The 72,089-nt window shown below is 34.0% G+C and overlaps 4 protein-coding genes and 1 pseudogene across 8 annotated transcripts; 3 read left to right on the top strand and 2 right to left on the bottom strand.

Annotated features, from left to right (window-relative positions):
- Positions 1–3,928: 3,928 nt before the first annotated feature.
- Positions 3,929–7,439, bottom strand: LOC141401051 (Golgi-specific brefeldin A-resistance guanine nucleotide exchange factor 1 homolog). Of its 3 annotated transcripts, none has more exons than XM_073980873.1 (4): positions 7,163–7,439; positions 6,767–6,960; positions 5,616–6,702; positions 3,929–5,556 (listed from the first exon to the last, which is right to left on the bottom strand). In XM_073980873.1, exon 3 carries the CDS (start codon positions 6,547–6,549, stop codon positions 6,160–6,162), a length of 390 nt encoding a protein of 129 aa, XP_073836974.1. In that variant the 5' UTR covers positions 6,550–6,702; positions 6,767–6,960; positions 7,163–7,439; the 3' UTR covers positions 3,929–5,556; positions 5,616–6,159. The 3 variants fall into 3 exon arrangements, with proteins under 3 accessions (XP_073836974.1, XP_073836972.1, XP_073836973.1); XM_073980871.1 differs by having other exon boundaries at positions 6,763–7,008; positions 7,163–7,369; XM_073980872.1 differs by having other exon boundaries at positions 6,767–7,008; positions 7,163–7,325.
- A 5,933-nt stretch (positions 7,440–13,372) lies between these two features.
- Positions 13,373–16,318, top strand: NUCB1 (Nucleobindin 1). The gene is made up of 4 exons (XM_073983497.1): positions 13,373–14,127; positions 14,191–14,689; positions 14,916–15,253; positions 15,310–16,318. The coding sequence occupies exons 1-4, from the start codon at positions 13,894–13,896 to the stop codon at positions 15,901–15,903; spliced, it is 1,665 nt and encodes a 554-aa protein (XP_073839598.1). The 5' UTR covers positions 13,373–13,893; the 3' UTR covers positions 15,904–16,318.
- Positions 16,319–23,990: 7,672 nt separating this feature from the next.
- ssp2 (short spindle 2) lies at positions 23,991–53,444 on the bottom strand. 3 transcript variants are annotated; one of them, XM_073985916.1, is made up of 8 exons: positions 53,302–53,444; positions 37,618–37,916; positions 37,423–37,535; positions 32,358–32,428; positions 26,118–28,934; positions 25,987–26,058; positions 25,705–25,917; positions 23,991–25,627 (listed from the first exon to the last, which is right to left on the bottom strand). In XM_073985916.1, exons 2-8 carry the CDS (start codon positions 37,662–37,664, stop codon positions 25,385–25,387), a joined length of 3,576 nt encoding a protein of 1,191 aa, XP_073842017.1. In that variant the 5' UTR covers positions 37,665–37,916; positions 53,302–53,444; the 3' UTR covers positions 23,991–25,384. The 3 variants fall into 3 exon arrangements, with proteins under 3 accessions (XP_073842017.1, XP_073842016.1, XP_073842018.1); XM_073985915.1 differs by lacking the exon at positions 53,302–53,444 and adding an exon at positions 38,070–38,232; XM_073985917.1 differs by lacking the exon at positions 53,302–53,444 and having other exon boundaries at positions 25,705–25,914; positions 37,618–38,391.
- A 5,708-nt stretch (positions 53,445–59,152) lies between these two features.
- On the top strand, positions 59,153–65,625 carry LOC141403168 (uncharacterized). The gene is made up of 3 exons (XM_073985341.1): positions 59,153–59,282; positions 59,341–59,491; positions 65,302–65,625. The coding sequence occupies exons 1-3, from the start codon at positions 59,153–59,155 to the stop codon at positions 65,543–65,545; spliced, it is 525 nt and encodes a 174-aa protein (XP_073841442.1). The 3' UTR covers positions 65,546–65,625.
- On the top strand, positions 60,606–63,860 carry LOC141401628 (exocyst complex component 6-like; annotated as a pseudogene).
- Positions 65,626–72,089: the final 6,464 nt, after the last annotated feature.

Here is a 72,089-nt window from a genome sequence, read left to right as displayed (position 1 = left end):
AACGGAAAATGGACAACTTTGTTCTACAAAAAACTGAAATTGAATATTCCTAGTATGAGGAAATGTTCTCTGGGACTCTATCTTTCATTCCATGCATTCAGTTTGGACGAGGTTTGTATATTGAAGATTCCAGAGGCGATTCTCTGTCCTGACCACCAGTTGGAAAACGGAAAATCGACAACTTTGTTCTACATAAAACTGAAATTGAATATTCCTAGTATGAGGAAATGTTCTCTGGGACTCTTTCTTTCATTCCATGCATTCAGTTTGGACGAGGTTTGTATAGGGGAGATTCCAGAGGCGATTCTATGTCCTGACCACCAGTTGGAAAACGGAAAATGGACAACTTTGTTCTACAAAAAACTGAAATTGAATATTCCTAATATGAGGAAATGTTCTCTGGGACTCTATCTTTCATTCCATGTATTCAGTTTGGACGAGGTTTGTATATTGAAGATTCCAGAGGCGATTCTCTGTCCTGACCACCAGTTGGAAAACGGAAAATGGACAACTTTGTTCTACAAAAAACTGAAATTGAATATTCCTAGTATGAGGAAATGTTCTCTGGGACTCTATCTTTCATTCCATGCATTCAGTTTGGACGAGGTTTGTATATTGAAGATTCCAGAGGCGATTCTCTGTCCTGACCACCAGTTGGAAAACGGAAAATCGACAACTTTGTTCTACAAAAAACTGAAATTGAATATTCCTAGTATGAGGAAATGTTCTCTGGGACTCTTTCTTTCATTCCATGCATTCAGTTTGGACGAGGTTTGTATAGGGGAGATTCCAGAGGCGATTCTATGTCCTGACCACCAGTTGGAAAACGGAAAATGGACAACTTTGTTCTACAAAAAACTGAAATTGAATATTCCTAGTATGAGGAAATGTTCTCTGGGACTCTATCTTTCATTCCATGTATTCAGTTTGGACGAGGTTTGTATATTGAAGATTCCAGAGGCGATTCTCTGTCCTGACCACCAGTTGGAAAACGGAAAATGGACAACTTTGTTCTACAAAAAACTGAAATTGAATATTCCTAGTATGAGGAAATGTTCTCTGGGACTCTTTCTTTCATTCCATGCATTCAGTTTGGACGAGGTTTGTATAGGGGAGATTCCAGAGGCGATTCTATGTCCTGACCACCAGTTGGAAAACGAAAAATGGACAACTTTGTTCTACAAAAAACTGAAATTGAATATTCCTAGTATGAGGAAATGTTCTCTGGGACTCTATCTTTCATTCCATGTATTCAGTTTGGACGAGGTTTGTATATTGAAGATTCCAGAGGCGATTCTATGTCCTGACCACCAGTTGGAAAACGGAAAATGGACAACTTTGTTCTACAAAAAACTGAAATTGAATATTCCTAGTATGAGGAAATGTTCTCTGGGACTCTATCTTTCATTCCATGCATTCAGTTTGGACGAGGTTTGTATAGGAAAGATACCAGAGGTGATTCTCTGTCCTGACCACCGGTCAATTTTAGGTTCAAAACAATGCGTTATTTGATATGGTTTGGTAACATTGACGTACATTTAACTCTTGAAAATTACTTATATTTTATTATTTATAATAAGATGGATTGTTTTTAGAGTTTTTCATTCATAATTTTATAAAATTAATTAATTATAATATTCGTCGCTAACTTTTTTCGTCAGCAGGGTTGCAAAAATAGTACTAAATGTGAATTTTTGACGTTCTGTGTCACCCTGTGAATTTCGATAACTCTGTGTTATCGAAAGTTGGCGACGTCGCTAACTTCACGCAGGTAAATTGGAATCGAGTTTTGACTTCATAGAGAATCGAAAGATCGATTTTCTATTATGATTCTTCGATTCTTGCAGTGGGAATCAAAGGATCAATTCTGTTTTGACTTTTTGATGTACCACGAAAATGAAATATACAGATTACATTGGTAAGAGCAAGACAACAATATTATATAATTTGTTGTACTGATGAACAAAGTTAATCTAACGGTACGGCAGTGTTAAACGCGAAGCATTGTACACTAAAACCTTCACATGTTCAACTAAGTCGATGGTCAGACTAGCAAGGTTTCTTGAAACCATTTTCGTTAAAATTTCTTTTCAAGTTTCGTTAGGGGTAGTTTACACTATATGTAAATGTCATATGACATGAAATTTGCCATCGTTATATATTCGCTAATATGTGCAATATTGGAGATTTTCCTTACGCGATTTACTCTGTGCGTCCACACCAGCAAAAATGTAAAAAAAACTACGTCTCCACATAGCATCCGTGGGTAGATATGGAATATTTTTATTTCGTGTCAGATGACATTTACATATAGTGTAAACTACCCCTTAGTGTCCACACACGTTAACGTGAAATTTAAGATTTTTGTGTGTCCTCTTTATTTTACCATTTGCGTTTGTTGTGTTTCTCATACCATTAAAAACAAAACAAACATATGGTCTGTTCCAGTACTACGAGAATCTACTAATTTTTACTATTTTTTTCGATAACATAAAGGAAAAAATGCTATCGTAGTGAAAAATAGTAGCTTCTTGGAGGTTCTGGAACAGAGCAATAAATAAACTAAAAAACAACACAAAATAATTTACATTAATAATTAAATTAATAGCATGATACAACCATGACACAATAATACAGGTACCCGCGTCAGCCCAGCTGATGTACTGTGAGCTGTCAAAAAAGTTGTTGTAATTGAAAACACAAAATTAAAAAAACTAAAATTTAAAAGAAAAACTGTGAATTTTTGACGGATTTTTTGTTATAATGCGTTTATTAATAACTGCCTAACAAAATTTTGTTGAAAAAAATTTGTTAATCGCTTTATTTTTGGAAAACATTTTTGACGTTTCACAGTACTGAACTCGTTTTTGTTGTAGTTGTTTGCTGATGCATCTACCTGGTAATTGTGCCATGGATACAACGATACAAGGTAACCTCACGCCATGACAAAATAATACAGGTAGCATTATCATGCCAGCTGTTGGTAACATAACGTGTCAATTGCATTGAATTGATGTCAAATTTTGACATCTTATGTTGCCAACAATTGCCGATGCGGCTACCTGTGTATTTGTACCATGCCTCACGCTCACAACTCACAGAGTTGTATTCACTTTGCCGTCCCTTCATTGACAAAATGTTTTTGACAAACTTTGTATGTATATGTTAAAACACACAAATGTCAGTTTTATTTATATTTCAAATTCCAAACAAATTTAATTTCTAATTTTTTAAACTTAAAATTTTCAGACAATTTGGAGTCGATTTTGCACTGTCTGTCCGTCCGTCTAAAGGATAACTCTCGGACGGATCACCTGATGTAGTTCAAAAATTGGTCCCCGTCATATTATTCAAAAATTTAATCAATTTAATCAAAGTTCACAGATTTTCGCTAAAATGGTGCGTATGATAACTCACGAGAGGAATTACTGACTTTGTCTAAAAAATATTCGTCATTTTTTCCAGACATATGTAGATCCAGTCCTTTGAGTGCCTCCACACAAAAATTTCGTTTAAGGACTGTTAGGGAATCGTTTTTAAATTCCTTGGCAGCAGGGCTATACCGCGAAATTATGTGTTTCGTGATCAAGTGCAAGCTTGCAGACATATTTGTCCAAAAGCTTCAAAGATGGCTGGTGGTCACAATAATTGAATAATTGAAAGAGTGAGAGACATTGGTCCAAGTTTTGCACATCGGAATATTCCTTTCAAACATGGGCAAGTCCTTGATTCCTGACAAAATGACCCAAATCTCAAAAAATGCAACGGAGACAAACTAAAATGTTTGTTTGGCAGGACAACTGTCGAAATATCTCCCCCAAATTAGATAGTCATGATTACGAGGACTACACAATCATGACTACAACATTTTATATGTATTTTTTCCCCATGATATATATATATACTGTAAGCGATACGGCTGCAAAACTTAAGTTTATATATTCTTTTATATTATAATAAATCATACATTTTGTAAATGTAAAAGGACACAATGTTCTCACAAAGTTAAAAGGATTTCAAAAGTTTACATCTTCTGGGGGCAGCTGTGGTATTCTTCTTTCTGGCTTCAAAGGCCTTTTGTAACATTATAGGCAGTAGCTTTGGTGGCTTACCCAATTCAACGTTGTTTTTCTTGACGATAGCTTGGCAATGGTACGCTTGTCAGCAGCACGTCGTCAGAGAACCTCAGCATTAGGAATCAACAAATACCACGGCAGCGAGAAAAGAGTTTCGCCCAGCAGCTGCTAACGCACCAACAAACCTATACTGCTACAAAAATATCAGAATTCAACGTGATGAATTGACAAACATTGGACAATGGATTCGACAGAACCATTTTTGGCAGCCACGCAATTAATTTCCATTTTTATTCCACCACCGATATCAATGTATCCATTGCCAATATGTGAGTCTTATAAATGGCATTTGTGGCCGACAAGGTATACCTGGACAACAGATTTGTTAGACTCTAAATACAATACAAACCACAGTCATAGTTGATATAAAGCTCTGTTACAAAGTTTGGAATGCGCCATAGCTGTAGCAATTTGTCCAAAGCCGATTCACGCGATTGTCACTGGCAATAATTTCCGACAATTTTTTGAGGTAGCTTTCTAACTGGAATTTTAAATGGCCTCTCATTGATTCAAACATGAGGAAACAGACTTGTAAAACATGGTCAACCATGGTTTAATAAGAAAGGTTAGCCAAAGCTTTATGTCAATTTAAATTTTTTCATTCGAGTATGCCTAAAACTTCAAAAAAATATAAACAAACTGTGTATGTGTGTGTGGTGTTTGAATAATATGCCAAACAATTTTAAAAACAATCGAATTCAATGATTTTTAAAATTGTTTTTAGACCATTTGTATGGAAGAAATTGGTGAGATTTGCATTGAAACAATCAGTTTACCATATTCACAACTCGATTATGTGGAGAAAACTTAACTCTTCATTCATTTTTCGCGTTTTTTATAAAATGCTCAAAAAATGCATTGTAAACAAACCCACTTGTTGCTTTTATTTTGAAGTTTTAGGAATTCAAGAAAAACAAGGGTTCTATAGATTTTTTTCATTTAAATCTACCCATGGTTTAATAAGAAAGGTTAGCCAAAGCTTTATGTCAATTTAAATTTTTTCATTCGAGTATGCCTAAAACTTCAAAAAAATATAAACAAACTGTGTATGTGTGTGTGGTGTTTGAATAATATGCCAAACAATTTTAAAAACAATCGAATTCAATGATTTTTAAAATTGTTTTTAGACCATTTGTATGGAAGAAATTGGTGAGATTTGCATTGAAACAATCAGTTTACCATATTCACAACTCGATTATGTGGAGAAAACTTAACTCTTCATTCATTTTTCGCGTTTTTTATAAAATGCTCAAAAAATGCATTGTAAACAAACCCACTTGTTGCTTTTATTTTGAAGTTTTAGGAATTCAAGAAAAACAAGGGTTCTATAGATTTTTTTCATTTAAATCTACCTCTTTACTTATACCATGAATCTACCTCTTTACTTATACCATGTGGTCAACCGTTCCGAGTTCACGAGCTTTAAAGAAAAATGTCACATTAATAAAGAAAATTGTAACTGACAAGCTATAAACCTACCGCAAATAGGTTGCGACATAAATCATACTTGACCAATTGCAATAATGAGTCATATTTCAGCATTTGTCGGCTACCACTTCAAAGGCAACGGTCAGCAGACTCAAACCCATATGCATCATGGTATCGGTGTTTTGTTTGTCCAAGGGATTGCAAACCAATATCAAGAAACGAAACAGTTCTTGAATGCAGGGCAAACCGTATGGTACCAATGGTGCCATACCTTCGGACACGTCAACGGAATTTTGTTAGGTAAAACGTACACCCACAGAATTAATGTATTCACTACTACCACCCTGAGAAAGCGGAGATTGGGGTCTGTTGTCTGAATTTTCATCTAGAGTGGTGTTTGTGGGTGTTGAAGCTGGTTCCACCGATATCGAAGGAGCATTTGTCACTGCGTTCGTTGTTGGAGTGGTTTCCTGGACCTCGCTATCCACAACACTAGCCGTGTTTATGGCCGATGTTGGGGTTTGGGTTATTTTACCCTGCAAATCAACAATATTACCAGCTGGTGTGGCCGGAGTCGTAGCCAGTGGTGGTGCTTTCAATTGATGCAAGAATTTAGTTGCTGCACCTCATCACCTGGAGTTGATTGTGTGGAAATTTTCCTTTGTTCTTCCACACCGACATTGGATAAATCGGATCCTTTATAACTTTGGCTGCGTAGTAAATTTTCTTGACTGACCTCCATCTTGGAAGAGCGTTTTCGTTGCTTCTCGTCCTTCCCAATGGCAGCCGCCATAATTTGGAATTTTTTCAACATGCCCGATTCAGTGCGATCATCTGCAAACTGTGGCAAACGCATAAACAACAAAAGCACCATATCTTTTAATGCCTGTTCGGCGGAACGGCGCAGTAATTCATTGAGGCGAGGTTCGAAGCATATTTTAAAACAACTCAACATTACTTCACACACCGACTCATTGGTGAGCATGGAACCCTCGGTATGTATGTAAGGTATGTAAGACTTCTACAACACGAAACAAGGTAACAACATCTGAAGATTGGTCAGTGCCAATGAAACGGGCGTGAGTAACAGCATCGGCAATATTTTCGATGGTCACAGCCAAATTTGGACAGGTGGGATCTGCAAGAATGTTCATTGGTATTTAAGTTGTTTGGAGAAGAGGTATTTTTCAATGCTTACCTACCAAACCATAAGATAAAACTTTGTTTATGGCTGACAATGCCAAACTGGTCACAGCTCCCGTGGTCTCTTCGGTGCCTATAACCTCCAAAAATAGTGCCAGGAACACATTTGGATCTATTATTCCCAAATCTTCATTGCGATTGAGAACTTTTCAGATCCATAAACAATTTCATCAAACCATATTTTTTCCTCATACTAAAAGAAAAACAAAACAGCATTCATGATTTGCCAAATGGCAAAACTCTGCAATAACACGAATAACAATAAAAACATTGAAGTTATATTTCACATTGCAGAAAATCAAAATTTATCTCTGTCTTTTCACAGTTTTTTTCGGTTTTTCACTGAATTTCCATATATCCACATAGACCGCGTTGTCTGCTTAATTTTTGCTTACCGTTTTTCTTGTATTTTTCTCAAAATAAAGAATATTTTATCCGACTTCAATAAAATTGAAATCAAAAATCAATTTCTTGAAAACGTAAACAAAGAGATTTTGTTATTTGGTCTGTTCCTTTACTTTTGAATATAGTAAAACCGGCAAAAGTAGTAAAAGTTGTAAACTGTTTCCATATGAATTGTATGGTGTCAGAAGTAAAGGAACGCTTTTCGAGTAAAAAGTCGTAAAACTTGAAGATTCTTGCACGTAAACGAACAGAGCTATTGTTGTCATTAACATACAATAACAAAAACAACTTTCATATCGTTTCATGCATGGTTGTATTTGACAGCTCAAGGACGGATTTTTCAAATGAGATTACCTTCTTATTCTGCCATGTATTAATAGTTAAATATTCACTATTTCATTAATTAAATGTTTTTATTACATCTTTTTATGCTTGTTTTGTTGTTAATGTTTGCTTGAGAAAATAAAAATGAAAGAAAATTGAAGAAAAAATCTTGCAACGGATAGCAAGAAGAGGCAACACAACAAACACAGAGAACCATGTACAGTCAGAGTCAAAAGAAAGTATACACCTCACAAAAAGTTTTTAATAGCATAATTACACCGGTATAATGATACAATAAATATAAAGCACAAATACAATTTTTTTAAGTGTTTGGTGGTGAATTAAAATCCAGAAAATACTAGGCCTTGTATAAGCTTAATTATGAAATAAATGAAGATTGATAAAATAACCCAACATTTTAAGAGTCAAAAGAAAGTTTACACTCTTACGAAAATTGAGACATTTTTTGAATTCTTTAGGTTGACATGCTTTTATTTCGGCTTTTTAACTTATTTTGATCTATTCGAGTGTCTAAATAAAAAATCCACCAGTATTTTGGTGAAATCAGGTGATAATACCCCCATTGGACCCGAATTACAGCTTTCGGGCAATTTTGGCACAAAATGGGGCTTTATTTAACATTCTTTTGGATTTTTTTCGGTAAGTACTTAATGGATTTGAGGTCTAAATACTACATTAAGTGATCCTAGATGCATGGGAGTAAAACATAACAATATGTTATCCATAAATATGGGCCAAGCCTTTATATCCCTGCCCAAATGTCAGATCCCCCCTTTGATATAAGCCCCATTTCAGTTCACTAGGATCCATAATCTCGTGTCAATATGAGTATATGATATTGTTCTTGTATCCTTGAACCCATACAAACTATTTCTTTGAAGCCCTCTTCTGTCAGGCACCCGATGAACATATATAGGATACTCCATCAAGTTTGATTTTGTATACAACATTTTCACCATTAAAAGCTTCGATCACATTTTTCGACAGTAAAGGCCTGCGTACATAAGCTGCTTTGCCAGATTGCCTTGCTTTGCTGCTTCAATAAAAAAATAAAAGAACAAAGAAGGCCGACCCAATTTCCAAACTGATGGCAACCCAGTTCGAAATTTCGTCTTTATTCTATTATTTTTATTACGTCAGAAATGAAGCAGGTAAGCAAGGCAATCAGGCAAAGCAGCTTATGTACGCAGGCCTTAATGGCATATTTTGCGACCAAATATGTGAAAATGGTTATGATAATATAAAAATACATTTTCCCAAACTATATTTAGTGAAAAAATGCCAAACCTTTGGAAAAATATGAACGAAGCTTTTAACGGTGAGAATGTAGTATACAAAATCAAACTTGATGGAGTGTCCTTTATATGTACATCCGGTGCCTGACAGAAGCGGGCTTCAAAGAAATAGTTTGTATGAGTTCAAGGACACAAGAACAATATCATATACTCATATTGACACGATATTACAGATCCTAGTGAACTAAAATGAGGCTTATATCAAATGGGGATCTGACATTTGGGCAGGGATATGAAGGCTTCGCCCATATTTATGGATAACATATTGCTATGTTTTACTCCCATGCATCTAGGATCACTCATTGTAGTCTCTAGACCACAAATCCATTGAGTACTTACCGAAACAAATCCAAAAGAAAGTTAAATAAGGCCCTATTTTGTGCCAAAATTACCCGAAAGCTGTACAACGGGTCCAGTGGGGTATTATCACCGGATTTCACCAAAATACTGGTGGATTTTTTATTTAGACACTCGAATAGGATCAAAATAAGTTAAAAATAAAAAATAAAGGCATGTCAAGCTAAGAATTAAAAAAAATGTCTCACTTTTCGCAAGAGTGTAAACTCGTGCTAGTCTGACCATCGACTTTGAAATATATGCCGGCAAACACATCAACGCCGGACTTTGTTGTCGGCGTTACCATGTTGTTGTTGTTTTTTGTCAACGCCCAACGCAAAATTTTACTCAAACGTTGTATGTGTTTTCAGCTTAAGAATCAAAGAATTGAATGATCGATTTTTGATTCCTACGTAAGAATCGAAAAATCGATTTTTGAGTTCTAATTAAGAATCAAAAGATCGATTCTTGAGTTCTAAGTAAGAATCAAAAGATCGATTTTTGCTTGGTAATACGTATCCCTAAGTCGATGGTCAGACTAGCAAGGTTTCTTGAAACCAATTTCGGTAAAGTTTCTTTTCAAGTTTCGTTAGTGTCCACACACGTTAACGTGAAATTTATAATTTTTGCATGTCCTCTTTATTTTACCATTCGCGTTTGTTGTGTTTCTCATACCAATAAAAACAAAAAAAGACATAAATAAACCAAAAAAACAACATAACATAATTAACATTAGTAAATGAATTAATATTAACAGTTAAATTTTGACTATTTCATTAATAAAATGTTTTTATTAAATCTTTTTATGTTTGTTTTGTTGTTAACGTTTGCTTGAGAAAATAAAAATGAAAGAAAATGGAAGAAAAAATCTTGCTACGAAAAAGAAGAAGAGGCAACATAACAAACACAGAAAACCGTGTACATGGGTTTCACTACTTCATACCCCTCGCCTATAAACTTGACGTCGCCATGTTGAAATCGTGCTAGTCTGACCATCGACTAATATAAACCAACCATCGTCCGGGTCGTTCCAGTCTCGGACATGGTAGAACAAATACAAGGTAAAGTTAATACTACAACAAATACAACTCGAACAACAACCACAAAGGAATTTGTTTTTGTTTGTAACGTTACTGCCAGTTGTATTTGTAAACAAAACAAGGAAATGTCTATAAATTATTGGAATTTAAAAAACTAATAATTTTTCACATTTGGTTGAATATTTTGGAAAACATGAATGAAAATTCGTTACATTTTCAATTTTCATGTTTCCACATCATTTCACTAAATGCATAAATTCTCGCAGAAAGTAGAATTCTTGCAGAAAAGTTTGCGGTCGCTGGAAATTCATAGAAAAAGGAGAAGCTGTTTCAATGTTTTGTTTTAGAAATCAGAGAAGCACATGTTTATTAGGGCTTTATTTTTTTTTTAAATTTTAACAAAATACCTCACATATTAACGAACGTTGTATCGCCTCTACAAGCGGGGATTTATGCTTACGGCTTATCGTTCGAACTTGGAGGAGGTTACATATCATTGATATGAAGAAGTCTTTCTGGGAAATGTTTTTTTCCGAATGACATATTTTTTTTCAAAAAATATATGTCCCTAAGGCCATGTTTATATTATAGCCTTTTGCAGGGTTAACCTTCTTCATGAGGATTTGTTTGACGTATACGCAAAGGAATTGACATTTGAAACCCAGTGGGTTTGTTAAATCCGTTTATATATAAACGTACTATAATGTACATCGAAATAGAAATAAATGTATAAAATGTCATATGAAATTTGACACTAACGTTACAACCCAGTTCAGTCAGCTGTGTATTGCTGCTACCTTTTCTTATTCTACCATGAGTCTCGGAATAGATCCTATGAACTAGTCCGTTCCGGTACTACACAACACAAGCCCCATGCCACACGGCGAAATAAATTTCATGAAATTATGCGCTCTTAGGTCGAGTTCCATACTAGAGTAATTTTATTAATTTGCTGTAGGGAATAACTCGATTTAAGAACCCCTATAAAATGGGGAAGTATTTAATGGAAGTTTCAGCGTGTGGCATAAGACCTAGAAATTATAACGCGGGCGTCGAGACTTCAATTATGAATAAATTGTATGAAAACGTAAAAGAATATTTTGACATATTGAAAATTTTCGTCCAAAATATATGTAGTTGGTATTGTACTTCGTGGATTATCCCATATACCCCATATACATACTTATACAAAAACCCTTATTGACGCTATACGCGTTTACGCCAACATTCTGTTTACAACAAAAGCTCAAGGTACACGTCAGGGATGGAAAATTCAGTACAATAGTACTTTTTTCAGTACCATTTCACTATAAAAAGTACCGAAGTACCCCCGGGGCGAATTCAGTACCATTTCCATACTCTAAAATTCAAGATAAAATTTCTAGAAATTTTAAAAATCTGGACATATGTAGGGAATTTACCAAAATATGAACCTATATTGATGATTTTCTTCGTGGAGTTCTTCCACCCTTTGATAATCCGAAATATCAAGTTACTTATCGTTTTGATTATATTCAGAGTTTAATATAAACAAGGCTCTACGACAGCGATCGAAATGATAGTCGATAGTTTGCCAGCTCTAGGCTATTTAAAATGTGCATCTATACCCACATTCTCTATAGGAATATTTTATATCCTTATCGAATACAAAGTATCTAATTTCAGTAATTCGGAATGGATAATGAGCCTAAAACTTTTAAAATACCGTTCTATAGGGGCTATATAAGAACGTGGACCCGTACTGACAAATTTCTGGGGGAGAGTTTTGTAGCCCCAACGAAGACTAAATACCAAGGGGTCGATCATCGATAACAATTATCGTTGAGTGGCGTTGCCAGTTGTCAAAATTGATCCACGTATGGCAACTCTCAACTGAAGTTGCGAATCTCAGTTGACGAAGCGGCTGTTTTTCAGCAACCACCAATTTTCAGTTGCAGTGAACATTTTCGAAGAAACAAGAAGTAAAATACATAGAAGGAAAAATAAACATTTTGTTAACAATTATTGATTCTTTGCATCATTAATTAATTTTGTGTATCAATATGGTGAAAATAACGACAAAGCAGCAGTTCGAAATATTAATTGATAAACTAAGTGAAAATCCAAACTTAGCCCGAGGAGTTCGGCAGTTTTGGTGAAACCAAAGCCACAGCGGATGAAGCGTGGAGGTCCATTTCGGACAGTTTAAACAGCCATGAACCTCCAACACGAACACCTGAAGAGTGACAGAGTCTGGATTCACTTTAAAGTTGAAAAAGAAAATGCCTCAAAATAAAATAAACTTCAACGACACTGGTGGTGGTCCATCACAAAAAGTGAATTTATCGCCTTTGGAGCGGACAGCAGCAAATCTTTTGCAAATGAAATTGGTGACAAATACAGTAGGTTCAGTTTAAGTACAAACGACGAACATCCTCCATCTATATAGCCAACTACACCAGGGAATTTCGTTTTTGAATAAAAATGGTTTTTATTTTGCCTTTTTTCCTCCTTTGTCAACTTCGAAACGATCCAATTTTGGCACAATTTGTCCTCTATCAAGTGGACAACTTCCTTCAATACTCTCGACAATGGGTCATGCAATTGAATTGAAATCATTGCCATGGGACTTTTGGAAATTTCCGTCCTTCAAGAATCGCAACGCTGCGCACACTTTTAAAAGTGGGGGTATTCCTGTTGATCTGTAACTTTCTTTGAAGTCATCCTTTAACGTTTCCACAACGTAATCCAAAATACGCCTTAAACCTGAAATAATTTACTGATTATACAGATCTTTCCACATGATCATCAGCTTACAGTGCAAATGGCAATTCTAATGGATTCGACTTGTCCCTCAAATTTCTTCTAATAGATGCAATGTCCTGTACATTTTCTTCATCATCAAAAAATAATTCCACCGAACTTATCATTTTTTGGGACAGCAAATAAAACTTGACGATCCGAAGATTCAATGGGCAGGTTATATTCCAATCTTGGGTTGTTTTCCAAATTTGCTCGAAAACTCAGCCAAAATATTAAAATATTGTCCAGAATACACAAAAGAGTTATCCAAAGCTAATTATTTTTAAAATGTTTTTTTTTGCGAATAGAGGTCACAAGTTTGAAAAAACACTGATCGATAACATGTTTATCGACCACCCAGTTGAGTTGACATTAATGGTACAACATTTCACCTCAGTCGCGCAGACAACTGACAACGCAACTCAAGTTTAGTGGCAATGCAAGATCGACCCACAAATTTCAACAATTTTGGTATGATAATGTTGCTCAAACCTTCAAAATACCGAAAATCGGGAGGTGCCGTTGTATGGAAGCTATATCAAAACGTGAACTTATAGAGCCCATTTTCAATTGAAGCTTCTGTACCAAATAAAAAAGCTCCATATTAAATATTGAGAGCTGTATCTGGAATTTAACAGACACGGATCTGGATCAGATTACATGGATTTAAACATTTGTTGTTGTTTTTTACTGAATAAAAAAATATTTTTTCGTAAAAAAAATAAAAAAGTACCTTTTCAATGAAAAAAGTACCATTTTAGTACTGTTTGAAATTTTTAATTTTCCATCCCTGGTACACGTCAACGTCGACCAAACTAGACGTCATTTCGCAATATTTAGTTTTTGTTTGTTCAAGTGTTTTTTCACATACATATATTGTTCCCAATCTTCAAAGGAGGGTAACTCAAGTTCATTGACATTGGGATGAAAAACTTTCTAGCCACGGCACTCCTGGTGAGTTGCGTTTTATGTGTTGGATGTTTGCCCGTAACCAAAACAAAAAAAGATGAGGAAGAACAGAAACCAGCGCAACCTGCCACGCCTGATATGGAGACAGCTTTGGAATATGAGCGTTATTTAAAGGAAGTTGTAGAAGCTTTAGAGAGTGATCCGGAATTCCGCAAAAAGTTGGACAAAGCGCCTGAAGCTGATATTCGGGTATGTACTTAGATTGTGCAAGTACCATGTTCACGTCAGATAGTAATCAAATTTATATTACAGAGTGGGAAAATAGCACAAGAGCTGGACTACGTTAATCATCATGTGCGCACGAAATTAGATGAGATCAAACGTCGGGAACTCGAACGTCTTCGCAGTTTGGCGAAGAAGGAATTTGAATTAAGTAATGACATTGACAGGGATCATTTAAAGATTTCTCAACATTTGGATCATGGAAATGAACACACCTTCGAAATTGAGGATTTGCGTAAATTGATTAAAAAGACATCTGAAGATTTGGCCGAAGCAGATCGAAAACGACGCCAAGAATTCAAAGAATACGAAATGCAGAAGGAATTCGAAAAGGAAATGATTAAAAAAGAGTTGGACGACGAGCATCGTAAGAAATTCGAAGAGGAGCAAAAGCAATTACAGGAAAAACACAAGAAACATGAAAAAGTCCACCATCCTGGTAACAAGGCTCAATTGGAAGAGGTTTGGGAAGAACAAGATCATATGGATAAGCAAGACTTCGACCCTCATACATTTTTCATGATTCATGGTGAGTATAATGTACATACATATATATGTGTGTACGTGAGAGCTATTATATAGTAATGAAGTCAAAACAAAAAAAGAAATAATGAACAAAGCAAAGCTATAAATACCAACCACGTTTAATCAGACTAAACGAATGCATTACTTAGAGTAATGGATTGGTATTCGTATGTTGTTCTATTATTGGTAAGAGGTAATAATTGCTTTAAATCTAAATATAATTTATACAGATGTCGATGGCAATGGTTTCTGGGATGAAACTGAAGTGAAAGCACTTTTTGTTAAAGAACTTGACAAAGTTTACAAGTCGGGTTTGCCGGAAGACGATATGCGAGAACGTGCTGAAGAAATGGAACGTATGCGGGAACATGTTTTCCAAGAAACAGACACAAATCGTGATGGTCTAATTAGCTTCCAGGAATTTTTGGAACAAACTAAACGTGATGAGTTTAACCGTGATCCCGAATGGCAAACCTTGGAAGAACAGCCTCAATACACTCACGAAGAATATCTAGAATTTGAACGACGACGAAAAGAAGAAGTTGATCGTATGATAGCCCAAGGATTGGTAAGTACAAGCTTTTATTTCTTTGAAACACTATTTGATAATGAATTTCTTTAAAGCTACCTCCCCACCCAAATATGCCACAGGGATATTATCCAGATCCTAACCATGCTTACCAGGCTGGCGCTTATCAACAACAACAACAGCAACAACCACAAATGCATTATCAAAATGACCAGCAACAGCACATTCAACAGCAACAGCAGTATCAGCAACAACAGCAACAATACCAACAACATCAACAACAACAATATCATCAGCAACAGTATCAACAACAACAACAATACCAACAACAGCAATTCCAACAGCCACAATACCAAGGACAACAAGTACATTTGAATGCAAATCAAGTGTACCAGCAAGTACCCGCAGCTCCAGCACAAGCACAACAGCAGCAACACGTTAACAATGTGGCTCCTCCACAACCTCATCAAGCTCAACCCCAAGCTCCAGCTAGTAACAATAACATACCAGTACAAGCACAGCAACATGTCGTTAACAATGCTGTCCCTCAACAACAGAATAACATTCCCTCACAACAACAAGGAGTTGTCAACCAACCTCAGAAACCTGTCGTTCAACAACCTGTCCAGCAACAACAACCTATCGCTCAGCAACAACAGCAACCGGTCGCACAACAACCAAAACAATAAATCATAAAAACGAACCATTTTAATTAATTGGATGACTTTTGAAAGTATGAATTCATCTTCTATTAAGAATGTTTAAATTATCCTTCATTGTTATATCGATATCTACACAGAAACGTATAATCAATTCCTATTGATTTTCCCATTTTTTCTTGTGTATTTTTAGTGATTAATTTTTTATATACAAACCTATGTATATTTTTTCATGCTTGCGTTCAAAATCTCTCTAAAAACTTTATATATGTGCATTTTCTCAATACATTCTATTTAGTAAAACTTTAAATTTATGTAAAATATAATTTTTGTAAATTTGTTGGGTCTTTTTACACTTTATCCAATTTTCCATATACAAACATATGTAACATAGAATCATTTATATTAAAAACGGTGTGTAATAAAATAATAAACGCATTAGAAAGAATTGGTTTTATTTACAGACAGTCCTCACTCTCTTCTTTAGGCTGCTTTACATTCATGATAAGGCTGATATTAAACGCAAAATACAATACAAACATCGCAGAAGAGATAAGGGAGATTTCTCTTATATCAATGATAAAACATGAACATACAAAATGTACTGTAAAATATGTCATAGTAGACTTCAGATCTTGCATATTCTTATATGATGGAACATGATATACTACGATAATTGTTTTAATTTTTATCGCCTTAGATCCATAAAATATGAAAAAAATAGGCATTCCAAGGACGGATTTCTTGGTTTAAAAATAGCATTTGTTTTTTTAAACGACAAATCGATATTGTGTATTGAAATACGAGAAAAAGAGCCATGGTTGATTCTATTAACGCAGCACAGCAAATAAAAACAAATATTTATTTACTGTTGTCTTTTTAATTTATTGAATTAATCGAACTAACATGATCTAATGAGTTTTGTATTGAAGAAGTGAATTCTAGCATTCAAACTGCAAGAATCTACTAATTTTTACTATTTTTTCCGATAACATAAAAGAAAAAATAGAAGATTCTCGCAGATTCAGGAACAGAGCAAATATGTAATAATCGAGAAAAATATTAGAATTAATCTTTTTGAATTTTATAATATTATGCAAAATACGTATACTCCCAACATTTTAAAAAATTTTCATCTGAGCATTCTGATTGGCAAATTATCTACACTGATGCTTCGAAAACAAACTCAGTACCATCATATGCTGTTGTTGATGCTGAAGGAAATGTTTTAAAAACCAAAAAACTTATTGATTTGCTTCCATTTTCACAGCAGAGGCTGCAGGGATAATTGAAGCCATCAACCTTGCAAGATCAACTAAACAAAAAACTGTTATTTGTTCTGATAGTTTATCAGTAATTAAAGCTGTTTCTAATTTATCGAATATTAAATGGATTTCAGTTAATACAATCAGGGATGTATTATCTGAAAATAACAACATTAAATTATATTGGACACCTGGGCACGTTGGCCTCAAAGGAAACGTTTACGCAGATGAAGCAGCCAAAAGTGCATGTACATCGCCACTAGTGTATGACACAATTATAGAAAAAATGGATTTGAAAGCTCACATTAAATCCGATCTCCTTGATATTAGAGCTCGCAAATTATCTCTATTCAGACATAACCATTACAACCATGTCAATCTAACATGCATCAAGCCCATTTACCCTATAAATATGGACAAAAAGAAAATACGACTATTTTCAAGGCTCCGTATGGGACATACTATCTCCACGCACCAATATCTCATTAACAGAGACGTCAACAATGCTTGCCCCAAGTGCGGAAATATCTGTTCAGTAGAGCACATTTTACAATATTGCAACCGACTTTCACATCTTCACCGCATCTGTCTTAACAACCGACATCTGCCAACATTGATGCAATTTATAATTTTATATCAAAATCTAACATTATAATTTAAACTGTGTAAATATATTGTAACTTCCAACTATTACAAGTTCTAGCTGATGGCCACAGCAGCCAATGCTATATCTTGCCTTTACTAACTCTGGGGCCTAATTATGTGATTCGATATCGAGTTGTTTCGACCTGAGTACTCAAAGTTGGGATGACAACATTCGTTATCGAGTAAAATTATCGAGAAATTGAGCATAAATTTGCGAGTAATTTCTCGAGGCCAAATTACCTATCGCAAACAAATAAAATGAAAGATTTCCTTATTGTCTTTTTATTTAAAATGTAAAAATTGTTGTTTGTTGTCGTTTTATAGAAGAAAAACGATGTTAGTAAATAATTGGCAGCATTTTTTTAGACAATATAACAAGAGAAATTTGGAAAAGTCCTTTGCAGTCGTTTTGAGAAATTGTGATAAATTTAGAATTAAAATGCATGCAATCATTAACCAAAATTACTTTTGCAGTCGTTAAAAAATAAGTTGAAAAATAAGCATTTCTGGAAAAAAGAAAAAAAATATTTAATATTAATAGCCTTTATTGTATAAGGGAAGTACATTTTAAACATTTCATCCCCCGTTGTTTACCAAAGGAAACATTCTCTCAGAGAGGCTAATGCAAAACATCCACCAAACTCTCTCTCATTTATTTTGAGAGAGGATTATTAAGGTAGATGTATCAGCAATCATTTACAACAATGTCAAAAAGATTTTGCAAGAATTAATAATTTTCTTATTTCCATAGCACAACTTCATTCCGAAATTATTATTGAATGTATTGTTCAACAAATTCCACAAATATTTACATTTTTCATTCATAAATTAGTTTTTTTTTTTGGTTCTTGCTTTAAAAAAACACCTTTTTTACATCTACCTTCATAATATTCCCTATAGTACACATAGGTTTTCATAGTTCGATTACCGGTTACTCTCGAAACATTCGATAAACGATTTCGATCGAATCTCGTCATGCCGCTTTTTTATCGTGTCGAAATCTTTTTCACGAGCAAATACTCGATCGAATCGAATCACGTAATTAGGCCCCAGGGGTATTTGTATTTACTACACTGTTAATAATTGGGAATAAATAAAACTAGCGATATTGTCGTAAAACCCCTAACTCAAATTATTCCGAATGGATATCAACATACAACTTTTGAATTCGTTACAAACTTAAAAATTTCCTATTATTTTATACTTGCTTGCCTAATAATTAAAAGAAAAGGTTTGTTCGATAACTTCGCAAGTAAAAAGTATTTGCAAGTTCTTGCAACAACTTCTCACTATTCTTTTATTGAACAAGTTTGTTATCGAACAACATTTTTTAAAAGTTTGTACAAATTTGGTCAAACTTTTGGGTTATCGAACAGTCCTAAGGCTCATATTAGTTCGCACCATGGCACAATTGACTCCATTCGCATAAAAATAAAAAAAAAAAAAACAATAAACTAATGCACGGTTGTTGAATTAGGTGCGTTGTTTGTTAACTTACCTAATTCAAAAACCGTGAATTCAATGCAAATATAAGCTCTGTTCCAGAACTAAAAAGTTTTTACAATTTTTACCACTTTTACACATTTTGCGTTCCCGTACACAAAATTTATATGAAAATCGTTTACGACTTTTACAACTTTTACGACTTTTACCACTTTATAAAGTACGGGAACAGGCCAATAGCTGTGTTCCAGAACTAAAAAGTTTTTACAATTTTTACGACTTTTACACATTTTACTCGAAAAAGCGTTCCCGTACACAAAAAAGTTGTAAAATGTTCACTTCTCTTTAAACAAAAATGGCGCTGAATGACGCTCTCTTTAAAAACTTTTTACACGACAAATTTGGGCGAGTAAAAAAATAGTAACATGGTTGCCGGCGTCTGATTGGCTGATACGCCGACTTTGACATTTGTTCCAGTTTTTTTGACGTATTTTCCATTTTTCCGTTCCCGAACTATATCAAAAAACTTGTGTGTGAGAACAAATTTTTTGCAGTTCTCTCTTTTACGAGATTTACCATTAAAAAGTACGGGAACTAAGCTTATACATTTTTCATATTTTATGGTTTATTTTGGCTCGAGGTCAGGTGAAAATAAAAACAGAGTTTGGTTTTTATTTTTCCGATATTTCGATCATAATCTATGATGATCATCAGGGAGTTGACTTAAAAAAGAAACAATAACAAAAATTTTTCTACATATGTAAGTATTTAAGCAAAACTTTAACAATTTTACAAAATTACATTTATTTTTCTTCTTTTTTTTAGCACCACATTCAACAATATCTATTACAATACATTTTTTATTATAAAACAAAATTACACCTCCATAAAGTATTCATTAATAACTTGGTGTAACTAATTTCGAATTTTGAAATTTCTTTTCCCATTTTTTGCTTCTCATGGGAATGTTCAGAATAGAGCTGTTAATGATATGGGATATACATTTTTCCATGGCTGAAATAGTATTCAAGAGACATCGCCTACATTAAAGAACGAACTACTTCATTTCCTCTCAAGCAAAATGATTTAAGCAGTCATTCGCCCTTATTCTAAACGTAATTTGTTGAATATGTACACCTCTGATTGGGTCCTTAGGTTTTAAAGTCATCCTAGGTTGATCGGCCCTTAAATACCTGAAAAGAGTTTGATAATTTCAATATTTATCTACAGTTGGACCTCAAATATGGATAATCGATTTTCTCGGATTATGAAGTAACAATATTTGTTGTTTTTTTTTCATTGTCTTCGTCCATTGAAATTTAAGCCGAATAAATTAAAACCCCAGATAATTGAGATTTTCACGGTAAATAAATGTGAAATAAATAAAAAAATCTGCGTGTTCGTTTTCCCGGATATTCAATATAAAACAACCATTTTTAGTTGGTCACCGTAAGATATTTCGAGATTTTGGGTCATTATGTCAGCATGGACTTGCGTAAACAGGACCAGAGGAAGACGATCCTCGAACAGCTCTTAAACTAAAATTAAGGAAAAATTTTGAACTTTTATGAAGTTGGTACTGATGATTTTTTTCCAATATATGTAGACCATTTTGGAATGTTTATTAACTTTTGGGTCATTATTTCAGCATGTGTGGACTTGGCAACGAAACAAACAGCCCAATTATGAACGGCCTCTCACCGTGAGTTTTCTCTTTCTCGCCTCCTCCCCTATTATAAGCATCATATCGCCGTGAGTGATGATCAGCCCAATTATGAACGGCCTCTCACCGTGAGTTTTCTCTTTCTCGCCTCCTCCCCTATTATAAACATCATATCGCCGTGAGTGATGTTATGTTCTCACTGTTCCCTTATTATAAACAACAAGAGGGTGAGCAAAACTCACGTTCTTGAAAAAATTAGCTATTAAAAATGTAAAAAAAGTGAGAAAAAGAGGCAAATTTCTGCTGAAATTTCTCACTACCGAAATCAAAGTGAGTTGAACAAAAAAATTTAAGTGTGAACATTTATTTTAAAAAATACGAATATTTTGTATCTGTAATGATAATTAATTGTATTTTAGGTTGAAAGTAACAAAAAATAATAAGAGATTTTTTTATGTTGTGAGGTTATTGTTGACCTTTGGACGCTATTTTCTTTGGTTTTAATTTGGCTTGAGGTCAACTTAAAAATTTAAAAACAAATGGGCGTTTTTGTTTTTATTCTTATAAAAAGAAAGAAATATCATTATTATAAATTTCTACCATAATGTTTATAGTTGCATAAAACGAATGTTCTTGTTTTTTAAAGCTTAGGACATTGACCGCTAACATTTTTTCAGAGTTCTTTACGAATTCGGTCTGAATCTCTGAATTCTTTCAGAATTTGGTACAAAATTGGGTCTACCTTCAGTTCCAAGAATGGCATGTAACTATCCACTGGAGTTATATGACTAGGTTTGGCATCGCACCATTAAAAGACGCAGAGTGCTGTGCATGGTGCTATCAATATTTGCCTAAGAATTTAGACGACTGCAATATCCCAAGTATAGTTGAGCAAAAACTACTCTGGTTTGTTGTGGACTTTATTCATGTGAAAGCTATTCAAAACTACTTGAAATGCTTGTTGAGCAAGGGATTCTATCCAGTATGGTTGGGCTTCCCTCTCTAGAACGTGAAGATCATTCTTGATGGACCTAGTGTGTCGGGCCAACCCACCCAACGTTTTAGTTACAGTACTTGCTCGGGCATTACCGTGAGAGCCATCCCTATCTCACGGTAATGCCCGAGCAAGTACTCTAACTAAAACGTTGCCCGTGGTATGTATCAGTGAAGGAAGGCCTAAATCGAGTTTTCAGGTATGGACAGATCAAAAAGGTACATTCTGCATAAAGCGGCTCACAACTATACAAGGACCCAATCAGGAGCAACCCATGTCTGCAATTGTTATTCCTAGAGAGAGTAATGTACACGATTTGGATCTTTTGGGGTCGCAGTCTTGGAAAGAATGGGAGATGGTGCTAAACACAACTTCCACTTCATTTCCTTGGTATTCCTCAGAATTTGCCATTTCTGTTATCACCCAAAATGCAACATTAAACATTTACTTATTGTAGCCATTTAAAGACGTTTTTAAACGACATTTGTTCACTTTTTTACGATTTTCCAATAAATTTCACGAATTCTTCAGTGTAAATAAACAATTTTCACATATCTGCCAAAACAAAAGAACAGCTGTTACAGATGTTGCCATGTTGTTTTAATGTTGTATTTTCTTTTACCAATATCCATGTTCTTTTACAGTGGATTGTTAATAACTGACATTTTTCTTGCTAGAAATGTTTATTAATTTGAAAATTTATTTATTTTTTATACAAAAAATAAGAATTAATTAATCTCAAAGTTATTTGTGCAAAAAATGACGGTATGGCAACACAAATTATTATTTCAAGGGTTCACAAGTCGCGCCATTATTTTCCATTTTCCGACTTGTCAACCCTTGTTCACTTTTTGTGCTCCTCCCTGCTCAATCATAATAGCTCGAGCAGGTGAAAGTGAACTGCAACTCACTTGTGAGTAGCTCCCTACGTGAAGATTCATAATCGCTATGAAAATATATCTTTGTAAACAGAATCTGTAGGATTGCCTTCGGTAAAATTTTCCAAACGATCCTCAAACAGTTGTTGAATACTCAATTCGTGCTCATAAGTAATTTTAGATGGTGCCAGTGAGTTTTTTTAGAGCTTTTGGGTCCTTATCTCAGGAAATATGGATATGGGCACGAAAAATGTTGTGCCGTTGTAATAGAATCGCGAGATTTGGGTTATAGGATGCGTAGCTGTCGTTGCTGACAGTCACTTCACTAGGAAACCAGTGGCCCACTGTGTTCATTCATACTGAAAAGAGATTAAAATTGTAGTAGGGGAAAGGAAGGGGAGGGATAGGAAAGATGTAGGAGGAGAGTAGATGGAACAGAGTGGTTGGGAAGCCACTTAAGGAATTAAGATAGATTCAAAATCATGGACACCAAATAGTCAGTGCATTTTGCCTGTCAGTCTAGAACAGAGCTGAGCGAAGTCCAGAGAGAGAGAGAGAGAGAGGGACATTTAAGGGAGAATTAATCAGGGCAATCATGAATATTTCCCTCTGAATTTTCCGCCCGGAAAATAATTTTAAAAAGTGAAATTCTTTTAAAATCAATATTTGTTAAAAGTTGAAAACTACTAGTTTCGCTTCGTTATGGCGTATACTAGTCGAATCGAAAAAAATATTCTCTTTTTGGGCATAAATATGGAAATAAAAAATTGTGAAATTGTGGAAAGGGAACAAATTCCGTACGGAATTTTTATTCATGATTGCACTGAATATTTTATTATTCTTGAAGTTTCATTACTTATTTCAACATTTTTTTAATCATTAATGTTGTCTAACGTACACAAAGCAAATTATTACAAAATATAAATAAAAAATTGCATGAACGTTTAATTATTTATGGTTCACAAAAACTAAGAGTACGTTTTCACAATTTGCCTATGTATTAGCACACATGCGAGCTCAGCTATGGTCTAGAGCATCGGCAGGGACGGTACTCGAATTGTTTCAGCCTTTTCCACATCTTCACATAGCCTGCAGTACTCAATGTTGTTGTCCTCCTCCTTATCGTAATGGTACAATGACTAAAACGATTCTCTGGTGCGCAACAACAGTCATCGTCTGTAAAACAAAACCACCCTTCTATCCCTCAACAATAAGTGAACAAGCGTAAATTTTGTATAATTATACAGTTTATTCAATATTAATATAAAATGCTTTTCAGCATTTCTTTTATGAATAAAAACTTAAGACAAAAAAGAAATAATAAAAACATTACTCAAAGTATGGGGGATTATTAATTATTAAGTTAAAACATTCAAAAACTAAAAGTGTTTTAAGTGCATTTGTGTAACAAGCCAATAATAATAATACGCATGTATGTGTTTGTGTATTTGCTATTTTTATGGATATGAGATGCAACAAATTAACTTATTAATTGGTATATTTCAATAGATTTAGAACAGGCATATTTGTATGTATAATTTAAAAGCATATAAATGAAACCCGGGAGAGGATGGCTTCAGGTGCGAAATATGTTATAATATTAATAATAGTAGTAGAGAGTAAGATAGTTATACAATGTTTATTAATATAATTTATTTAAAATAAAATTTCAACTTACAAACTAAATCATGGGATATGCATGAAATGGAGAAAATAGCATAATTTCCTTGGGCAAAATATTTTTGATTTTGTATTTTTTTCACAAGTAAGCAGGTTCGTTTTAATTCCTTAACCACCTTATCACTTTACTCAGACTGCATCTTGTTACCTTGCTTAGTGGTTTTACCAAACTCACTCATTATTATGTTTTCTTTTGGGTTTTGGTTTTCTATGAAAAAGCAATGAAATCATAATTGGCACTTCTTAAGGTTAACTTATTCCAAACCAATTTTTAACTGTTTTATTGGACACAGGGCTTTGGATGAACATATGAAATACTTTTTTGTTGTATTCGAATAAAAAAATGTGATTTAAAATGTATGAGTTTTTCTTCTTTAAACATGGTGTAGATGTATGATGTACTGCACTATTGATTTGTAATATTTTATGTACTTTATATAATGTAATACACCATGTCGTTTCATTTCGATGAGCGATAAATTAGATTCACAAATAACATCTTTGTATTCCTGAATTTTACAAAGGCAGGAACTTGTAACAACATTTGTCTGTACTTTTTTTCACATAACAGTTTCAAAACAATACTTTTTTGTTGATGATAGATTCTGTGAGCTTAATTGAGCTGAGTATCTATAATACAATTTTGTTTATAGTAAAAAGTATTACTCTTTTTTATAAATGCGACCAAAAATTGTAGTCTAAAAATAATGTTAATTCGAAAAAAATGGTATTGATTGATTCTAAAAAATCAATAAATGAATAAAAATAATATTAGTTTTTAATCAACTTTAGAAAATATTGTTTTTTTTTTCTTTTTACGAGTTCTTAGGATAATATCTTGAAATATTTTGTATATTTGAGAACTTAGGAGTAGAAAAATTATCCAAATTTTCTATCGAAGGATAATATTTTGTTCCATATAACATTACACAACTAAAACGTCTTATTTAGCAAAACTGGATGGTCGAGGAAGTCCACTGCGTTTAATGGCCGATGGTGGCCTTAGGCCAGATGGCTTCGGAATACCTGTAGAACCGACTGTGATTTTTGTGAGACCAGCTGTAGCATTGATGTTGCTTGTTTTTATTGCTGTTGTGTTGGTTGTTGTATTTGCACTAGGTGCTTTAATACCTATGGGCTTATTTAGACTTTGAGCACTGCCCCTGGAAGATGCCGATGACATACTCTGGTTTAAGAAAAGAAAATGCGAAAATAATTGTGAAAATTCACGCTCTAATAAAATGCATACAAAATATATCTTACATCAGTAGGAGAATGGCGACCATTATCACTATCTGCGTCTGGGTGTGCTTGTGTAACACCTTTAGCGGTTACATTAAGACTGAAATAACCGGAAGATGGTCTTGCCAAACCAGCTCGCTTACTCGCTGCTGTTGTTGAATTGTTGCTAATGCTACCGGGCGCTCGAAGACCAGATACAAGCTTTGGAACTTTAAATACAGTTTCTTCACTCTTCTGAAAATTAGCAAACATTGTATTTATTATTCACAACTTGTGTCAAAAATGTGATTTGTTGGGACTTACCTGTTGAGCTATAGACTGTTGTACATTAACAGGATTTAAAAGTGCTGAATTCCGGTTGGGATTTGTTTTAACCTAAAACGGACAAAATCTAATAAATATTTTCTTTACAATCAATCAAACTTTAATTATACCAATTTTTCAGTTGATGTTGCACTAGGTTTTCGAAGACCGAATGTTTTCGGAGCAGGTACACCTCCACCACCTCCAATGCTAATATTGGAGGCTGAGGTATGATTGCTTGACAAATTGTGAAATGACTTTGATTTAACACCCATGGGACTTTTCAACTCTCCACTTGGCTGTGCATTTGCCTGACCTCCAATAAGTGTTCTATTCGCAGCACTCGTCGCTTTTATTAAGCCGCTAGATATTGCATTGCTGGTTGTGGCATTCAAATTTGTTTGGCGGGGAATTGACTTTTCTAGTTCATCGGCTGATGTTGCCTTGCTTACGGCACTGAACTTTGTCAATCCACTTAAATATCGCGGACGAGAGAGTGAACGTGGTTTGTTAGCATCCGGCGCTACTGCAATTGTGTTTGTAGAAGCGGGAGCAATTTCTGGCAAGTTTCGGACATTCGCCTGCTGTTTGTCTTTTGGCTTCTTATACGTTAAATAGTTGGGATTAATTTTCGATGCTGTTTTATTGGTGTCGGCAATCTCTACCTCCGATTTATTATTATTAAAAACGGGTGAAACTGTTTGATCTCGTCTGGAAATTCGAGAATTCGATTGTTGTAAGCTCGCATCAGCATTAACATCTACATCAAAATCATCAATACAAGGCACATTTAATTCCAGTCCATTTTGTCCCGTTCCACTACCACTGCGATTTTTATTAATCTTTATGGTTTTGAAACGATCTCGATCTCTTTCTCGTTTTTCGGCAAGTTTATATTGTGCTGCTGAAGAAGTGTCCTGTGCTTGGGCACATGCTGTTGTCGCTTCTGCATTGGCCTCTTCAGTTGCATTCTCAGTCTTTTCTTGCACCATTTCAAGAGCATTTTGACTACTCACATTTTCAGTCTCACTTGTTAGGTTTGGACGAGTCTCATCGGTGGTGGTTGCGGCAACGTTGTGGTCGTCATCTTTATGTACAGTAAACGAAGAACCCAAAGATATTTTCGAGCCATGAGTGGAACTAGGCGAAAGTGTCGACAAGTTAAAGTCATCGTAAAGGCGACTACGACGACTTAACAGTCTCTCACCTCCATTGCTTGCACTGCTTGCCGAAGACATACTAAGTCCACCATTTGAGATTTTCGATTCACTTATACTGCTGCTGGTAACTGAATCTTTCAGTGGGCTCCTTATACCATCCATACCTTCGCTTAGGGCATGTGGTGATTCCACTAATGTCTCTTTAGACAGTTTAATGTCACTTTTCCCGACAATATCCATGGTCATGTTAAGGTAATCTTTGGATGAGTGATCATCTTCACCCAATATATCGGCCGAGACCCTCATCATATCTCGCATGTCTTTGGCTTCGCGAGAAATTTCTCTAGGATGTGACCTATCCTTGTTGGGGCCATAGTTAAAGCGCTTTTTAATAGAATCCAGAGACTTTTTCATTTTCAACTGTTCGGCATTGAGTTCGACTTTGCTGAATTCGTCCAACATATGATCAAATTCTTCTTCGTTATTGTTTGATGCCAAGAGGTTAGCTTCTGCTTGAGCCAAAGCCATGACGTTTTTCATTTCTAAAGAAACTGGACTTGGAGGTTCGAAGCGGCGACTTTGTTTCTCATATGTTCCATTAGGGTTTTCAATGTTTTCAATCATTTCTACCGTGGCGTTCAAAGGCAATTTACCAGAGAAAGTGTTGGTATTGATAATTTTGTTGGCTTTGTTTACACGCTGCTCATGCTCAAAAGTGTCATTGAGAACCCGTGTTGCATTGTTTGGAAGCATGGCTGATGATGCTATTATCGGTGAAATATTGACATCATCCACCATTTTTAGTGTGGGTGTAAAATGTTGCTTATTGTAGCGCACACTCGTTGCTTGTGGCGTAGATTCGTAGTACTTCAATGAAGTGATTGGTTTTTCCACACCTTCCGGTGTCTCACAACGATTGTTGGGAGTTATGTTTTCTTGGCAATCAAACGTGGAATTTTCTGTTTTTTCCACCGTTACCCCACATATTCCATCCGTCGAAATACAAATAGTTTGGTCTAAACTTGAAGCAGGTTTGGATATTATTTCCGAGCCGGGCTGTTGTGATTTCGTTAGACTGTGTGTAAGGTTATGAGCCTTTTCGGAAGCCATGCTACCGTACATACTGTTCTCTACCAAATTGTATGTTATATCACCAATCATTTCATCTGTTAGTACCATAGTACGATTTAAATCGAGGCCACTGTTGCTGTTACAACTTCCACCATTACTCGATTTTAGATCCGACAAACCTCGATTTTTATTGGGAATTTCTATGGTTCGGTTGTTTGCCTCTACACTTTCTGTCGAATTGTCCATGGTACTACATCCGGAAGCGGTTTTACTTAGTGTTAGAGATATGTCATCGATTTGCCCAATGTGCATGTCTTTAATCAAAGTTCCTTCGCTCGACATTGTTAGTGACTCCAAGGCCTTTCGATCTCTAATCATGTCACTGAGAGTATATCCATCATTTGTTATTTTACCCATCAAATCAAAATCGCCATGGTCATTTATGTCATTTCCCCCAAAGTCTAAACTGTTTGTGGACTGTAAAAAGTTGATGTTGGAAAAATCGGCTGATGTAATCAAGGAGTTATTCATACGATCTATGGAGGCATCCATGGATGAGAAGGAGGGTGGCGATACATCATGCAAAAATGATTTTTGCATATTTGTGACCAAACCACCAATCTCCAAATTAAGCATTGGGTTATCATGTTGTGAATTATTGTATGTCTGTTGTGGTTGATTTTGTTGGTAATGTGAAGCACTTGAGGAGGTATTTGTCTAAAGAAAAATAAAAACAATTAGAAATCCAGTATTGAAAAATAAAAGATAAATATTTAACAAATGAATAGTATAATATGAAATCTTTATTTGTTATATTATTTTACTCTCATCAAGATACATACATATGTACATACATATCATACTAATATTTATAGTCTGATAGTACTATTGGTCAGTATCTTTCTTATTGTCCTCATAAACAGCAAAAGATTAGTATAATAAAGTTTAATGGTGTGTGTGAGTCATATCATACTTTGGGGTTTGTTTGGTGTCAATTTGCGTCACCAGCAGCTGCTCTGAGCTTTAAAGTAATCATATTGTATAATAAATGAGAGGAAACCCCTTTTGCTAACATACTGACGAAACCAAAGACAATAAATAAATTTATTAAGTTACATTATTTTCAATTCAATTTATTAGTAGCATATTTCTAAATTTTATTTTTTATTATATTATTAAGTTTTTTGATCTCAGAGTAGTATAATTTCTGTTGTTTTGTGTAACTAGATGGCAAAATGTGCTTTGTTACTATAACGTTAAATAAATAAATAAATAAATAAATAAATAAATATTATTTAAATATTAAAAATATTAAAAAAAAAAATGAAAATTGCCAATGAGATAAATGCGACGATTTATTGACTTCAAGGTTGAATAGACAAATATTTTAACGGTCGATTGATTTGCGGAAACAAACGCATATCACACACATAGACGACAATTATTATATCATATATGTATGTATGTTTAATAACATTTGTATAAAATTGAATTGAAACTTTTAAGAGTACATAATGTAGATAAATTTTCCCACAGATTCACATGTGTACATATTATAATTATAAAATCACATAAATCATAAGGTTTATCCAAATACTTCAAAATGATTTCCTTAATTTCACATAAGCTATTTTTGGTATCACGAAAAATTGCCCAAAATAGAACTAATAACTGTTAATGTGGAATCGTCGAAATCTATTGGATATAATATTTCCTCACAATTCAATCGGGAACCATATGTTAAAGCTGTTTCCATATAAATATCTTGTTTTAGCAGGTCTACCATATCGCAACTTCATTTAGTTTGCATCCTGTTGAAATGTGAAGTGACTAAGATTTGTCGACATCATTGGTAAATGTCCCCAACCCTACATTTACGACGCTCCCATGCATAATGTTCTTCGCAAAACATTTGAAACCGCTGTTGAAGCTACCCTAAATCTTGAACCGCTTCTTCATTCCAATAAACTAGGTATATAATGAAGCTTCAAGAGTAATAATAATTGTTCCACAAACTTCCCATACGGGACAAGGAAGACTTCTCTTATATCAATGAGTGCACCCCGATTCATCCGATTCATATTAGCTCAATGATATGGGACCTACTGTTTATCGACGAGTCCGAACGGCCTGTCTTAAGACACCACTTTGTAAAGAGGTTTTAAATGGCTGAATTATTCAGGAAATGTCTTCAACATTTCTGAGGAGTATTTTGCCACCGTTGATGTTGACTGGCCAGGGAATCGAACTCACGACCTTCAGCGTGCAAGGCGGGTGTGCATACCATTTCACCACGGTGGCTCCAAGAGGTAGGTGAATAGAAAATGTTCAGACATTAAGAGCCAAAACATCGTGTTTGATGTGGATCAGATTATACAATTATGTATCTAAATTTTGACAGATTTTACTTAATTATATCAAGATGACGATAAAGTACCACTGAGCTGAAAATAGAATCGATATGTACTCATAGCTTATTGAAACTTTTATCTGTGGACATATCGAATACCGGCTACACAACCAAAATCCTTCTTCGAAAAAATTATGGGGGTTATACTGAAAGAAAACTTCCCCTGAGTTTTGTATCCCTGATGTTTCAATTTAACGGAGAGAGTGAGAATACTAACGGGCAGTTTATTTAGGGGGTTTCAGAATTTTGTGGCCCATTTTGATTGTATGAACTTGCCAACAAAACCGGTATTTGTTTAAACGATTGTAGAAGTTTCGAATAAATGTTTAAATTCTACTAATAAATTCTTGATTAAAACCCAAAAACGTCGCGGAGCAATGGACCGACATAACCTATTTTGGAAGTGACCTTTAGGTATCATTCCTTTCAATAGATATCACAAGAGGACTACAAGGAGTACCTTCGGTAAAAACTTCCAAAGAATTCTCGAACAGACCTTAAACTGCACTTAAGAACAAATTGTGAACTTTGTGAAGGAGATGCCCAAAGATTTCCAATATAGAACCTCAATCCTGGAACTTGATGTATGTTTGAAAGAAATTTTACAATGTTCAAAGTGTCAGCCAAATCGGATGGACCTGAAACTGCACTTAAGCAAAAATGTTGAAATTTTGTGAACTCTTCCAATTTGATATCCCTACGTTTGGAATAAATTTTCCGATGTGCAAAGTTTCGGCTAAATCGGGTACTCAATTAGTAAATTGTTGGTCTCTTCAGCTGCTGTTATGGTACCAACATAGGTTTGATGCTGTGTTGGCAGACGCTGGAGGAAAAGCTTTTGGTTTCGTCAATCCGGTACGAAGAACCCGCTGCCGTGTGATCCATGCTCATCACTCATGTTAGTTGGTTTTGAGAGTTTTTATTTGGTGCTTTTGGTCCATTATTTCATACTACCGGTTGCTCTCGAAAAAGACTTATACTGTTGTAATATGGACCGCGGGGACGACTTACTGCCAAAAAAAAAAAACGAAACATTTGTGACAAATTTTTAAATTTATAGTTTTTAATTACGATACTTCGACTCTTTACCTCGAATTTCTAAATGTGACTGTCTGGCATTGAAGTAGGTACCTTACCAATTTTTAACGACAGCCATAATTATTGCCAAGCAAGTTAACAGATTTTTTTAAAGCAGTTTTGATGCTATATAGGTTTGTATAAAAATTGGCAACAGGACAGTGTTCAATATGTCTGTTAGGGGCTTCTTTCGGAACAGACTTTCAGAATGGAAGGGCTATAATTCTAAATTTCAAATCTGTTACCCCAATCTATTCCGCATTTAACTTTTAAGAGGGAAAGATTTGCTAATCACTCGAAAACAATGTTAAATAAAATGTTTAAACTATTGTATTTCTATTGTCCGTGCTCTGCTAAAAATGCTATGAGGTAATAACATAATCGCAACAATTTTATATACGACAATGATTAGTCATATATGTAGATACATGTGTATGCACAAACTCGCAAACTGTTAAACATTACATGTTACGTTGTTTCCCTTTTTACTTTTAAAAGGCCGAATTTGTATTTACAAGTATGATAACTTCAATTTTTGAAAGTTATTTTAATAATAATAAACTAATTTAAAGAAGGCCAAACATTAATAATATCTAGTAAATTTAGCAAAAAGTGCATAAACAATAACACATTTTACATATAATAATACTTACGAATTGTTGTTCAAGATTTTGTGCCAACTTCCGTTTTGGTCGCGTGAACGTTCTGGAATCTAATTTATATGCTGCACGAACATATCCAAATCCATGATCGCATTCGTAGTCATAATTTTATTGCATGTGGATATGCAGATTAATAATTGGAAGATTGGTATTGTTTGAAATTGAAAAGAAGAAAGATAGAAACAATGAGAAAACGTTAAAACATTTAAAATGTTTAAGTTACATATACATATGTATATCAAATAATATAACAAATAATTAAAAAAATTAAGCTACAGTATTTTATTTACAAATGCACTTAAAACTAGAAAATAATTTTTCATGATGGCTACACCAAAATCCGGCCTGGGGCTATAGGAAAAATGGAACCATATTGGTTTTGTTTTCATATTCATATATTATCGTCCAAATCTGAAAAGTGTGCAAAGTTTCGATTGGTCAACTGCAACTGTGTTAAAAATAAGTTACTAGATTTGAACTAAACGGACACTAAAGCAAGTTAAATAAAACACTGTAAAAATTCATTTTTTTGCATTTTTTCTAGTATACATATTACAAAATAAAATTAGTAGGAAAAGGCAGAAATTTGGACGGGACGACTTTATCAATCCCAACATCATTTATCAAGTGGCTATTGTATTAAGAAGAACTCTTCATGCAAACACCGTAATAATTCGAGAAATGTACATTTATATACATAATGTGGGCATTTGCAGTTCTTAAAATCCAGATAGAGTATCAATATTGCAAGGGGTCCATCTTGCTAAAACAAAATACACACAGAAAGTAATATAAAAGTAACAGAAGGTAATATAAACATTTAAAATGCAAGTGGACTCAGTATAGATTTTTTGTATGAAGTTAACTTTGGCGATATAAAAAATGGGGCGCTGGCCTCAAATTCAATACAAACTTATGCTAATACTATATAGGAATATTAATTATCATTAGGTCACTTCAGCTATGATATATTGATTTGAGCGTTCCCGTTCATAAAAACTTATAAAAATGTTCAAATTTGTGGAGGGAAAGGTTGTAAAACTTCCTTCAGCAGAACTCAATCAATAGGGTTGCCAGACCGACTAAAAAGTAAAAGGCCATATTAACAATAAACGAGACCACAAAGGTCAATAACCAGGGCTTAAACGTGTTTTATTAAACTGAAATTGTGTTTAGGGTCCTTGTTATTCCATGGTAAAACTGTAGCATTATTTCCCCGTCACTTGGAAAAATATGCCACAGTATTACTTCAGTGTAAACGAAATGTCCCAACAGGTCGTAGTAAGCATTTTTGAAAATTGTCGAAATCTGTACCCCTTATATTTATTTTTTTTATTTATCTATGTGGTCTCGTTTACCGTTAATATGGTCGGTACTTTTTTAAGTCGATCTGGCAACGCTCCGATTGAATTCTGCTGAAGGTAATATTTATTGTAATTAATGACAGTCCCTCCCGGTGAACTAAAAAACTCACAAAACGTCATAGTTTTGAGATATTCCCGGTTTAAGACCTATAAGACATTATTTCCATGTAATATGAACTGATACCCCATTGGTCCATATGGTAACCCTCTTAGTAGGGATATTCTATACCTAATATTGTTGATACTTGTTAGTAGTTAATCCTTATTAACAATAAAATCCACAAAATGTGATGTAAGTATTTACCAAAAGCACGAGGTATTTTGGAACCTTCAATACATTTTGAAAACATTTCTTTGACACCTTGCATTACATGTTAATTATTGGTTTTGGCTACTATTGTTGAACTGTGTGGGTTAATTCTTTATTTATGGAGTAAGTTAAAACGATAATTTAATAATTGACTACGCTTTAGTAAGCAGATACTACTAGAAGACCAATAAATTCTATATCTAATTTTTTATTGAACGTTCCCAAGCTCCACTTTTCCATCACTGACTCTCAAAGATGCATTTTCACGCAAGTGTTCACGGTCAACGGTAGTTTCTGGTTGAAAGCACACCCCCAGGTAGAGAGGCCTTTGCTGAGTCAGTCTTCCCAGTTATTTGTATCCTTGATTAATTTCCTTTGAATTCACATCCTTCAACTTTGCCGAAGTGGTGACAGACCCACCCAAGACACCATCAACCATTCGGGTTAATGTTGATTTTGAATTCAACTTGGCCTCTGCGGAGCACCTTACAAATTGATCGTGATAAACCTGCACTTTCTTGTCGAAATGGACTAGGGATCCTTGCCCATTAGGTTCCTTCTTGAATTGTGTCCTGCATCGGAAGGTTAGATCAATCGTCAACTTCGTCATCAGATAAATTGTCATTGGCCTCAGCAGAAAAAATCAATCACCAATGTTTGAAATCCTACATATTCTGGACGAAGATCTTCTAGGTCATCTCATATAAGGTTCACTGGTCTATTCATCTAATCTTCTATAAGAAGCAATCTATAAAAGGAGCTACTAGATTTCTATGAAAGACCTTGCAGTATTTCAAGAGAAATACTACTGATCTTCAATAAGGAGACCAAATGGCCTTATACAGAAATGATATTGAACTCCAATGAGTAAACCTTCGCGCTAAATTTCTGTTAGAAAAAGCTAGGTTTCTCTATAACATGATCTTCCTGTCATTTTCTAAGAGAATCCTATTAGTATACTATCAGGAAAAGTATAATCTCCTAAGATAACTTTTTTGGGGGACTATTCAAGAAGCATGGGACTTTTATGAGGAAGTCTATAATAATAATAATTGTTTCTATAAACATCCCAGGCGGGACAAGGGAGACTTCTTTCATGTCAATGAGTGCACCCCGATTCATTTTAGCTCAATGATATGGGACCTACAGTTTATCGTCTAGTACAAACGGCGTGTCCTAAGACACCATTTTTGTAGAGAAGTTTTACATGGCTGAAATACTCAGGAAATGTTGCCAATATTACTTAGAGGTATTTTGCCACCATTGAAAATTTTATGTTGCCTAGCCGGGGAATCGAACCCACGACCTTCTGCGTGCAAGGGGGGTGTGCATACCATTGCACCACGGTGACACCCTACCGTGTTTATAAGAGAATACCAAGAGCCACTCGTATTCTATAAAAATGCTGCTGTTCTTCATTGAGAAGAGCTCCCGATCTTCCATAAATCAAATTCCTATTAAATGTAAGACATAAGTTGAGCTGAGCCTCTCAGCTCCGATCGAGATGGAATTTTTTTACAGTTAGATATCTCACATTCATGTCTTTAAAAAATGAAAGTCTTAAATCAGGAGTAAGTAAGCAAAAAAATTTACAATTTAAAGAAAAAAATTTTAGCTGAGCGACTCAGCTCAACTTGGACCAAATGTAATGTAGATATCAGACATGTGAGGATGCCTTATGGATGCATGTATATTTAGTTTAAGGCGCAGTTTAGAATTTATAAAATATGAAATGACCGAAAGGAAGAATGTTTAACAAAACAATAATAATTTACCTCCCTATAAGCTCCATCTCTTGTCAGTCCTTTCAAAATATCTGTTTTTATTATTTTCTCTAAGGAACATATTAAGGCAAAACCTAAATTAAAATAACTAAACTTCAAATAATTCAAATAATTTAGGTTTTGCCTTTACGAGAAAACCTAACTGAATTTTTTAAATATTTTGTTCATTTTGTCTCATTTTAATGAGTCATTTACACGAGAGAAATATCAGTTCTATGATGTTTTGGAAACATATTTATGTTTGTATGTCATAATTGGTGAATGTTTGAAATGTTTTTAGTAAGTAGTGCTTTCATTCTTTGCAAATCACTAAGGAGGAAATGTGTAGCCTTTGTCACAAATTATATCTAGGGAGAATATATTTTTAAACCAAATATGCCCACTGTCCTATATATAGGACACACAAAATTCTTGCTAATTTCATATGTCACGTTTATCAAAGTACGGTCTATTTTGTTGACATACTCAGTACACGTCTATACCTCGGGGGATACTATGTGATCCCATTATTTTCAGCTACTATTTTTGAGTTCTACTTTTGCGAAGGTGTCATCTATCGCTTAGTTTAAACAATGATTTGCATTATGACCGATTGTCTATTGGGAAACTTTATAAGAAAATCATACACGATGTGGAGCCTGCTATCAAACAACCTTAACTAGATGCCGAACATGTGACTTTGGACTATATGCCAAAATTTTTGTGTTGCATAATACCCAGTTATATAAAAGCGGTCTCAAAAAACTTTTTTCAAAAAAATTATAAAAAAAACCTAAACATACTACTATTTCACATTTGCTTCCAAAATATGTTAAAAATGCTTTTAAAATGATCAAGATCAAGCAATGAGCATATCTGGGTTAATGTTTAAGTCAGATTTTAATTTGTAGAATTTTAATTTTATTTTCAAATCTTGAAATCGGAAAAAACTTTTACTCAGATGTTCCGAAAAATATTCCGTTCTTGTTGATTGGGCCAAGCACTTTGTTTACATCTAGAAAAATGTTTATAATTGGTTAATACACAATTGTGTACGAAATAAATAATTTTCCAATTGGACATATTAGAAGCTCCATTTTCTTTAAGCATTACATACATATTTTCCTAACAACATCACACAAACTGGGTGACCTATCATTTCACTGTAGCACTTTGCTCATACTTATAAATTAGTACAAATGTTCAAAAACATATTACAAAAGAAATGCCGAACGTTGTAAAGACAAATTTTGTATTTGGCTTTACACCTTCTTATCGATTATACAAGAAACAAACACGCGCTGGCGGTTTAGACCAACAACAATTTGCATACCTATAGATGGCCAAAATCAATGGTGACTGAACCACCATTCAACAAGTTATAACAAAGTACATACATTATTTTCAAGTACTGCCATAAATTGAAGTCGAGATTTATGAAGGCTTAGCATATATGGAAAAACAAGTTACCGGTTGGTAGTTGGCTCTGACCGATTTATGTATTGGACACAACCAAACATTGCAATGTAGTAACCTATTTGTATATACTGTTAGGAAGGCAAACATTGTTGCTACTGTTTGTCTGTAAAATTATTGTGGGTCGTTTGGTGATACTTTACCTTGTTCTTGTTGTTGCTGTGTTTGGGTGTTACTAGAAGGCGGCATGTAATTGTTACTCTTCCATTGTTGCAATATGTTGGAAATGTCATCATGGGTTTTGTCTTCAAGGAATCTGAAAGGAAAATACAATGAAATAAAGAATTGATTAACATAAAATAAGAAAATACATCGACTGCTTCTACATTTTTACTTACATGAAAGAATCATCTTTAAGAGCTTCATCGATGTCTAAAATATCCATGATGACTAAATCAGTCGTCCTCACCGCAAGTCAGCCACTCTAATTCGGGGCAGCGGAAGGGTAAATTGCAAATGTAAAGAAAATAACAACACGACTACTAATTGACCCTTCAGTTTTTTCTTCCGTAAGAGTTCAGTAGCAACTGGCAGAGCAGAGCCACTCGCTCACAATATTTTTTCTAATTTTATTCTCAAATGTTGCCTCTGATTTTTTTCTGGGTTATAGTTTTCTATTTGTCACTTTGTAAATGAACTTAAAAAAGAAATAAAAAGGGGCACCAAATTCAATTCATATAATTCCTTTTTTCAATTCTCTCGTTTCCTTTTATTCTTTGACTTGATTTTTATTTTATGTTTTTATTCTTCGTTCTTTGTTGAAGCACTAGAAATTAGTTTCATATTTTACATTTGATTTTTGCACGTATCTCGTTGAATTTGTTACATTTTTATCTCTATATTATTATATATTTTAGTTGGTATTCTTTATAGCAAATTTCACAAATTTCCAAAAATTTTGCGTTCGTTCACATAATTGACAAAATAACAACAGTTAAAATTCAATCATCACCAAATGAAAGAAAATAATGGAAAATTAGGGATAAGTAAAATCGATTTTGGTTAATCGATTATTAGCCGTAAAATTTCTAAAAGTCGTAGTCGACTATTGACTGTGCGAAAACCGGATAATCGATTATTCTTAATCGACTTTCGAAAGACGGAGTCAACTATTATTGGCCCAGCAAAAAGTTTGAATCCGTGGATGCAGTTTAATCAGTACCAGTGTACAGTACAATTGCCGTTCCCAGCAAAAAGTTTGCATCCGCGGATGCAGTTGAATCACTGCAAGTGTACGGTACATTTGCCGTTGGAGTACATCTTTTCCTATGAATTCACTTATGAATTTTACAAGAGAGCGCACAGCTACGATGCACTCAATTTTGCTTCCACAGCACACAGCTGAGATGCACTCCATTTTCGATCCAAATCACAGCTTTTGATGTAGTGTTTTGAATTTAATTTAAAGGCACTCTTCTGATTGCGTTTTTAATAAGTCCAAAGATGCAATTAAAATGCAAGCCATTGCGAAATATCCCAAAATAAATAAAACGCATTGATTATTTGTGTAAAACAAGAACACAAAGAACTTTATTATATAAACATAAATTAAAAAAAGGTTCCATTAAATTCAATAACATTTGAGATTACTTCCTCCGTTCTCGATTTAATCCAAGCGCATCTGATTTTCTTTCATCATCCTAAAGTTGTTTTATGTAGCCTTCCCATCAATAGTTCAGCTTTCGACATGGACACCAACTCCACTTCATTAAAAATTTCCGTCTCGTGAATTAACGCAAAAATGTTCGCAACTCAATTCGTTATTTCTTTATTTTATAACAAATTCTTCGAAATGTATACTCTCTTGTTTATCTTTTGAAGAAATCTGTAGAGATCAATCAACGGTTTTTTTTGTAGGGATCTCTACAGCAACTGCTTATGTCATGTTCACACGAGCGTTTCAATTACGTTGTTTGCCTGTCGAACGACGTACACGAATTAACCCGTTTCCACGACACCATTCGTAATTAACAGAAACATAAACAACATTTCCTTCATTTTTGTTTCCTTGTTTTCACGAAAATTTGAACCGAAAACACATAAAATATAAATTAGTCGATGGTCAGACTAGCACGATTTCAATATGGCGACGTCAAGTTTATAGGCGAGGGGTATGAAGTAGTGAAACCCGTGTACATGGTTTTCTGTGTTTGTGGTGTTGCCTCTTCTTGTTATTCGTTGCAAGTTTTTTCCTTCCATTTTCTTTCATTTTTATTTTCTCAAGCAAACGTTAACAACAAACAAACATAAAAAGATTTAATAAAAACATTTGATTAATGAAAGAGTCAACATTTAACTATTAATATTAATTTAATTATTGATGTTAATTATTTTGTGTTGTTTTTTAGTTCATTTATGTTTGTTTGGTTTTTATTGGTATGAGAAACATAACAAACGCGAAGGGTAAAATAAAGAGGAGACGCAAAAATCTGAAATTTCACGTTAACGTGTGTGGACACTAACGAAACTTGAAAAGAAACTTTAACGAAATTGGTTTCAAGAAACCTTGCTAGTCTGACCATCGACTTAAATGAACAGGAAAAGCAATAGACTTTCCTTCAAATGTATCTTCTATATTTAACTACACACATTTCATTCATTAGGTCTGTTCGTTTACTCAATAATTTGTACAAATTTGTACAAGTCCAGTAACTTCTTGTAATCGACTAAGGTCTTTTGCATGTTACTGTAGAGTAAACGAACAACATCCAGTAACAAGTTGTACAAATTTTAACTAAACGAACACACATATTTTTTTCATAAATTCTGAATAATTTTGTATTTTCTATATATTTTTACATGGTAGAACAAATATAAGGTAAAGTTAATACTACGACAAATACAACTCAACAACAACCACATTGAAATTTGTTTTTGTTTGTAAACCTTATAGCTCATTTAGACTAGCCATAAATCCTCGACTGGATTTAATAAATCCAGAACAAATCTCATTGCATTTAGATATACATTTTGGAGGATTTAAATGGCAGTCAGCTGATTTTTGTTCATTGCACAATTACCAAGGTAGATGCTTCAGCCTATTTGATCGAATTTGAAACGTCAAAAGATTTTTTTGTAAATTGAATTCGTCTCAAAAAACATACGTCAAATTGCAAAATTTATTGTTTAATACTGAAAATGTTAGCACATTATGCTACTAATGCTAACTAAAGAGCATATAAAGAATTATTTTATCGCAGTTTGCCCATCTAAAATAAATAAACGAATTATTTTATCGTTTAGACATCGTAAATATTAATCTTTGTTGATTAAAATCAACTTTGTACATCAAAACAAATTTAATTTTTCCGCCTTGTCTACAAATTTTTACATTTGAAATTATTTTTAGTGTAGCAATTCACCGATGCATCTACCTTGTTTCTTGTGCCAGCTTGCAACTTTTTGTTTTTTCTAGCAACATGTTGCAAAAAACAGAGTTGTATACGAGGATTTATGCCAGATTTAAAACAAATCCACTCAATCGGAGGATTTATTTTTGTATGGGAAATCTGGTAGATTTTGGCTGGATTTAGCAAATAAATCCTGATAATGTGCTAAATCCGGCTAATGGTGTCATATCTAAATGGCATATTAGTGTCAACGTAAATGTAAACAAAACAAGGAAATGTCTACAAATTATTGGAATTTAAAAAACTAATAATTTTTCACATTTGATTGAATATTTTGGAAAACATGAATGAAAACTCGTTAGATTTTCAATTTGAATGTTTCCATATCATTCCACTAAATGCATAATTTCTCGCAGAAAGTAGAATACTTGCAAAAATGTTTCGGGTCGCTGGTAATTCATTGAAAAAAGAGAAGCTGTTTCAATCATTTGCTTTTGAAAACAAAAAATCACATGTTTAGGCCATGTTTATATTATAGCCTTTTGCAGGGTTAACCTTCTTCATGAGGATTTGTTTGACGTATATGCAATGGAATTGACATTTAAAACCCAGTGGGTTTGTTAAATCTTGTTATATATAAACGTACTATTATTAGGGCTTTATTCTTTTCCAGTTTAACAAAATACACACATATTAACAAATATTGTAGCGCCTCTATAAGCGGTGTTTTAGTATGCGGCATGTCGTTCGGACCTGGAGGAGGTTACATGTCAATGATATGAAGCCGTCTTTATGGGAAATAGTTTTTTTTTCTGATGAATAAATTTGTTCTTCAAAAATATATATCCCTAATATACATCGAACATAGAAATAAACACATAAAATGTCGTATGGAATTTGACACTAACACTACAACCCAGTTCAGTCAGCTGGGTATTGCTGCTACCTTTTCTTGTTCTACCATGATATTTTTATATGTTTCTATTTTCAAAATTAAAGAGAGAGAGAGACATGTCAAAACAATATTTGTGTATACAGACTTCCAGGTATTTGTTTATGATTTTATACGCGATTTTGAACTAATACCCAGCAAAAAGTTTGCATCCGCGGATGCAGTTAAATCACTAGAACAATTGCCGCTGGAGTACATCTTTTCCTATGAATTCACCTATGAATTTTACAAGAGAGCGCGCACCTAGGATGCACTCCATTTTGCTTCCACGGCACACAGCTAGGATGCACTCCATTTTCGATCCAAATCACAGTCTTTGTTGTAGTGTTTTGGATTGAATTTAAATGCAGTCTAAAGATGCTATAAAATGCAAGCTATTGCAAGTATCCCAAAATAAACAAAATACATTGCTTATTGGCGTAAAAAAAGAATATTAACTTTATTTTATTAACACAAATTATAAAAACTCTCCATTAAATATGATCGTAACTGTGTTTACTTCCTCTGCTCTGCTTTATATGACACCGAAATTGATATTGCTTCATCATCCAAATGGTTTTTCATTTTTCCTCCTACTCCAGTTCAGATTTCCAAAAAAAAAAAACTCCAACTCCACTTCAAAAATAATTTGCGTTTCATGAATTACAGCAATGTTCGTAACTTTAGTTTGTATTTCTTTATTTTTTTAAAACAAATTCTTATAATTTTAGACACTCTTATGTTCAGAAAAAAAAAGACTGCGACTTTAGGGATCAACAAATTGGCTTGCTTGGCTAGGGATCTTTAAGCGAGTGCTTCCAAAATGTATCGAGCGGAGTGCATTTTCATAACTCCGTGTGGATGGCATCGAAAGATGTATTGAAATCATAACTCTGCATTGCACTACTTCCAAACTTTTTGCTGGGTCTGTTGGACTACATCGAAAGATGCTGTGAAATCATAACTCCAATTGAACAACTTCCAAAATTGTTTGCTGGGTTGGAGTACATCTTTTCCTATGAATTCACTTATGAATTTTACAAAAGAGCGCGCAGCTAAGATGCACTCCATTTTCGATCCAAATCACAGCTTAAAATGCAGTGCTTTGGATTGAATTCATATTCATTCTTCGGATCGCATTTTTGTCAGTCTAAAGATGCAATAAAAATGCAAGCCATTGCGAAATATCCCAAAATAAATAAAATGCATTTATTATTTGTGTAAAACAAGAACTCAAAGAACTTTATTATATTTATTATATAAACACAAATTAAAAAAAGTTTCCATTGAATTCAATCACATTTGAGCTTACTTCCTCCGTTCTCAATTTAATCCAAGCGGCTACAATGGCAAGCAACCGATTGTTTGAGCAAAACTGACAGTCAAAACTGATCGTGTGTACCCCACTTTAGTCATATTCCATTAGTCCCAATTTACATTAGGCGAGTTTACTTGCGGCAATTGTCAGTTTGTGGGTGAGAGAGGGTGTTGAGAGGCAAAGGGTTACCATATACCTCACCTCTCTCTCCATCAAACTGACAATTGCCGCAAGTAAACTCGCCTAATGTAAATTGGGACTTATTATGGACGACTATTAAGCTGGGTACACATTAGAGCTGGCAAACCATCGATATTCCCAACATTAGATATTTTCGATATAATGTTTTAAAATATCGATAGTATCGTTAAGTTGTCATCGCCATTAATTTGGAGATGAAAATGGCGGAAATGTCAATGATTTTCTTGAAATTATGCAAAAGTAGTTCACAGAAATGTAAAGGAGAATAAACAACTGCTTATATTTTATGAAAAATGTAAAAAAATACATGTTATTTTACCGAAAAATCTGTACGAACTTACTTTCTTACACATACATGACCGAAAAGCAGCGTAATTTATATTTATTTCAATGGATTTTAGGTTAGGGGTTTTTATTCCGATAATATCGATAGGCAAAACTATCTATCCATATTAAATTTTTAAATAATAATCGATATTATCGATAGTACCATCGATTTTTTGCCAGCTCTAGTACACATTGTCAGTTTTGAATGTCCGTATTTCGCAATTATCGATAACTGTCAAACCATCCAGTAACCACAAAACATTTTGTGGTTGCATGATGAATGATAAAAATGAACGGCCGCACTAGCAAGCAACCGTAAAGAGCAGTACACATTGTCAGTTTTGAATGTCGATATTTCGCAGTTATCGATAACTGTCCAACCGTCCAGCAACCACAAAACATTTTGTGGTTGCATGATGAATGACAAAAATCAACGGCCACACTAGCAAGCACCAACAAAGCTGTCATTCAAAACTGGCAATGTGTACTCAGCTTAAAGCTGTCATTCAAAACTGACAATTGCTCTGTTCCAGAACCTGCAAGAAGCTACTATTTTTTACTACGATAGCATTTTTCCCTTTATGTTATCGGAAAAAATAGTAAAAATTAGTAGATTATTGCAGTTCTGGAACAGAACAAATGTGTACCCTGGGGCTGGATTCTTGTTCTATGAAAATTTGAAATGAAAAATATTTCCTTTATAATTTTTTTCACTTGACAGTTTTCTCCTTAATAAAAGTTTTCATTTCACATTTTCATAGAAACAGAATTGAGCCCCAGCTTTACATATCGTCGGTGTCATGCTTATGTGTTCCATACGCCATTTTTGACATTTTGAGATAAAGGTGCCTTACTAGATTTTAAACCATGCTCTTTCGGATTTTTGAATCGGGTTTCTTCTATCTCCTATAGTTTTTGAGATATTCAGATGTCAATATGTTCCATATCCGCTTTGTGACGCAAAAAATCCTGTCTTTTTGTTCCATATCCCTAAAGCCTGGCGTATAGAACAAAACAACTTTGAACTTTTTTGTTCTATATCCATGCCGTGTGGCGTATGGATTAAATGAACTTAAAAAAGAAATAAAAAGGGGCACCAAATTAAATTCATATAATTCCTTTTTTCAATTCTCTCGTTTCCTTTTATTCTTTGACTTGATTTTTATTTTATGTTTTTATTCTTCGTTCTTTGTTGAAGCACTAGAAATTAGTTTCATATTTTACATTTGATTTTTGCACGTATCTCGTTGAATTTGTTACATTTTTATCTCTATATTATTATATATTTTAGTTGGTATTCTTTATAGCAAATTTCACAAATTTCCAAAAATTTTGCGTTCGTTCACATAATTGACAAAATAACAACAGTTAAAATTCAATCATCACCAAATGAAAGAAAATAATGGAAAATTAGGGATAAGTAAAATCGATTTTGGTTAATCGATTATTAGCCGTAAAATTTCTAAAAGTCGTAGTCGACTATTGACTGTGCGAAAACCGGATAATCGATTATTCTTAATCGACTTTCGAAAGACGGAGTCAACTATTATTGGCCCAGCAAAAAGTTTGAATCCGTGGATGCAGTTTAATCAGTACCAGTGTACAGTACAATTGCCGTTCCCAGCAAAAAGTTTGCATCCGCGGATGCAGTTGAATCACTGCAAGTGTACGGTACATTTGCCGTTGGAGTACATCTTTTCCTATGAATTCACTTATGAATTTTACAAGAGAGCGCACAGCTACGATGCACTCAATTTTGCTTCCACAGCACACAGCTGAGATGCACTCCATTTTCGATCCAAATCACAGCTTTTGATGTAGTGTTTTGAATTTAATTTAAAGGCACTCTTCTGATTGCGTTTTTAATAAGTCCAAAGATGCAATTAAAATGCAAGCCATTGCGAAATATCCCAAAATAAATAAAACGCATTGATTATTTGTGTAAAACAAGAACACAAAGAACTTTATTATATAAACATAAATTAAAAAAAGGTTCCATTAAATTCAATAACATTTGAGATTACTTCCTCCGTTCTCGATTTAATCCAAGCGCATCTGATTTTCTTTCATCATCCTAAAGTTGTTTTATGTAGCCTTCCCATCAATAGTTCAGCTTTCGACATGGACACCAACTCCACTTCATTAAAAATTTCCGTCTCGTGAATTAACGCAAAAATGTTCGCAACTCAATTCGTTATTTCTTTATTTTATAACAAATTCTTCGAAATGTATACTCTCTTGTTTATCTTTTGAAGAAATCTGTAGAGATCAATCAACGGTTTTTTTTGTAGGGATCTCTACAGCAACTGCTTATGTCATGTTCACACGAGCGTTTCAATTACGTTGTTTGCCTGTCGAACGACGTACACGAATTAACCCGTTTCCACGACACCATTCGTAATTAACAGAAACATAAACAACATTTCCTTCATTTTTGTTTCCTTGTTTTCACGAAAATTTGAACCGAAAACACATAAAATATAAATTAGTCGATGGTCAGACTAGCACGATTTCAATATGGCGACGTCAAGTTTATAGGCGAGGGGTATGAAGTAGTGAAACCCGTGTACATGGTTTTCTGTGTTTGTGGTGTTGCCTCTTCTTGTTATTCGTTGCAAGTTTTTTCCTTCCATTTTCTTTCATTTTTATTTTCTCAAGCAAACGTTAACAACAAACAAACATAAAAAGATTTAATAAAAACATTTGATAATTGAAAGAGTCAACATTTAACTATTAATATTAATTTAATTATTGATGTTAATTATTTTGTGTTGTTTTTTAGTTCATTTATGTTTGTTTGGTTTTTATTGGTATGAGAAACATAACAAACGCGAAGGGTAAAATAAAGAGGAGACGCAAAAATCTGAAATTTCACGTTAACGTGTGTGGACACTAACGAAACTTGAAAAGAAACTTTAACGAAATTGGTTTCAAGAAACCTTGCTAGTCTGACCATCGACTTAAATGAACAGGAAAAGCAATAGACTTTCCTTCAAATGTATCTTCTATATTTAAGTCCCAATTTACATTAGGCGAGTTTACTTGCGGCAATTGTCAGTTTGTAGGAGAGAGAGGTGAGGCATATGGTAACCCTTTGCCTCTCAGCACCCTCTCTCACCTACAAACTGACAATTGCCGCAAGTAAACTCGCCTAATGTAAATTGGGACTAACTACACACATTTCATTCATTAGGTCTGTTCGTTTACTCAATAATTTGTACAAATTTGTACAAGTCCAGTAACTTCTTGTAATCGACTAAGGTCTTTTGCATGTTACTGTAGAGTAAACGAACAACATCCAGTAACAAGTTGTACAAATTTTAACTAAACGAACACACATATTTTTTTCATAAATTCTGAATAATTTTGTATTTTCTATATATTTTTACATGGTAGAACAAATATAAGGTAAAGTTAATACTACGACAAATACAACTCAACAACAACCACATTGAAATTTGTTTTTGTTTGTAAACCTTATAGCTCATTTAGACTAGCCATAAATCCTCGACTGGATTTAATAAATCCAGAACAAATCTCATTGCATTTAGATATACATTTTGGAGGATTTAAATGGCAGTCAGCTGATTTTTGTTCATTGCACAATTACCAAGGTAGATGCTTCAGCCTATTTGATCGAATTTGAAACGTCAAAAGATTTTTTTGTAAATTGAATTCGTCTCAAAAAACATACGTCAAATTGCAAAATTTATTGTTTAATACTGAAAATGTTAGCACATTATGCTACTAATGCTAACTAAAGAGCATATAAAGAATTATTTTATCGCAGTTTGCCCATCTAAAATAAATAAACGAATTATTTTATCGTTTAGACATCGTAAATATTAATCTTTGTTGATTAAAATCAACTTTGTACATCAAAACAAATTTAATTTTTCCGCCTTGTCTACAAATTTTTACATTTGAAATTATTTTTAGTGTAGCAATTCACCGATGCATCTACCTTGTTTCTTGTGCCAGCTTGCAACTTTTTGTTTTTTCTAGCAACATGTTGCAAAAAACAGAGTTGTATACGAGGATTTATGCCAGATTTAAAACAAATCCACTCAATAGGAGGATTTATTTTTGTATGGGAAATCTGGTAGATTTTGGCTGGATTTAGCAAATAAATCCTGATAATGTGCTAAATCCGGCTAATGGTGTCATATCTAATAGCTCATTTAGACTAGCCATAAATCCTCGACTGGATTTAATAAATCCAGTACAAATCTCATTGCATTTAGATATACATTTTCGAGGATTTAAATGGCAGTCAGCTGATTTTTGTTCATAGCACAATTACCAAGGTAGATGCATCAGCCCATCTGAACGAATGTGAAACGTCAAAAGAATTTTTTGTAAATTGAATTCGTCTCAAAAAACATACGTCAAATTACAAATGTATTGTATAATACTGAAAATGTTAGCACATTATGCTACTAATGCTAACTAAAGAGCAAATAAATTATTATTTTATCGCAGTTTGCCCATCTAAAATAAATAAAGGAATTATTTTATCGTTTAGACATCATAAATATTAGTCTTGGTTGATTAAAATCAACTTTGTACATCAAAACAAAATTAATTTTTCCGCTTTGTTTACAAATTTTTACATTTTAAATTATTTTTAGTGTAGCAATTCACCGATGCATCTACCTTGTTTCTTGTGCCAGCTTGCAACTTTTTGTATTTTCTAGCAACATGTTGCTAAAAACAGAGTTGTATACGAGGATTTATGCCAGATTTAAAACAAATCCACTCAATAGGAGGATTTATTTTTGTATGGGAAATCTGGTAGATTTTGGCTGGATTTAGCAAATAAATCCTGATAATGCGCTAAATCCGGCTAATGGTGTCATATCTAAATGGCATATTAGTGTCAACGTAAATGTAAACAAAACAAGGAAATGTCTACAAATTATTGGAATTTAAAAAACTAATAATTTTTCACATTTGATTGAATATTTTGGAAAACATGAATGAAAACTCGTTAGATTTTCAATTTGAATGTTTCCATATCATTCCACTAAATGCATAATTTCTCGCAGAAAGTAGAATACTTGCAAAAATGTTTCGGGTCGCTGGTAATTCATTGAAAAAAGAGAAGCTGTTTCAATCATTTGCTTTTGAAAACAAAAAATCACATGTTTAGGCCATGTTTATATTATAGCCTTTTGCAGGGTTAACCTTCTTCATGAGGATTTGTTTGACGTATATGCAATGGAATTGACATTTAAAACCCAGTGGGTTTGTTAAATCTTGTTATATATAAACGTACTATTATTAGGGCTTTATTCTTTTCCAGTTTAACAAAATACACACATATTAACAAATATTGTAGCGCTTCTATAAGCGGTGTTTTAGTATGCGGCATGTCGTTCGGACCTGGAGGAGGTTACATGTCAATGATATGAAGCCGTCTTTATGGGAAATAGTTTTTTTTTCTGATGAATAAATTTGTTCTTCAAAAATATATATCCCTAATATACATCGAACATAGAAATAAACACATAAAATGTCGTATGGAATTTGACACTAACACTACAACCCAGTTCAGTCAGCTGGGTATTGCTGCTACCTTTTCTTGTTCTACCATGATATTTTTATATGTTTCTATTTTCAAAATTAAAGAGAGAGAGAGACATGTCAAAACAATATTTGTGTATACAGACTTCCAGGTATTTGTTTATGATTTTATACGCGATTTTGAACTAATACCCAGCAAAAAGTTTGCATCCGCGGATGCAGTTAAATCACTAGAACAATTGCCGCTGGAGTACATCTTTTCCTATGAATTCACCTATGAATTTTACAAGAGAGCGCGCACCTAGGATGCACTCCATTTTGCTTCCACGGCACACAGCTAGGATGCACTCCATTTTCGATCCAAATCACAGTCTTTGTTGTAGTGTTTTGGATTGAATTTAAATGCAGTCTAAAGATGCTATAAAATGCAAGCTATTGCAAATATCCCAAAATAAATAAAATACATTGCTTATTGGCGTAAAAAAAGAATATTAACTTTATTATATTAACACAAATTATAAAAACTCTCCATTAAATATGATCGTAACTGTGTTTACTTCCTCTGCTCTGCTTTATATGACACCGAAATTGATATTGCTTCATCATCCAAATGGTTTTTCATTTTTCCTCCTACTCCAGTTCAGATTTCCAAAAAAAAAAAAAACTCCAACTCCACTTCAAAAATAATTTGCGTTTCATGAATTACAGCAATGTTCGTAACTTTAGTTTGTATTTCTTTATTTTTTTAAAACAAATTCTTATAATTTTAGACACTCTTATGTTCAGAAAAAAAAAGACTGCGACTTTAGGGATCAACAAATTGGCTTGCTTGGCTAGGGATCTTTAAGCGAGTGCTTCCAAAATGTATCGAGCGGAGTGCATTTTCATAACTCCGTGTGGATGGCATCGAAAGATGTATTGAAATCATAACTCTGCATTGCACTACTTCCAAACTTTTTGCTGGGTCTGTTGGACTACATCGAAAGATGCTGTGAAATCATAACTCCAATTGAACAACTTCCAAAATTGTTTGCTGGGTTGGAGTACATCTTTTCCTATGAATTCACTTATGAATTTTACAAAAGAGCGCGCAGCTAAGATGCACTCCATTTTCGATCCAAATCACAGCTTAAAATGCAGTGCTTTGGATTGAATTCATATTCATTCTTCGGATCGCATTTTTGTCAGTCTAAAGATGCAATAAAAATGCAAGCCATTGCGAAATATCCCAAAATAAATAAAATGCATTTATTATTTGTGTAAAACAAGAACTCAAAGAACTTTATTGTAGCTCTGTTCCAGAACTAAAAAGTTTTTACAATTTTTACCACTTTTACACATTTTGCGTTCCCGTACACAAAATTTATATGAAAATCGTTTACGATTTTTACAACTTTTACGACTTTTACCACTTTATAAAGTACGGGAACAGGCCATATATTTATTATATAAACACAAATTAAAAAAAGTTTCCATTGAATTCAATCACATTTGAGCTTACTTCCTCCGTTCTCAATTTAATCCAAGCGGCTACAATGGCAAGCAACCGATTGTTTGAGCAAAACTGACAGTCAAAACTGATCGTGTGTACCCCACTTTAGTCATATTCCATTATTATGGACGATTATTAAGCTGGGTACACATTAGAGCTGGCAAACCATCGATATTCCCAACATTAGATATTTTCGATATAATGTTTTAAAATATCGATAGTATCGTTAAGTTGTCATCGCCATTAATTTGGAGATGAAAATGGCGGAAATGTCAATGATTTTCTTGAAATTATGCAAAAGTAGTTCACAGAAATGTAAAGGAGAATAAACAACTGCTTATATTTTATGAAAAATGTAAAAAAATACATGTTATTTTACCGAAAAATCTGTACGAACTTACTTTCTGACACATACATGACCGAAAAGCAGCGAAATTTATATTTATTTCAATGGATTTCAGGTTAGGGGTTTTTATTCCGATAATATCGATAGGCAAAACTATCTATCGATATTAAATTTTTAAATAATAATCGATATTATCGATAGTGCCATCGATTTTTTGCCAGCTCTAGTACACATTGTCAGTTTTGAATGTCCGTATTTCGCAATTATCGATAACTGTCAAACCATCCAGTAACCACAAAACATTTTGTGGTTGCATGATGAATGATAAAAATGAACGGCCGCACTAGCAAGCAACCGTAAAGAGCAGTACACATTGTCAGTTTTGAATGTCGATATTTCGCAGTTATCGATAACTGTCCAACCGTCCAGCAACCACAAAACATTTTGTGGTTGCATGATGAATGACAAAAATCAACGGCCACACTAGCAAGCACCAACAAAGTTGTCATTCAAAACTGGCAATGTGTACTCAGCTTAAAGCTGTCATTCAAAACTGACAATGTGTACCCTGGGGCTGGATTCTTGTTCTATGAAAATTTGAAATGAAAAATATTTCCTTTATAATTTTTTTCACTTGACAGTTTTCTCCTAAATAAAAGTTTTCATTTCACATTTTCATAGAAACCATGGTATAAGTAAAGAGGTAGATTTAAATGAAAAAAATCTATAGAACCCTTGTTTTTCCTCAATTCCTAAAACTTCAAAATAAAAGCAACAAGTGGGTTTGTTTACAATGTATTTTTTGAGCATTTTATAAAAAAAGCGAAAAATGAATGAAGAGTTAAGTTTTCTCCACATAATCGAGTTGTGAATATGATAAACTGATTGTTTCAATGCAAATCTCACCAATTTCTTCCATACAAATGGTCTAAAAACAATTTTAAAAATCATTGAATTCGATTGTTTTTAAAATTGTTTGGCATATTATTCAAACACCACACACACATACACAGTTTGGTTATATTGTTTTGAAGTTTTAGGCATACTCGAATGAAAAAATTTAAATTGACATAAAGCTTTGGCTAACCTTTCTTATTAAACCATGATAGAAACAGAATTGAGCCCCAGCTTTACATATCGTCGGTGTCATGCTTAAGTGTTCCATACGCCATTTTTGACATTTTGAGATAAAGGTGCCTTACTAGATTTTAAACCATGCCATGGATTTTTGAATCGGGTTTCTTCTATCTCCTATAGTTTTTGAGATATTCAGATGTCAATATGTTCCATATCCGCTTTGTGACGCAAAAAATCCTGTCTTTTTGTTCCATATCCCTAAAGCCTGGCGTATAGAACAAAACAACTTTGAACTTTTTTGTTCTATATCCATGCCGTGTGGCGTATGGAGTAAATGAACTTAAAAAAGAAATAAAAAGGGGCACCAAATTAAATTCATATAATTCCTTTTTTCAATTCTCTCGTTTCCTTTTATTCTTTGACTTGATTTTTATTTTATGTTTTTATTCTTCGTTCTTTGTTGAAGCACTAGAAATTAGTTTCATATTTTACATTTGATTTTTGCACGTATCTCGTTGAATTTGTTACATTTTTATCTCTATATTATTATATATTTTAGTTGGTATTCTTTATAGCAAATTTCACAAATTTCCAAAAATTTTGCGTTCGTTCACATAATTGACAAAATAACAACAGTTAAAATTCAATCATCACCAAATGAAAGAAAATAATGGAAAATTAGGGATAAGTAAAATCGATTTTGGTTAATCGATTATTAGCCGTAAAATTTCTAAAAGTCGTAGTCGACTATTGACTGTGCGAAAACCGGATAATCGATTATTCTTAATCGACTTTCGAAAGACGGAGTCAACTATTATTGGCCCAGCAAAAAGTTTGAATCCGTGGATGCAGTTTAATCAGTACCAGTGTACAGTACAATTGCCGTTCCCAGCAAAAAGTTTGCATCCGCGGATGCAGTTGAATCACTGCAAGTGTACGGTACATTTGCCGTTGGAGTACATCTTTTCCTATGAATTCACTTATGAATTTTACAAGAGAGCGCACAGCTACGATGCACTCAATTTTGCTTCCACAGCACACAGCTGAGATGCACTCCATTTTCGATCCAAATCACAGCTTTTGATGTAGTGTTTTGAATTTAATTTAAAGGCACTCTTCGGATTGCGTTTTTAATAAGTCCAAAGATGCAATTAAAATGCAAGCCATTGCGAAATATCCCAAAATAAATAAAACGCATTGATTATTTGTGTAAAACAAGAACACAAAGAACTTTATTATATAAACATAAATTAAAAAAAGGTTCCATTAAATTCAATAACATTTGAGCTTACTTCCTCCGTTCTCGATTTAATCCAAGCGCATCTGATTTTCTTTCATCATCCTAAAGTTGTTTTATGTAGCCTTCCCATCACTAGTTCAGCTTTCGACATGGACACCAACTCCACTTCATTAAAAATTTCAGTCTCGTGAATTAACGCAAAAATGTTCGCAACATTTGATTTTTGCACTTATTTCGGTTGAATTTGTTACATTTTTATCTCTATATTATTATATATTTTAGTTGGTATTCTTTATAGCAAATTTCACAAATTTCCAAAAATTTTGCGTTCGTTCACATAATTGACAAAATAACAACAGTTAAAATTCAATCATCACCAAATGAAAGAAAATAATGGAAAATAGGGTACCTAAAATCGATTTTGGTTAATCGATTATTAGCCGTAAAATTTCTAAAAGTCGTAGTCGACTATTGACTGTGCGAAAACCGGATAATCGATTATTCTTAATCGACTTTCGAAAGACGGAGTCAACTATTATTCGCCCAGCAAAAAGTTTGAATCCGTGGATGCAGTTTAATCAGTACCAGTGTACAGTACAATTGCCGTTCCCAGCAAAAAGTTTGCATCCGCGGATGCAGTTGAATCACTACAAGTGTACGGTACATTTGCCGCTGGAGTACATCTTTTCCTATGAATTCACTTATGAATTTTACAAGAGAGCGCGCAGCTAGGATGCACTCCATTTTCGATCCAAATCACAGCTTTTGATGTTGTGTTTTGGATTGAATTTAAAGGCACTCTTCGGATTGCATTTTAATCAGTCTAAAGGTGCAATTAAAATGCAAGCCATTGCGAAATATCCAAATATAAATAAAATGCATTTAATAAAAACCAAAATGCATTTATTATTTGTGTAAAACAAGATCACAAAGAACTTTATTATATGAACATGAATTAAAAAAGCTTCCATTAAATTGAATCACATTTGAGTTTACTTTCTCCGTTCTCCAATTAATCCAAGCCTATCTGATTTTCTTTCATCATCCTAATGTTTTTTTTTATGTTGCCTTCTCATCACTAGTTCAGCTTTCGACATGGACTCCAACTCCACTCCATTAAAAATTTCCGTCTCGTGAATTACTGCAAAAATGTTCGCAACTTAAGTTGTTATTTCTTTAGTTTATAACTAATTCTTCGAAATGTATACACTCTTGCTGTTCATTTTTGTCATTCATCATGCAACCACAAAATGTTTTGTGGTTGCTGGACAGTTATCGATAACTGCGAAATATCGACATTCAAAACTGACAATTGGTCTGTTCCAGTACTGCACATATCTACACATTTTTACTATTTTTTTCGATAACATAAAGGAAAAATCGGTTATCAGAGTAAAAATGTGTAGTACTGGAACAAACCAAATGTGTACTAGAGCTGGCAAAAAATCGATGGCACTATCGATAATATCGATTATTATTTAAAAATTTAATATCGATAGATAGTTTTGCCTATCGATATTATCGGAATAAAAACCCCTAACCTGAAATCCATTGAAATAAATATAAATTTCGCTGCTTTTCGGTCATGTATGTGTAAGAAAGTAAGTCCGTACTCACACGTACAGATTTTTCGGTAAAATAAAATGTATTTTTTTACATTTTTTATAAAATAAAAGCAGTTGTTTATTCTGCTTTACATTTCTGTGAACTACATTTGCATAATTTCAAGAAAATCATTGACATTTCCGCCATTTTCATCTCCAAATTAATGGCGATGACAACTTAACGATAATATCGATAGCAATCGATATTTTAAAACATTATATCGAAAATATCTAATGTTGGGAATATCGATGGTTTGCCAGCTCTACCACTTTAGTCATATTCCATTATTTGTCCCAATTTACATTAGGCAAGTTTACTTGCGGCAATTGTCAGTTTGATGGAGAGAGAGGTGAGGTATATGGTAACCCTTTGCCTCTCAACACCCTCTCTCACCCACAAACTGACAATTGCCGCAAGTAAACTCGCCTAATGTAAATTGGGACAAATAATGGAATATGACTAAAGTGGTAGAGCTGGCAAACCATCGATATTCCCAAAATTAGATATTTTTGATATAATGTTTTAAAATATCGATTGCTATCGATATTATCGTTAAGTTGTCATCACCATTAATTTGGAAATGAAAATGGCGAAAATGTCAATGACTTTCTTGAAATTTTGCACAAGTAGTTCACAGAAATGTGAGGGAGAATAAACAATTGCTTTTATTTTATAAAAAAATATAAAAACTACATTTTACTTTACCGAAAAATGTGTACGTGTGACTACGGGCTTACTTTCACACACACACACACACACACATAACCGAAAAGTAGCGAAATTTCTATTTATTTCAATGAATTTCAGTAGTGGGATTCTGTAGCTCATTTTGCTGTTACCGACAAAAATCGGTAAAATTAAATCGCAAAATTATGACTAAAAACATAAAGAAAAGTTGGCATCACTGTTTGTGTCGGTAGAGGCTAGCGACTACTTTTTATTCATCGTTAACTTACCGAAAAATTTCGTTAATTATCGAAATTATAAGCATTTTAATTTTACCGACAATTATCGATAACAGCAAAAACGAGTCACAGAATCCCACTACTGGTTAGGGGTTTTTATTCCGATAATATCGATAGGTAAATCTATCTATCGATATTGAATTTTTAAATAACAATCGATATTATCGATAGTGCCATCGATTTTTTGCCAGCTCTATAAAGTGGGGAACACACGATCAGTTTTGACTGTCAGTTTTGTTCAAATAATCGGTTGCTTGCCATTGTAACCGCTAATTTTTGTCAGTCATCAGGCAACCACAAAATATTTTGGACGGTTGGACAGTTATCGATAATTCCGAAAAATCGACAGTCAAAACTGATCGTGTGTACCCCGCTTAAAGCTCGACTACGCCCAGCAAAAAATTTTGGAAGTTGTGCAATTGGAGTTATGATTTCTTTCGATTCAGTCCAACAGAGTTATGAAAAATGCACTCCGTTTGATACGTTTTATAAGCAGTTGCTGTAGAGATCCTTACAGAAAAAAACCAGTTGGTTGATCCCTACACATTTCTTCAAAAGACAAACAAGAGTGTATACATTTCGGAGAATTTGTTATAAAATAAAGAAACAAAAACCTAAGTTGCGAACATTTTTGCGTTAATTCACGAGACGGAAATTTTTAATGGAGCGGAGTTGGAGTCCCTGTCGAAATCTGAACTAGTGATGGGAAGGCAACATAAAAACATAAACATACATAAAAAACCTTTTGGATGATGAAGCAAAATTAGATGCGCTTGTATTAAATTGAGAACGGAGGAAGTAATCTCAAATGTGATTGAATTCAATGGAAACTTTTTTTTAATTTGTGTTTACTTTTTATTTTTAATGTAAGACCCAGCTTAATCGCAGATTTCTTGTTTTCAAATTTTAAAAACAACAAGTTTTTAAAGTGGGGTAGTTAAAATTGATTTACTTTAGGGAAGGGCAGAGAATACTAGTTTCGTCCAACGCCACTTGGACTCCTCAGTTCTCTTAGTTCTTTGCATTGAAGCAAAGAACTCTTCCCCAATTTTATGACGACTCGAGCTCAAGAATAAATATGACCGACGAATTCGTTTAAATGCGAAATCAACAGAAACATTTGTATAAGTTCGATACATTGGTTACGCCAATGTATACGTTCGATACTTTGTTTCCCCTTCTGCAGTATTACAATTAACCGCATTAATTGGCCGCTCTTCGAGCTCAATGGGGAAATCTTCTCTGCCTTTCTTTTAGGAGTCATATTCGGATGCTGGGAGAGAATACTCATTCTTTCCCACACTCTCTCCTAAAAGTCACATTCGCTCAGTTCGGATGCAGAGGGGCGCTTTCCAATGCTGCAGTCGTAGTTGATGTCACGGCCTTGTGAACGTTATTCTGCCCACCTGCAACTACACTTGCTATTTAACTTTCGAAGGAGTCACACTCCTATTGCAATCATTTCGTTGTCGAGTCATACAAAAGGTAATGTTTCTCGTTCGCAGAAACCCTATACCACCAATAAACCGAAAATATATTTGAAACTCGTGTTTGTCTTTTATTTTCTTCTCTTTTCATTTGCTTCAATGCAAAGAACTAAGAGAACTGATGAGTCCAAGTGGCGTTGGACGAAACTAGTATTCTCTGCCCTTCCCTAAAGTAAATCAATTTTAACTACCCCACTTTAAAAACTCGTTGTTTTTAAAATTTGAAAACAACAAATCTGTGATTGAGCTGGGTCTTACTTGTTGCGTGTCAATTTTCATTTCTTTAAAGAAACGAAATTCAGCAAAATTGTATGTCCCGATTTCAGCTACAAACACGATTAAGAAGGAAAGCGGAAATGATGAGTGGCCGGTTGGCATGCTAGATAGGGGTGTTGCCAAACCATATTTAATTCGAAAATACAACACTGGGGGCTTATAGGAATCTGTAGGTACGACTCGATGGGACTTAAAGGGTTCTATAGAGGCGCTCAAAAAAGGAAAATGCGATAAATGTCGGGAAATTTGCGGAAAGGTTGGAAAAGAGGGAAAATTGGCTTCGGTTTTGGCCATTAAAATGGCTTGAAGAGGAAAAATGGCTTCCTTATTTGTCGTCAAGGTGCAGGAAAAGCAGTAGTCTTTCCAACAAAAGGTGTCAAAAAGAAAAAAAAAACTCCCAGAAAAATAAAATAGCAGTTTTTTTTATTGTATACCAAAATATTGGTGTCATGATGAAATTATAAGGTGGCGTAAAACGGCCAGCTGATTGGTTTCAATCTGTCAAATATTTTGTAATTGTGAATAAATTGTATGGAAACGTAGACAAACATTTTGACATATTGAAGAATTTCCGGCCAAAATAGAGTTGTTGTTGTGCTACTTACGTGACCTGTTAAATAGATCTTGATTGGTGTTATTTTTATTGTGTTGGAGCAGTGCCTGTTTAATTTAAGCTTTGATGCGAATAAATACAAGTAAGATACTTTTTTATTTGTTTGCCATTGCAAGGCCAATATTTGAATGTGTGTTATTTTGTCTTGTTAAAGATATCGCCAAATCCAACAGCAGGCAAACACAAAACTCTGGCCCCTCCAAGTACATGCCTGGAGGAGGTCAGCAATATTTTTATGTGGAGTTCTTTAAACATCCTTCAAATAAGTTGGAATTTTTATGCCGAGAGCGGTAATTTTTATATGGGAACCCCCTGACGGTTTATAGTGAATGTCTTGGATTCTTGATGCAAATTGGCAGAGTTTCCGTTAAAACCTCCATTTGGAAATGATTATTGATGAGAAAAGAAGAGTGCAAAATTGCTTATTCAGCTGCCAGATTATGATGTGGCCTAAAATCCTGGTGATGTAAAGGGTGCTGATTATTTGTGAACGGAAACAGCAACGCCTGCAAGAAAAGTAAAAAGTAAAATTAAGTACCAGAAAAAACCAGGTAAAAGTCTGTTATAGTACATACCGAGTTTCAAGAAAAATTAAAAATTGATTTGCCAAGAGTCTGAGTGCCAAAATAATTATCCAGACAGTCCGCTGAAAAGAAGAAATAGATTAAATATTAATACTACTTTTAACAAAAAAGGAAAACTGAAACTTAATGACTAAAATATAACTAGAATGCAACTAATTGAAAATTAATATAATGAATGTGAATGTCCGTAGTTGATAGTTTAGAATATAAGTACGTTAAAGAATTTTGTTAAGGCCTCGGCACATACGGTCCGTCAGCGTTATTTCATGTCACGCGTTAACGCACGGCATTTTAAACAATATGAAAATCCATATGGTTGCACTGATCAACGCAATTTGAAACGCACGAAAGTTAAAATTTTTTTAACTCCATGCGTTACGACGCGCGTTCACTTTTGACATTTGTTTGTTTACATTTTGTGATCATATGTTAAAAATCAAAATGGCGTAAATTGGAAATTGTTGTAGTTATTTCTCATTTCATTTTCTGCGTTTCGCTTGTATTTAAGGAAAAATAACAAATAATTTAATTGAAAATGGAAGAAGCTCTGATAAATGCCGTCCAGCTACACACGTGCATATACGACAAATCCTCAAAGGCATATAGAAATAAATTCTCGAAGGAAAAGGCATGGGACGCTGTGGCAAATGCTATCGGTAAACCAGGTAAGGACAAACCAAAATTTATTAAAATTTTTTCTATTATTTTTGTTTATTTTCACAGTAAAACAGTGCCAGACAAGGTGGAAGAGTCTGAGGGACCGGTTTGTGAAGGAAGAGTTGAAGCTGGCTTCGGGGAGTGAAGCTCCCGAATATATGGATTGGAAGTTTTCCGCCTCGATGTCCTTCCTACGCGATCATCTGCAGCCGAGACCGTAAGTTAATTTTATTAATAATAATCCTACTCCTCAATAGAAATTGTAATATATGTAAGTTTGTTTTGCCGATATACGTGACAGCGCGAAATATTCGCCCTAGGCCCACTTTCTAAAAGGGTGCTACTAAAGAACCTTTGGCATAAATAGAATACTCTACCAGCTGGCGGAAAAATCTGAAATTTTTACCACAGGTAGATCTTTACGTCCTGATTACAAAAATGTAAAGTATGTTTGTCCATACTTCCCGAGATATGGGCCCCTGAAGTTCCGAAAATTCCCTTGTTAGTGTTAGTTTTCGTGCCCTAAATTGGCTCCTGTCCATAGGAGAAAGCCTTAAATCCCCGGCCGTAGGCCTGCTACTAAGAAAAAACTTACAATTTAAAAAAATTTCAGATTTTTTCCGTCAGCTGGTAGAGTATTCAATTTGTTCCGAACCTTTCTCAAATAATGAGTGCTTTTATAGAAGATATATAGAACAAAGTAATATTGTTTTCTGTCCAACTTTTTGCCGTCACTTGAATTACATTCCACTGTCCTAGAATTACGCAGATTCTTGGCCATTTATTTTGGATCACTTGGCATAGTGAGTGAGTGACCTTGAAAAGATGAACCGATTGGTTTCACACGATGACTTGGCAGACAATAGGTGTGTCGTTTAATCAATAATTTGTACATGTCCAGTAGCTTCTTGTAAACAACTAAGGTCTTTTGTATTGTACTGTAGAGTAAACGAACAACATCCAGTAACAATTTATACAAATTTTGATTAAACGAAAACACACACTGTTTATATTACAGCTTTTTGGAATTTTGTGCATCTTGGGTTTAAATGTTACCGATTTTTGTCGGAAACTCAAGAATTAAGTTAAAGATTCGACTAAATGTGGGTGCGCCCTTGTACAGGCCTTGGTTCCGAGATTGAAGGAACTAGATGAACGAATGAGCCAAATTTAGTTCCAATAATTTTTTCTTGGGAATAATTAATTTGAACTGTTCGTTCCGAAATTACGCAGATGTTTACAAATTTTTTGTAATAGGAAAATATGTCAAATGTTACGTTAAAGAAATCGAAAGAATTTGAAATCTTTCATATCAGGGTTTCATCGATTCCATGGAAGAGCAGTTGCAGGTGAGAACAGAAGTCTATATGCTGGCCGTGGAGGAGCAAACGTGGAAAAATCATTACAACAGATCATACAACAAGGCAATGGATTTGTTAAGGCAAGACAAGTTGAGTCAAATCTGGCCTCGGCCATAGATGCTCTCCAATAATGTCTGCTCCCTTAGAATGCAAAATAATTGTTTTCCAGCAGGCTTCCAAAAAGCAGTATTATCAATATCTGCGTGCACTGAAAACTTTGGAAATGCCACATTTACCTAAATTGCAAAATTACAAATTTGCGTCATGCTATAACGGTGATTATGGACAATATAAGTGATTCATCGGAAGCTGATTTTAGAGAGCTTCTGGAAAGAAGCAATCGAACATACCAAAAAGTTGTGATATCAATACCATAATCGAAGATCCCAAGAACTCGACGAAGAAAAGTGCTGCTGACACTGCGACAATAGATGAGGAAAATTTAAGTACCCAAGATTGAATTGATTTTTCACTAATATAACAGCGAAGTTATCAAGCAAAGCTAGTATTGCAGCCACCTCCAGGAATGCATGATAATTTGGATGCCTATAAATTGTACATTTGTTCCATTGCGGGTTTCTTTGTGCTCGAATATTATGTAAAGCTGGTGATGTTGTGACCACTAGCTATTTGGAGGATTTGTGGTCAACATCGCTGACAAAATTTGTCAATGAAATAGGTATGATGTTACGCGCCGGCTATCCGCTAAATAAATTCAAAGCAAAAAATCAAACAAAAATGTAGGAAAAATATACGAGGTCGGTTTGGGCATGGTAAGATAACAAATTTGCCTGGCTAGCTCATCCAGGAGGTAAGTTCTCAACCCGTTATTCTTCAGCGCGCGAACATATTAAAATAAACATTCCATGCCACGGAAACCAAACGTTTATTAAAAGTAGAGTTGATTTTAAATTATATTGCACAAGGTCAATTGTGAGTCATTGTTGTATCTTACCTGTGACCATTTGTGGTATGACGAGGTCTAATGTCATACCGAGGTACACTTGTCCCACCCTGTCACCTATGACATTGTATGTACCTTTAATTTAACAATGTCCCTTAATGTGACCTTCAAATCCTAAAAGCCTTGGTTACCCAACATTCCTTTAAAATGCGAAGTCAGTTTAGCATTTCATATTCATAACAAAATACATTTTATTGAACATAATTCATAATAAGATTAGGAAAAAAATTAAATTTAAAAATGAAAAATTAAATGCATATTTGCATTAATTATTAAATTAATTAAACATAAAAAATAGAAAAAGGGAAAAACTAAGAAAAAGGCTAAATGTCAAAATATTTTTTTTTTTTTTTTTGTTTATAACAAAAACCCCATTTTGTGCAATGGCACTAACCAAAAAGTCTATTAAAATAGCCTGATGATTGAGCTCAATAATCTAGCACTCGATTACCCATTAAAATATTATTTTTGGGTCAAGTCTAAAAAATGTTTGCTGGGTTGTGTTCTGATATTTGACACTCATCTTCTTTTACAAAAACACTAAACTATTCTTAAATTCCTAACGGGATGTTGATTACAAAAAGGAAATAAAATATATGTATTTCTAATTATGTATGTATGTACATTGAAAGTCAGTAAGTACCGTTATGTACAGCAAAGCCAAATTTAGAAATGCAAAAAAAAATTCAATAAATTTGGGAAAAAAAATCGAAGTATGTATTATATACATACAAATATTTCGGAATAGAACCGTTATTCATGATAATCAAAAAAATATATATAGAACAAAAATATTTTGCAAAAAATATGTCGAATAATTCACATATGTTTAGATGTCTTAATTATTTCAAGGTGTAATATTCTAATTGTTGTGGTTATGACTTAAATTTTCAGCAATTCACTACATTGTATTTTTTATTTATACATCACCGCATAAATTGTATGTGTGGTTATGTCTGGAGGCACCTTCATAGCTGGGAAGGATTGATCTTGCTGTTATCGAAGTCTATTCCCCCTTCCTTAAATGGTTAGCGACGTCAAAAATTCCAGAATAATGCTTTTAATTGTTGTTGTAAATTCACTTCGCAATTTACCAATGTAAGGTCAGGAATGCCCTTTGCAAGATTTGGAATTTTCCAGTTTTGTTGATGTCACTATGCATTAAAACACAAAATCAGTAAAAAAATCACTTTGGACAAACATGCATATTTTGCAATGCCTTACCTTGAAAATAATTCAAATTTATTGCAATAAATGCAAATTTATTTGTAAGGCTTGAGGTGTTTGCAAAATGTCACAATGTAATATTCACTTATTAATGTTCTTATTATTTGTAGATCTTCTTATTAGAATATCCCCTTTTAAGAGGTTATGTGACAGGCTTTAACATTTGTGCACACTTTGCTAAAATATTTATTTTCACTACGGTCGAAATTTGATTTTTTTCCTTGCTGTTGTGCTGATTTTTAATAAATGATCACTGTGATGGCTTGATCGTGTTTCACATTTACACATACGTATGTGTGATAGTGAATGTAATTTTGACATACAGTGGTGCCAAACTCCAGTGTTGCCACTAGGCCATCCTTAATGATTGACGTAGCGTATAGCATCGCGTATGTCGTCAGTCATATTAAGGTCGACACACATTGAGTGCGCCCTAATAAAATAAGGCGATCCGTTTCAATGAGCTCGTCGTCATGGACCGATCCAAACATTTTGCTGAGAATTATGAAATTCATTATGCTTTCAATTAGCACATTTAAGTGCTATGGTTATTTTAATTCCTTGCGGCAATTGTCAGTTTGAAGGAGAAAGGTGTGTGGCATATTGTAACCCTTTGCCTCTCAACACCCTCTCACGCCGACAAAATGACAATTGCCGCAAGGAAATTGGCCTAATGTAAATATGGACTTGGATGTATATTTAAAAATGTTGGAATGTTACCAATTCTACAACGTTGGGTACATGTTTTCCGTGGCATGCTCTACAAGGAACAACTCTGCTCATGGTTGTAGAAAACATTTAAGAATTTGAAGCAATAATTGAACGTTTTCTCTTCCATTCAGAAAAAAATGGAAAATGCCCCCTTTCCCAAAAAGTTCACGTTTTCCAGCATGGTGGTACCAGACGATGATACACGTCAAACCAAAGAGTTTATGTATGCCTTAATGAAATTTGTTGATGATCTAACGCTTTCACCCACTGAAGTTGCCACCATTGTTAGAAAAGGTGCAGCTTTAGCAGTTACCTGTGGGTGATATTTCGGATCTTATACAAATTGTAACTGATACACAATATTTGGAAAAGATACGTCAATTTTTTGCCCTGTACCTGTACTATTTATTTATTTGTTCAATTTAACATGTATAACAAAGCCAATAGGCCAATTAATGAAATACAATATGGAAGAATGGGTCACATATTTACATGATTATTATACCAAATCGTTTACAATTTATTATATTCACAATCGATTATCATATTGGAGAAAAACTGCTGGAAACAGTTTTAAAACAATTGGAGAATTTATCTGATGGGCAAAATTGAATACATGTGTATGTAGGAGGTTTTTGAATCCATTTCCCAACATTCCTCAGATGTGAAATTTTGAAAGCAACGATGAATTGTGACTCAATTCGACAGGAGATAGTTGAGTAGGTTTGGTAAGGCAGTTGAAAAGGTGGAGAGTAACGCGTGGGCATCTTCCGCATGCTGAGCAGATGTTTTGTACGGTGTCAGTAATCCAATACTAAGACGTCTGCACCATCCAGATCGTAATTAAGCCAAACGTGGGGTGTTTTATCAACCATGCGGTGATTAGGATGGCTTTCACGATAACGCCCGACCATCACAATGGTATGCTTTCGTTGTATACAGGAAGAATCTTTGTCTCCTCATTTAGATGGTCCAGAGCAGACATGAGAAGGCACTATGTTGTAGTTGTGACAGCTTTGAATATTTTTCCATTGTGATCTAGGGATTGTCTCTTGTATCGTTGGCTTGTCACAGATAGTCGTGTTATGCACGGACGACGGAAACATGCTGTCGGATGTGACCCCTAGAATTTTGGGATAGTTTGTGGTCGGAATTCTGCTACCATCGACCGTGACATTCAACTCTGTTCTCACCTCTGTCGTCCATGTGGTTAGTGGTGGGTATTTGCATATTCCTCGCGTGGAAAAAGATGGTAAGATCAGTCAAATAGGAATTCAGCCTTTCACAAATGACATCAAGATCGTACAATCGTACGTACGCATACGTTACGATCTCAATTCTGGAGGGGTTGAACACAGGAGAGGTAAAGGTTACAATTTTGAATGTTTGCATTTGAACCATGGCACAATTACCCAGGTATGGCATCGTGAAATTTCGAATATGTTATGTCAAAACTTTCTTAATGTTGTTGGGGAAATTACAACAAAAATAATATTTTTATAAAGGAATTTGACTTTTCATATTCGATCAGCTGGTGTAATACCACTACCTGGTTATTCTGCCATGATTTGAACCTAACCTGAATTGAAATAAATTAAATGATGGATATGTTAACTTCAGTTCAATGTCAACGTAGTTGGCATCGTCGACTATATCCTTCCCAATTCCTTTGTATATGCATTATTAAATGATTTTTTACTACCTAAATGCAAGTATTTACATTTTTATATTTTTGAAATGTAATATTTTTATATGTATTTCTAGAACAACAAGCAATTTCGATTCCTATCAAGTAGAAGAGTATTTAACAGAAGACTTTGAAAGTTCTTATGAAACTTCATTTGAAGTGTTGCCGCAGCCAACTCCAGAAACCTCTCCTACTGAACTTCCAAAAAATAAGAAGCGTAAAACAGATGAAGCCCACGAGAAATTTTGCGAAGTAATGGGAAACCTTAATAGCGCAGTCAAAGTGAGCATGGAAGGAGAATTAACAAATAATGGATTTTAAAAGTATATTGATTCCATGTTAAAAACGATGGATGACAAATCTAGAAGGCTAATAGAAGTTGAAATAATAAATCTTGTTGCAGAAAGAGTAAACATTTTATATATTTAATAGACTTAGTATAAAACATTTTATTTGAATTGAACTTGTACCTTTTATACACTAATGGACTGACTATATATAATGTTTTTTTAAGTTACTTTTTATATCTTGTAAGTACATATTGCCTAGATGACTGTTTCTCTAAAACTTAAGTAAACCAATAATACATTATTCCAATTGTCAGTTTTTAGGACACCATCATCTCCCTCCTAAAAACAGACAAATTTGAGCAATGATTTTTTTTTACTAGAGTTGGTCGATTTTCTGTTTGTTTTACCTTTTATTTTAATACATATCATGTATTGAACTTAAAAAAAATGTATTTCGTTATAATTGTTCCTTGCCCCATTACTATATGTCTTCTTTTGTTGACGTTTGGATTTTCCGAACAGATTTATAGAGTTCCGGTTATTTAAAGATAAATGTGATCATTAAATTTCATGGAGGACATTCTTGGCATTAACTTTAATGTGTAAATTATATTTTTTATGACTGCATTTTGCGTTTTAAAATCCATCCAAAAGTAAAAGAAGACATATAATAATGGCCCCTAGAGTAAATAATTTTTCATTATTTTTCATTTGATTTGAAATAAATACTTTGAATTCATATAAAAATTGTTTCATTTCGATTAAAAGAAATCTATATACATACATATATTGTATACAAGAGGGACCTAAGTCAAACAGAATGAAATTTTGTACTTATTACTTGGCATATTTGAAGAATGTTTTTTACTTTTTTACTATAATCTATATATATAAAAATGGTGTAAAAAATGTATAGTAATTCATAAAATGAGAACGGCTAGGCCGATTTCTGTAAATTTTTTTGTCAGTTATTCGTATTTTCGAGGAGAAGGTCTTTACGGAAGAAAATTTTGGAAAATCTCTCTAGAAAAGTCGGAAAATTGGAAAAATCGAACATTGAGTTTTTGTATGAAATTTTATTCCTTAATAGCGGGACGAAGTTCGCCGGGTCCGCTAGTATTAAATAAATAAAATAAAAAGTAGATATCATAGGTTTGTGAATATCCCGTATTAAGGATACGTATTCCTAGATATGTAGCCTTTTAGTATATCTCGTATTTCAAATGCTCTTTTCGAAGCATTATTAGAATTATTTTTTTTTAAGTTTTGTTAGATTTTTCTGGTTTTTTATCTCGTCTCTCCACAAACCCTTTCTACCGTCCTTATCGCCCGCAAAGTTCTTAGGGCAGTACTTCTCGTCATTATCCTTCAGAAAGTTGTGAAGGACAATAGTTGCTTTCACAATATTTTCAGCAACATGTGGGCTAACATATAGTGGACCAAGTAATATCCTCCACCTAGCCGTTAATATCCCAAAGGCATTCTCGATAGTCCTCCTAGCTCTGGAAAGTCTCATATTGTACATTTCTCTGTCTGCAGGGAGAAGTATTCCTGGATAGGGACGCATTAGATTGTTTCTTAGCGGAAAAGCTGCATCTCCCACGAGAAAATAGGGCACATATTCCCCACCGACTTCGATTGGAGCATCTGGGGGTAGATTAAGCTCGTTGTTTAGAAGACATTTTCCAAACTCAGAGTTTCTTAGCACGCCACCATCACTTTGTGATCCATATGCCCCTATATCCACAACTGTAAACCTGTAGTCTGCGTCGCAAACCGCCATTAAAACTATGGAATATGTACCTTAACAAAAAATAAAAGTTAGTTTCTTCTTCAAAGTTTTGATTTTGGCAAATACCTTTATAATTGTAGTACATTGATCCTGAATTGTGTGGGGATTTTATATATACATGTTTTCCATCAATCGCCCCTACACAATGTGGAAAATTCCATACTTCTTCAAACCTTTCCGCCATTTTCGACCAGTCTGCTGTCAATGGAGTTTCTAGGTACTGAGTCGAGAGTTTTTCCCAAATCTTTTGGCACGTATCTTTTATTATATATCTCACTGTTGAGGCTCCAATCTTGAATGTCACGGATAAATAGCTTACACTATCCCCATTTGCCAGATATCTGGAAAAGTAAGTACATATAGTTATCCTAAAAACACTAAAATTATTTTACTAACTTACATTAGCGTTAAAAACAAACGACACTTTCCAGAAATTGTGGGTCTATTTGAATTTTTGGTTAATTCAGATTCCAATATATGGAAGAGGACATCAAATACTGCGGGCGTCATTCTTACCAAAAGTTGGAATTGTTCCAAGTCAGTATTATATAGTCTTTCGAAGTCCAGAGCAAAGAAGCCGTCCTCATCCCTACGTTCAAAGAGAGGCCTCACCCAAAACCTTCTTGGTCTTGGTAAACATTTCATAGCCTCATATAACCCGTAGGCAATATTTGCATAATAGCGTATTGTTAAAATATCCATCAAGATAAATAATTTTCCAGATTTTGTTTTCAAACAAATTTCTAATTGTGAGCGCGTCACACATACACATACTATTGCATTCAGAAAACATATGTTTTTTGGTGGTGTGTTGGTGGCGCGTCTCATGTGCGTTAGCAAAATCTAACGCGTGTGACATATCAGCGCGTAACGCATCGCAAAACTCAACGCGCCGTATGTGCCGAGGCCTTTAGGATTTTTAACGCGTGGGATAAGTTTGTGAGTGTAGGGTTACCCCGAACTTACAATGGGATCAATGTAATTTTTTTTGTTTGATTTGGTTATGGACATATGGTAACGTCAATTTTTTCCACTAAGAGAGCTCTTTTACTAGGCGTTTACACCAGACAGTTTGTCTTCAAATACAACTCTGATTTACTAACACATACATACATTTGTCGGCTGTCTCCCAGGTGTCCCTCAGTTTTTCACAGACAGTATGGTTAACAAATTTTTTACATTTTTTGTAAAAATGTGTGAGATAATAATTGAAATGTGTTGAAAACAAAAGAACATGAACAAAAACGAAATTTGTGAACGGGAAACAAAAGGAAATCGATTATTTTCATTCATAATTTTACAACTGTTTTTGCAGTTGTCGGGACGCCTACGTCACACAGGCAAGTTGTGGGATTTTGACAATCAATACATGAAGTCAACTGTCTTGTCATTTGTAAACGCAGGGTTAGGAAGGTTTTAGAGTAAAAGGTAGCCAGATTTGGCAAATGTAAAACTCCTGTTGTATAGGGTGATTACCTGAATAATTGATTCACAAAGGGAAAAGGCCGTTAGAAATTCAAAAGTTTGATTTTTTTATTGTGTTTTCTTTTATGCTAATTGTTAGGTTTAAGTCCACAATAATGAATAAATGTTTTTATATTTGATTGTTTGTCATATAATATGAATTATTAAGTGTTCTTTTTGTGAGAGAGTGGATTAGGCTGTAGGTAATAGCGAGGTAAGTGTGTGTGGAGTTTAGGGCCCTTTTAATATGTATTTATTTCTTTTATTGGACCAAAGGGTCACGGCAGGGCGGGCAATGTGTGGGAACAAAAGAACACCAAGTTCCCTTGTCATGGTTGTATGTAGTGTTGTTTTATTTTGTTTGTTTTCATGTCTCATTTTCGATTGTTCGACCCCTAGGGCTGACGGTGGAAGGGTTGAGAACCCCCTGAAAGGGAAAGCCCCGACTGAGCGTAGTTGGAACCCCGCCGTAGCGCCGCATTAGGCGGTACGCAACATACTTTAAAAATAAAAAGTAAACACAAATTAAAAAAAGTTTCCATTGAATTCAATCACATTTGAGATTACTTCCTCCGTTCTCAATTTAATACAAGCGCATCTAATTTTGCTTCATCATCCAAAAGGTTTTTTATGTATGTTTATGTTTTTATGTTGCCTTCCCATCACTAGTTCAGATTTCGACAGGGACTCCAACTCCGCTCCATTAAAAATTTCCGTCTCGTGAATTAACGCAAAAATGTTCGCAACTTAGGTTTTTGTTTCTTTATTTTATAACAAATTCTCCGAAATGTATACACTCTTGCATGGTAGAATAAAGTAAAGGTATGCCACAGCTAACAGCTGATTACAATTTTTTTTTCTTTTTATGGCCTAATCTGTCAAAAGCAGGGTTGACAATTTGTACTGTTTTTGACATTATGCAATCATAAAGGTAGATGCATCGCTGAATTGTTCCAACAAAAACTTCTGCTGTAACACTATATCAAAAAATGTGTATTCGCGTGGTAGAATAAAATTGTTTATTTTTTTAGCAAAACTTACGAATGAACGATTTATCAAGTATTGATATTAATTTAAATTTGTTCCAAAAGTACGGGATTGTAAAAATTACAATTTTTGTAAAAATTCTGCTGACATTTATCTGCAAATCGGATGCCAGCAATCACGATGTCAGATTAGCCAAACTTGTCCAGTAGAAAATAAGTGAATGAAATTTTTGCACTGTCATAAGTTTGGGAAGAACTTTTGCTATTTTTGGAACACTTTTCCAACAAGAAAATTCTGGAGCCTAGCTAAAGAAATGCTTTTACCAAGGCCTACAGAAGGTCGGCCATTCAGTGTTCTGTTAACAACTTTTGACAACAAACATAATAAATTGTTCATTATTGTGATTTGATTTTCTTTGTATTTTATGTCACAATAATGTATTTGACAGCAAACTTAATAGTCATGGATGAGTGTCCGACTGTATCAAAGACATAAATACAACAAGATAAGACATTTCTTTTGCTATCATTCTTCAGTGAATGGCTTTTGAGTTTAACATAATGTTATGTTACGATATGGTGATATAACATTTTTTCTTTTATACATTTTTACGTATTTAACCGAATTTACCGATCCAATTGACATGGAATTATTCTTGAATAGATCCTTGAATATATAAATTTCGTTTCTGACACCATTACATGAAATGTTCCTCCTTGGTTGCGATTTTGAATTAACTGCAACCTGTTAAGGGTAATGTTTCTATACAAAGTATCGTAAACATTTTTTTGTTGCATGCATTTTGTCAGGTCTTTATTACTTTATGTCTTTGACTGTATAGACTGTGGTTTTTACTCTATATGGCACTTTTAACATATAAAAAGTGAAGTTCCATATGTTTTTGTAATACGGGATAGCTATGCAGATACATCTACCATTATTATTGTACCATGCCATTTGACGTTTTAAGCCATGGCTGCAGGGTGGCATTTTTCAGTGATTTTCATACCTGGCCTACCTATACTTTATTGTACCATGCACTCCTGTTTGTCTTTTGAAGAAATGTGTAGGGATCAACCAACTGGTTTTTTTCTGTAAGGATTTCTACAGCAACTGCTTATAAAATGTATCAAACGGAGTGCATTTTTCATAACTCTGTTGGACTGAATCGAAAGAAATCATAACTCCAATTGCACAACTTCCAAAATTTTTTGCTGGGCGTAGTCGAGCTTTAAGCGGGGTACACACGATCAGTTTTGACTGTCGATTTTTCGGAATTATCGATAACTGTCCAACCGTCCAAAATATTTTGTGGTTGCCTGATGACTGACAAAATGGCAAGCAACCGATTATTTGAGCAAAACTGACAGTCAAAACTGATCGTGTGTACCCCACTTTAGTCATATTCCATTATTATGGACGACTATTAAGCTGGGTACACATTAGAGCTGGCAAACCATCGATATTCCCAACATTAGATATTTTCGATATAATGTTTTAAAATATCGATTGATATTGACAGTATCGTTAAGTTGTCATCGCCATTAATTTGGAGATGAAAATGGCGGAAATGTCAATGATTTTCTTGAAATTATGCAAATGTAGTTCACAGATATGTAAAGGAGAATAAACAACTGCTTTTATTTTATAAAAAATGTAAAAAAATACATTTTATTTTACCGAAAAATCTGTACGTGTGAGTACGGACTTACTTTCTTACACATACATGACAGAAAAGCAGCGAAATTTATATTTATTTCAATGGATTTCAGGTTAGGGGTTTTTATTCCGATAATATCGATAGGCAAAACTATCTATCGATATTAAATTTTTAAATAATAATCGATATTATCGATAGTGCTATCGATTTTTTGCCAGCTCTAGTACACATTGTCAAGGGGAGTACACACTAATGTTTGGTTTACATTCGGCGTCTTTTCGTGATTTCGAAGGCGTTTCGTGATTACGCGCGGAATCATGCAAAATTTATCATGATTTCGCATACAAAAATGAACTCATCTCATTTCGTGATTTCAGCGAAATCAACATCGAAATCACAGTACACATGATATACAACCCTGTTTTTGCCTAAAAAAGTACCAAAAGTTGCAACACTTTTCACGTATCACAATAAACAAGGTAGATGGTCAATTGCTGCAAAAAAAAAAATTAGTATCAAAATTTGTAAACAATGTGAAAAAAAAATATTAAATTACTTTGTTACAATGCTATTTTTCATTGTATTCTCGTACTTTTTTAATGGTAATGTTAAAAAAAGAGCGAATTGTCAAAAATTGCTTCCCCATACAAATTTCTTAAAAAATACGTGAAC

The sequence above is a fragment of the Musca autumnalis genome, unplaced genomic scaffold (assembly GCF_047663935.1).
Source record: "Musca autumnalis isolate F117 unplaced genomic scaffold, ASM4766393v1 scaffold_4, whole genome shotgun sequence".
In the NCBI taxonomy this organism is placed as follows: Eukaryota; Metazoa; Arthropoda; class Insecta; order Diptera; family Muscidae; genus Musca; species Musca autumnalis.
Note: the sequence above shows the minus strand (reverse complement) of the source record. Positions and strands in the feature narration are given on the sequence as shown.

What these genes read in the sequence shown, in the direction of transcription:
- LOC141401051 (XM_073980873.1), bottom strand. Translation starts at nt 6,549, where the DNA reads ATGCTCACCAATGAGTCGGTGTGTGAAGTAATGTTGAGTTGTTTTAAA.
- LOC141403168 (XM_073985341.1), top strand. Translation starts at nt 59,153, where the DNA reads ATGGAAGAAGCTCTGATAAATGCCGTCCAGCTACACACGTGCATATAC. An exon ending in AAATGCTATCGGTAAACCAG is followed by an intron (nt 59,283 to 59,340) that starts GTAAGGACAAAC and finishes TTATTTTCACAG; the next exon opens with TAAAACAGTGCCAGACAAGG. An exon ending in GATCATCTGCAGCCGAGACC is followed by an intron (nt 59,492 to 65,301) that starts GTAAGTTAATTT and finishes ATGTATTTCTAG; the next exon opens with AACAACAAGCAATTTCGATT.
- ssp2 (XM_073985916.1), bottom strand. Translation starts at nt 37,664, where the DNA reads ATGGATATTTTAGACATCGATGAAGCTCTTAAAGATGATTCTTTCAT. An exon ending in CTTAAAGATGATTCTTTCAT is followed by an intron (nt 37,536 to 37,617) that starts GTAAGTAAAAAT and finishes TTTTCCTTTCAG; the next exon opens with ATTCCTTGAAGACAAAACCC. An exon ending in GTCGCCATTCTCCTACTGAT is followed by an intron (nt 25,628 to 25,704) that starts GTAAGATATATT and finishes TTCTTAAACCAG; the next exon opens with AGTATGTCATCGGCATCTTC.
- NUCB1 (XM_073983497.1), top strand. Translation starts at nt 13,894, where the DNA reads ATGAAAAACTTTCTAGCCACGGCACTCCTGGTGAGTTGCGTTTTATGT. An exon ending in TACATTTTTCATGATTCATG is followed by an intron (nt 14,690 to 14,915) that starts GTGAGTATAATG and finishes TAATTTATACAG; the next exon opens with ATGTCGATGGCAATGGTTTC. An exon ending in GTATGATAGCCCAAGGATTG is followed by an intron (nt 15,254 to 15,309) that starts GTAAGTACAAGC and finishes ATTTCTTTAAAG; the next exon opens with CTACCTCCCCACCCAAATAT.